The sequence below is a fragment of the Puma concolor genome, chromosome D2 (genome assembly GCF_028749965.1).
Source record: "Puma concolor isolate L17-30 chromosome D2, mPumCon1.1.hap2, whole genome shotgun sequence".
Lineage (NCBI taxonomy): Eukaryota > Metazoa > Chordata > Mammalia > Carnivora > Felidae > Puma > Puma concolor.
The window spans coordinates 17,632,071-17,701,338 of record NC_141677.1 but is presented as its reverse complement, the minus strand read 5'-3'; the positions used below and the strand labels follow the sequence as shown (position 1 = coordinate 17,701,338).

The window sequence follows — 69,268 nt, the reverse complement described above, 5'->3', positions numbered from 1 at the left end:
TGCATGTCTGTATCTCTCTGCCCCTCCCTATTCGTGCTCTGCCTCTCTCTCTGTCAAAAATAAACAACAAAACATTAAAAAAAAAAAAAAAAAGAACTCTGAAATCTTGATCTGCCCTGGTCTGTAGACTGTCAACTGGGGCTTGAGTGAAATGGAAAGTGACTGAAGGGTTTTACCCTGGTGAGTGGAAGGTGGTGATGGGATTATTTTTGAATTTTTTTTAAGTTTATTTATTTATTTTGAGAGAGAGAAAGAAAGAGAGAGAGAGAGAAAAAGAGAGACACAGGGCTCGATCTCAGGAACCATGAGGTCATGACCTGAGCCGAAATCAAGAGTCACATGCTCAACCGACTGCGCCACCCAGGCGCCCCAACAATTTTCTTTTTTTAATTTGTTTTTGAGACAGAGGGAGACAGAGCATGAATGGGGGAGGGTCAGAGAGAGACGGAGACAAAGAATCTGAAACATGCTCCAGGCTCCAAGCTCCGAGCTGTCAGCACAGAGCCCGACGCGGGGCTCGAACTCACAGACTGCGAGATCATGACCTGAGCCAAAGCCGGATGCTTAACTGACTGAGCCACCCAGGCGCCTCTCCTTTTGCATTTTTAAAAGTTCACTTTGGCTGCTGTGTAGAGAACAGATGAGGCCTGCTTCGGATTCTGGTGTTTCCCTGTCTCTCTGCCCCTGCTCGTGCTCTGTCTCTCTCTCTCAAAAATAAATAAACACTAAAAAAGAAAAGACAGAGAGAGAGAAGAATAGTCAACATAGTCAACAATAGAAAAAATAAATTTGCTGCCCCCATGGAGCTTCCATTTTAGCGGCTGAGTCGGAAAATAAGCAAATAAACACACACACATGTGAGATGTTGACAAGGACTAGGAAGAAAAGTAAAGCTGGGTAAGGGGACACGGAGGCTGGGGGCTTAAGGGAGCAGATTCGTATTTATTTTTTATTGGTATTTTATAGAGGAGTGTGTCAGAGAAGACTCTCGTTTGAGCAAAGACCTGGAGGAAATTGAGGAACGAGCAATTGTGCTGTCTGGACAAGAACATTCCAGACAAAGCAAACAGTAGGCCCAAGGTAGGAGCACATCCGGTGCGCTTAAAGAATGGAACAGAGACCAATAATTCTGGACAAAGAAAAAGAGCAAGAGGGCAAGTGGTAAGAGGCACGTAAGGGAGGCAGTGGCGTCGTGTTCAGTCTCAAAGGCCCTGAGAAGGATTTGTCTTTAACTTTGTGCCAGATGAGAAGCTGTTGGATGGCTTTGAAGAGGCTTGACTTGACTTAGATTAGAAAAGAATTATGCAGGCTACTGTGTGCACAATAGACTTGTGGGGTGGGGAGCAAGGGTGAAGGCAGGGAAACCAGTCAGGAGGTTATTCGCATTAACGTAGATGGAGGTTTCATGACCTCTGTACTGTTGACATTTTGGGCCACATAGATTTTTTTGTCGTGGGGGCTATTCTGTGCACCGCAGGATGTTTATTTAGCAGGACTCCTGGCCTCTGACCACTAGATGCCAGCAGCACCCTTTCCCCCAGTTGTGACAACTAATACGGTCTCCAAGATTGTCAAAGTCCCCTCGGTGGACAAAACCCTCCTGGTCGAGGACCACCGATCTAGGGTGAGTAGAGTGGTGGAGGACCGGAGTGGTAGATGTGAGAATGGGGAGAAGTGGTGAGATTCTGGGTGAATTTTGAAGGGCAAACTCACAGGATTTGTAGATAAATTAAGTGCAGAGTGTATGGGGAAGGTAAGAATTGGGATGATTCTACGATTCTTTGGCCCGAGGCACTGGAACAGCGAAGGTGCCATTTGCTAAGATGGGAAAGACTACAGGAGAGGCAGGTTTGATGGGAAACAGGGGTGGTTGGCTTTGGAAATATTACTTTTGAGATGGCGGTTGAACCCAAACAGGAATGCCAAGCAGGCAGCTGAGTACACGAGTTCGGAGTCCAGGGATGAGGTCCAGGCTGGAGACACAAATACGAGTGTCATTAGGATAGAGGTGATATTTCAGGACGTGAGAAGGAGTGGGCTTATCTACGCAGTGAGTATGGACAGAGGCTGTTTGACAGCCCCGTGGTGTCTGTCCCCTTGTGTTATGTCCTTTGAGTGTGGACGGGACCTAGGACTTGCTCTTAACCTAGTAGAACTTGGCAAGGTAAGAGGTTATCACTCTTATGATTACATCACATTAAATCAGACTCTGGTTTCGCACGATAGTAGGAGGATCTCCTGCTGGCCTTGAAGGAGCAAAGAGCCATGTTTCAAGCCACTATGGCAGGGAACTGCAGGTGGCCCCTGGGAGCTGAGGATAATGTCTGGTTCACAGCTGGAATCTCCTCCCCACCCCCCCACCAAACCGTACACATGCGAGGAAGTGAGTTCTGCCAACAGCCTGAGTGAGTTTGGAAGCGGATTCTTCCCCAGGTGAGCCCGTCGGTGAGAACAGCCTGGTTGACACCCTCACTTCTGCTTTGAGTAAGAGCTTGAGTGGAGGACCCCATAAGGCTGTGCCTGGACTCCTGGTGACAAATGATGAGATAATAAACTGGGTTGTTTAAAGCTACTCAACTTGCTGCTATTCGCTATGAAGCAACCATTAAAAACAAGGCAACAGGCCCAAAATGGCGTCGCTTATGCTAAGCCCATGTCACCAAACTGAGACTTAATTACAGCATGGGCTCCCCCCCTCTCAAACGAGTCAATCAGGAGCCACCGGATCGTCTGCATGATAGACCCCTGCCATCCCCTGAAGGAAAGTCACCTGGCCGTAACCAACCTGTTTTTGTTTTTTTTTGTTTTTGTTTTTGTTTTTGCCTGGTGTTGCTTCTATGCTCCTCCTGCCCTGTGCCAAACAAGCCTTTCATTTTATACAGCTCCTCAGAGCTCCCTTCGATCTGTTAGATGGGATGCTTCCCATTTCATGAATCATTAAAGAAAGCCAGTAAGTTCTCTAAAATTTACTCAATTGAATTTTGGTTTTTTTTTTTTTTAATTTTTTTTTTCAACGTTTTTTATTTATTTTTGGGACAGAGAGAGACAGAGCATGAACGGGGGAGGGGCAGAGAGAGAGGGAGACACAGAATCGGAAACAGGCTCCAGGCTCTGAGCCATCGGCCCAGAGCCCGACGCGGGGCTCGAACTCACGGACCGCGAGATCGTGACCTGGCTGAAGTCGGACGCTTAACCGACTGCGCCACCCAGGCGCCCCTGAATTTTGGTTTTTAACGCAACAGGAAACTCAGACCGAAGGTCTGGGTCCTGGAGCCCACCGACGTTTAAAGGTCAGGAAGTTCAGGAGAACCCAGCCAAGTCGACCGAAAGCAGCCATCAGTGACAAGGGTGGAAAACGAAGGAAGAGTCAGAACCTAGATGAATAAAGTGTAACATTCCAAGCAAAGTGAAAGGACTTCTGTGTCATTTAGGACGGACGGGTTGAGTCACTTGAGATCTGGGAATTAATCATCGGATTCGGCAAGGTGATAGTTCCTAACGGTCTTGTGATGCACCTGTACAGGTGTAGTCGCGGGACCAGAGCCTGTCTGCAGTATCTGAAGTGCAAAAAAAATTTCAGGTTTTGGATTCAAATGGGAGCTGTGGATATGAAGAGCAGTGATCAAGTCTGACTTCGCTTTTGGGGGTAAAATCAGCAGGTTTTGTTGATGGATTAGATAGGAGATAAGGGAAAGGAAAGAGTCATCTCGGGGGCTGAGGCTTTAGCCACTAGGTAGATGGGGATGCCATTTACTAATATGAGGAGACTGGGAGATGAGATGGTTGAGGAGGAAGCAGGTTAGAAATCATGTTGAGGGACGCCTGGGTGGCTCAGTCGGTTAAGCTTCCGACTTTGGCTCAGGTCATGATCTCGAGGTCCGTGAATTTGAGCCCCGCATTGGGCTCTGTGCTGACATTTCGGAGCCTGGAGCCTGCTTTGGATTCTGTGTCTCCCTCTCTCTCTGACCCATCCCCGCTCATGCTCTGTGTCTCTGTCTCTCAAAAATAAATAAAAATGTTAAAAAATTTAAAAAAAGCAATCGTGTTGAAAATATAACTCTCATGGGGCACCTAGGTGGCTCAGTAGGTTGAGTATCTGACTCCTCAATTTGGCTCAGGTCATGATCCTGTGGATTGCGGGATCGAACACTGAGTCAGGCTTTGTGTTGTTAGCATGGAGCCTGCTTGGGATTCTCTCTCTCCCTCTGTCCCTCTGCCCCTCCCCCCGCATATGCTTGCTCTCTTTCCTTCTGTCTCTCAAAATAAATAAATAAACTTAAAACAATACGACTTATGTTACATATTCATATGGAGAAATGCTGTAGGCAGTTGGACATGTGAGTCTGGGCTCCAAGGGCAGGTCAGGATTGGAGACACTAACTTCAGAGCCTCAGTCTGTACAAAGTACTGAAATCAATAATGCCAGATGGAATCATCTAGAGCAGTGATTCTCAAACGGGGGTTGGGAGGCTGGGGGTTTTGCTCCCAGGGCAGATTGAACAATAGCTGGGGACACTTTTGGTGTTTTGAACATTGTTTTTAATGTTTTATTTATTTATTTATTTATTTATTTATTTGTTTGTTTATTTATTTATCTATCTATTTATTTATGAGAGAGAGAGAGAGCACAGGTGCGGGAAGGGGCAGAGAGCAAGGGAGGCACAGAATCTGAAGCAGGCTCCAGGCTCCGAGCTGTCAGCCCAGAGCCTGATGCAGCGGGGCTCGAACTCACGAGTCGTGAGATCATGACCTGAGCCGGAGTCAGATGCTTAACCAGCTGAAACACCCAGGCGACCCACGCCTCGAACATTTTTAAGCTGGCGTCTGAAATTTGTAATTAGAGACTTTGCATCACAAGCTCGTGTATAGTTTATTAACTAGACATGGACAATATTTAAAAAAATAACATAGGAAAGGATTGACTTCACTGGAATAACATTTTCCTGATACCATGTCATTTTTTGAAAAGAAGAACAAGCTAGTTTTCTATTATTTTATTTACCGAACCACACTGGAACGGAAAGAAATCATTACAATGCTTACTTGTGTTTTTTTTTTTTCCTATTGTGTCCCTAAAGGATATATATATATAGTTTAATTTAAATATAAAGGCATCCATGTCACGAACCCGAACTGATTGTCCTTCTGATTTCGCAGCATGTCAACATCAGCCCAAATACCTTCTCTCCAATGCTAACCTTCAACCTTAATAAGGAGAGGAAGCACTAAATGCGGAGCCCCAAGATTACTCACTGAAGGGCATTACTTAAAACAAAGGCGGTGTTTCAACTTTGGTATCAGCCCAAGTCATACACTCTAATAAGATTTGGGAGGTGTATGTTGCTGTCCCAGGGTGTGAGGGGAGTATCATGATATCAGACCCATTCTTGGACATAGAATTATATTACAGAGGATATATGGAGTATGGATCTGGAAATGGACTCCCTTAAAATGATCTGGGCACAAGGCATTTTTTTAAGTTTATTTATTTTGAAAGAGAGAGCGCACACACGCGTGTGCAGGGGAGGGGCAGAGAGAGAGAGAGAGAGAGAGAGAGAGTCCCAAGCAGGTTCCACGCTATTAGCTCCGACATGGGGCTTGAATTCATTAACCATGAGATCACAACCTGAGCTGAAACCAAGAGTTGGACGCTTAACTGACTGAGCCACCCAGGTGCCCCTTTTCAAGGATTCTTTAGAGAGTTTTCAAGTATCTTTGGGGACACGGTACCCTAATTCGGCACCCACAGGTATAGACAAATATTTTACAAGTTATACTGTGAATGAAGTGGGGAAAGAAATAAAGAGGTTGCTGTAGGAAGATGTAAGGTCAAAGGAAGTCCGTTTTGTTTTGTTTTGTTTTGAAGACAGAAGGTCAATTGTATGCTAACGGCAACAATCCATTGGAAAGGAGACCTTGATGTCCCTGGCAATGCTGAGAAAGAATCCCAAGCAGAAGAAAGGGCACCCAGCTGGGTAGGTTAGAGCTGGGGCACGTCCTCCCCTTTAATAGTCTCTCACTGCTCTTCTCGATAACCCTGAGCTATCTTCAGCTAACATTGTCTTTGTTTCTTGTGCATTTCTCCAATTGCAATGTAAATTCCATAGTGATGGGGACTTTTCTGTAGTGTTCCCCACAGATTTGCAAACACTCAGGGCAGTGTGGAGCGCATAGCAGGTACTTACTAAATATTTGTGGAATAAATGCTTAGAAATGAACAAAAATGGATACAAATGCAGGTATAGGTTTGATTTGATGGTGACAAGAGGAATTCCTCCATAATTCGTTTTTATTTCTTTGAAGTGTGACAGTGGGCATGAGCTTAGAGGGAGGAGACATTGTTCAGAAGAGGTGGGGGGGGGTTGTTGAGGCAAGTCTTGAAGATGGTCATCCATTAGAGGGGTAGCAAACCCACTGGGGAGACAAGGGAGTTTGTAGTCAGTGTTGAATACCCATCGCAGGTTTGTGGTCAAGTGTTTCAAAGTACAACAGGTTGGCTCGGTTGTATGATTGATTCCTGGCTTTCTGGTACATGCAGTTGGCATTGGCGGAGGCCATTTGTAAAGAAACAAAATGAAGGAGAAGCAAGCCTTTCCGAAAAGATGATGTATCATCGTTTGGATGATCTTTGCAACCTGCGGAGTTTTGAGGCACTGGTGGGATATGAAAGTGAAACAGTATAAGGAGGTGATCAGTTACATGGGTCTGGTGGGGAGGAAAGAAGCCGATGGTGGTTAAGCAATTAGAGAGGTATTAGCTCGTGAACGGGAGTTGAAACCAAGGGCACAGTTGATCTCACTACAGGAGAGGGGAGCTTGGAAGAGAAAGGTTAACCGAACCCTGAGGAACACTGATGGGAAAGAGTCCTATACATTTGTCATGCATGCCAGTGTCTACACAGATTCTTCGAACGCCTCAGGGCCACTGCCTGGTCTTGAACTTCATCCATTATTTCCCTCAGGCATAGGACTGGGGCACAGAAGGTGATTCTAAAAATCACTCTGATTTGATTTCTCTGCACTCTCCTTTACTAGAATCCTACCCTAGTTTATTAATTGAAATGCTGCTTGTATGTAATTTCCTTTTTTTAACTACATATTTCTTTTTTTTTTTTTAATTTTTTTAATGTTTACTTATTTTTGAGAGACAGAGAGACAGAACACGAGCAGGGGAGGGGCAGAGAGAGAGGGAGACACAGAATCCGAAGCAGGCTCTACGCTCCAGCTGTCAACACAGAGCCCGACGTAGGGCTTGAACCCATGAACCGTGAGATCATGACGTGAGCCAAAGTCAGACACTTAACCGACTGAGCCACCCAGACGCCCCATTAATTTTCTCAAAAAGATAAAATAATAACCTTTATGCAAATATAAGATGAACCCTTGTAAGGATTTTACTTAATTCATTAATTAACAAGGGAACCACTAAGATGTTACCACCACAATTACGTACGATTTACAGAGTTGCAAAATAGCTCAAACACAAGAAAGGCACAGAATATCCCACAGAATCAGATAGCCCAGAAGGATACGTGAGACAACACCTAACTTCCCTCTGAAAACACTACAATCTTTCAGGTTCATTTCATAGTCTTTCATGATTTTCCCCATAATGCTTTTAAAAAGTTATCGCTATCATTTCTATTCTTTGAATAAGACAGATAAAATGTTAGTCTGTTATAAAATACACATGGGAGAATATTCCGGTACTGTCATACCCCATTTGGGTACTCACTGATTGGGGGGAAGAGGCAGAATTTGTGGGATCCCTTAGGATTAATCTGTTTTCTAGTTGGAATGGGAAATATTTAAGAACCAAACCAAATGACCTCAAATCCACTCTGGAACGAAAGAGGGTATAATTCAAATACAGAAGATGTTGAAATGGTCTTCTTGGCTCATTGTGAGATTTTCAAGTTGAATGGAGCCCTCCGCCACGATGTCTGTCCTCCACACCCTGCCTCACGCTTGCTTTCCTGGGAATTTGGGGCTGCCAGACTATACATTCAGTTCCAGTTCAAAATGGAAACCCTCCTCCGGGCGCCTGGGTGGCTCAGTCAGTTAAGCATCCGACTTCAGCTCAGGTCACAATCTCACGGTTGGTGAGTTCGAGTCCGGCGTCGGGCTCTGGGCTGATGGCTCGGAGCCCGGAGCCTGCTTCGGATTCTGTGTCTCCCTCTCTCTGCTCCAACCCATTCTCTCTCTCTCTCTCTCTCTCTCTCTCTCTCTCTCTGTCAAAAATTAAAAAAATGGAAACCCTCCTCTCCTGCAGTAGTGAACAAAGACAACTCCGGTTGCCATTGGAGGATTTGGCTGCTTCAGTCCAACAGTTCAGGAGAGGATCAGAAGGGGCAGATGGATGATATTGGAGAAAACGCTCGTGTGAGTTCCCGGAGCACAATATTTCTCTTTGCGATTTTTGAGTGTTCCGCAGCAAAGCTGCCAAAAATATGAAAAGTATAAATAGAGAAGAGTGGGAAGGAGAAATGGGGACCTGTCACATTGGCAGAGAAAATAGGGAACGGAGAATTTTCCAGAGATGCAAAGCCACAGGGGGTTAACATTTACTTAGAAATGAACTCGCAGGCACAAGCTTTAGAACGAGATTAAGGCAAGAAAGACAAATTAGGGAATAGATAAAAAAAAAATGTCAATTTCAAGTCTGAGGAAAGTACAGATCGGAGAAGAGAGGAGAAACTAGGATAGACTGACTGCCGATCATGTCTTTACTGATTAGGCTACGTACCTACTTTTTTTTTTAATGTTTATTTATTTTTGAGAGAGAGAGACAGATTGTAAGTGGGGGAAGGGGCAGAGAGAGAGGGAGACACAGAATCGGAAGCAGGCCCCAGGCTCTGAGCTGTCAGCACAGAGCCCAATACAGGGCTCGAACTCACGAGCTGTGAGATCATGACCTGAGCCGAAGTGAGACGCTCTCCATCAGCATCTGGGGTCTTTCCTGCAGCTCCTGGCTTTGATAGGATGCATCATTACCACAGCCTATGATTCCAAGCCCACTCTGTGGGGTCTTGGCTGTTCCCCATTGACTCTTGGAAGGAGAGCAGGTAGAGGGGTCTTTATTCTTCTTTGCCACCTAACCCCTTCAGCATCCCCGACATTAGTACCCCAGGCGGCACACGTTCAGGTTCATTTCTTTACCAAAGGCCTGGCAATACTTGCAGAAAGGAATTATAATGGAGATAAGGAGCGGTTCAACTCCTGGCTCAGCTAGAGTTCCTCAGCTTTCTTTGAACTATAAACCAAGGTATTTGGGAGCCAGGAATGATGTGGTGCCTGGGATTTGCTTTAAAATATATTCCAGGAGCGCCTGGGTGGCTCAGTCGGTTAAGCGTCTGACTCTTGATCTCAGCTCACCTCACGATCTCGCGGTTTGTGAGTTCAAGCCCCACATGGGGCTCTGCACTGACAGCGCCGAATCTACTTGAGATTCTGTCTCCCTCTCTCTCTGCCCCTCCCCTGCTTGCTCTCTCTCTCAAAATAAGTAAATAAACTTAAAATATGTATTTTAGACACTCCCCCCTCCCCTTGTTCTTGGACAGGCTCCGGAAGGCTTGTGCTCTCCACCCTTTTTTTTGCATGTTTGCAAAATTTCATAGTAAGAGTAAACGAACGAAAACCAAATGATGAGGTTTTCATTCCCTATAGCCACAGAAACATAATAGGGCCACAGAGTGCGCTCCTCATAATTGCTCCTCTGGCACTTTATTCTGATTTTCTGGACTGACTCCAGCTCTCAACCTCTGTCACATTCTCTGAGTATTGGCTGGAAATACTTTCTTCACAAAGCCTTGCCAGGCCCGATGGGAGGGAATAGGTTGTTGCAGATTCTATACCCACATGTTTAAAACGTGGCCGGTTTCCTGTCTGGAGTGACTTGAACACAAGACTGTCTTTGTAAGGCATTGTCTTCCACTGTTCCACCCCCTTTTTAGGACTGTTAAGGGTTAATGGCATCTCCAACAGCAGCCGAGGCCTGGTTTCTTAAAGCAAGGCTGCAGGAAGCAAAGACTTGCAGGGTGAAGAGTGTGAAGCCTGATTTCTGGTTTGAGTTGTCACAGATTCAAGGAGAAAAAAAAGAAAAATGAATCATCATTTGACCATGGCATTCACACGAAAGGGCGGGGGGAGCAGTGGGAGAAAGAACAAAGGAAGAAGAAAGAAAACCTCAAATAAATGTTGGGGATGGGTGGCGGCGAGGAGGAGAGAGAAAATCTCAGAAACTGCGGGGAGGTGCGGCGATTGCACCAATACCGGCCACAAACACACACATTTGCCACTTCCTGGCTTAGATTAGAAAAAAATACGCATGCACTACTTGTCGGCTGTGTTTTGTCAGCAGGTAGCGACAAAATCTCGAGGTTTTAAGAACCCTGAGGACCCAAAGTTGTTCTCCGAAGCTGCCCACCCTGGACCTGAGCCCGAAGTGGAGCAGGTTGCTGCCCAGAGGACCTAAGGCTGTGTGTCCAGCTGCCCACCTTCCTCCCGGCAGTTCCCAGGATCGGAGCCCACGGGAGGAGAAGCTACGCTCGCCTGCGGGTGCCGGGGCTAAGGGCGGTGGCCCAGTCTCCCACCGAGGCCTCAGCGCCCAGGCGGCAGCGGCGGCGACGCACGGGGACCGGAGGAGTGACATGGCGATGTGCCCAACTCTGGGAGACCGGCCTCAGAACCAAGGGGCCAGCATCCGGCCACGGCTATGCTCTCCGCGGAACAATCTCAGGGAGAAGACACGGGCTGCGAGCCGATTTTCCAGTGAAAAGGGTGGGGTGGGGAGGGAGCGCCCCTGACCCTTCCCGCCGGTCCCCTCCCGGGCTCACCCCTACTGGCCCGGAGCTGGGCTACCCGGAGGAAGCGTGCGCGGGGCCGCAGTGCCGCCCTCCGACGCAAGGGGGCAGCACCACCCGCCGAAGCAGCGGCGGCTGTCCGCGCGCCGCTCTTGGCGGCCGCAGGCGGAGGCGGACCCGCGGCGTCCTCGCTCATTGGCCACGGCGCGGGCGCTGCCATGTTGGCGGAAGCGGTGCCTCTGTGCCGTGGAAACGGGCCGTGGCTGCGGTCGCAGCGTCCGAGCGCGCAGCCTCCTGCTTCTCCTCGCTCGAGTCTCGGCGCCGAGAGGCGGCGGCCGGCGGGATGGAGAAAAGTAGGATGAACCTGCCCAAGGGACCGGACACGCTCTGCTTCGACAAGGACGAGTTTATGAAGGTGCGCGCCGGGGGCTCCGCTCCCTGGAGCCGGGCCGTGGGTGGTCTGCCCTCCTTTGCCCTCCGGGGCCTCTCCTCGGGCCTCTCCTGGGCGCTTCCCGGGCCGCGCCCGCCGCGGACGGGCCCTCGGCGGGGACCTCGCTGCGCTTCGCAGTGAGTCTCTTGGCCTCGGGTTTGGTAGGTGCAGCCTGGAGACAGCACTTCTGTGAAATCGCGCATACGGAGTGAAAAGGCCTGAAAGTTTTGAGCTAAACGTAAACGCCCCTGTTAGGACCCGACTCCGTTACCGCGCGGGGTGCGGTCAGATTGCCGGCCCCCTTGCCTGACAGCAGCTTGTTGCCAGTGCCGTGCCCCTAGAAGCTCGGTGAGCGTGTCTTGAAAACGTCTCTAAACGTACGTGCTCACCCAGGGATCGGGTCGGGTAAAAAAGGCCCTTAATCTAAAGTTTTTGCCTGACATTCGTCTACAGCTCCTGGAATGAGAGATGTAAAGACTGTACTGTCCTTACTTCTGTTTCAGGGCTACAGAGAGGACCATTGTCCTTTTCTAAAGTTGCCCCATTTCTCTTCCTAAGGTGAACTTGAAACTTGTCTGCGGATAATTGTAGGACATAAACGTACTGATTAGAGATCTAAACTGAGAACGTTTTACTGACGATAAAGGTTCATCAAAGCACAGCCTTGAAAATGTCCAAGATTTGAATCAGAGCCAGGAGGAACTGTGCATACCCAGTTTGTGTAATCTCTCTGGGTCTGTACTTAAACTATCAAAAAAAAAAAAAAATGTGTACTTTTTAAGGATTGGGATTTTTGACACCACTTGGTAGCTGGCTTCGGTGTTAAAAAGTTAAAAGTTTTGGTTCTGTAGGCACCTAAAATTTTGAAAGAGTGAGTTTAAGTGTCTTATTTTTTGGTGGCTTCAAGTCCCAATATTTTTTTTTTTTGTTTTCCTTTTCAAGGCTAACCAGCTTTTGATATTTGCATTCAGATCATATCTCCCAAACTCTGGCCTTAAAAAGCATTTCTATCTGGATCCTCTGTATTGTGGCCATTGTTGTTTTTAATATGTAGGGCTGTCTAGACTGAGGAAGAAGCTACTCTTGTTCTTGTACAGTGGTGTTTCTAAACCACTGTAATAAAAGGTGTAACTCGAATGGAATGTCTAAACTTTAATGTTTATTTTTGAGAGAGAGAGAAGGAGATAGAGCATGAACAGAGGAGGGACAGAGAGCGAGGGAGACACAGAATCTGAAGCAGGCTCCAGACCCTGAACTGTCAGCACAGAGTCTGATGCGGGGCTTGAACCCATGAACCGTGAGATCATGACCTGAGCCAAAGTCAGATGCTTAACTGACTGAGCCAGCCAGGTGCCCCTCGAATGGAACGTCTAAAAGAGAGTACAAAGTGAATTCACTGATCTGGAAGCCCTTTGCTAACTAAGGATACATGATGACGAGACATCACAGGAGCATTTTCTCAGACTTCCCTAGCCCCGCCATGTTTCTCACTGTGAGCTGACAAAATGCTTTTGGTCAAAGCAGGTTCAGAAAATAGAACTCTCAGAATAGAAGTCCTAAAGTAGCGCTTCGAGGTAGGGAGAGAGCACACTGGCCAAGTGGCTGGAATCCCAGCGGCTCCGTGTTCTCTCACGGCTCTAAAACTTCCAAACATGCCACACAATCTGTAGGGCTAATTAACCTGACCACTTCGTTGGTAGAAGGAAAATACACGGAACAGCTGCTCTGTGTATTTTGCTATTGATTTTCTGGGTGCGACCTGGAGATAAAGGTTACCTGCAGCGTGGGTTTCCTTCAGAGGGACGTTTTAGAAGTTACAGTTCCGTGGCAGAGAGGATGGGTGGAGAGCTTGCCGTCGGGGTTCTGTTTCTACACGTTTTGTAACTGGAGAGGTTTTGTGCCCGAGGGAGAGGGAGAGAAAATCGTATTTTCACTGGGAGAGCGGAGGTAACTTGCAATCCGGTCAGTTGACTAGAAATGGGCCCTCAGTCGGTCACACGCGAGGTGGACCTCCTTGGGCAGTGGTAGCAGTTGCTCACCGGTCAGCAGACACTGACTGATCACCTGCTGGGTGCCAGCCAGCAATTTGGACGTGGTGGTACAAAGCCAGGGAACACACATTGGCATTGGCTCTTGAGCGTGGTGGTAGGACGAACGTGTGTGCCCAGAATCCACCCTTAGTCCAGAGAGGCCAGGGCCTGGAAGAGTGGCCAGGAATGAGACCAGCAAGGAGGCCAGGTGCATGGGGTGGGCCTGCAAGTTGTACCTTGAAGGCTGCAGCCAGGGGTCTAAGTGGAGACAGTACTCATCGTCAGGTTTAAAGCGGGAAGTTACATGGTCCCGCCTGTTGCATTGGAGCTGAGTGGCGGCAGGAGACTACTTACAAAGTTATTTCAGTGGTTTTTATGAGACCTGACGAGAAACACAGAGGAGGGGAAAGGTTTGTGAAAGACGTAGGTGATCAACACACAGGAGCGGCAGGTCCGGAAGGGCCACTTGGGGCCGACGGGGTGGCAACATCATTCTTTGTGACCTTAAAAATACCAAGATCCTTAGGCCCGACAGCCAACTCATAGACGAATAGGACGTAAGGTGTTGGCAGTAGGGAGAGAAAGTGGCAATGCCGACCAAGGTAAGTTAGACCCGTTTGCATGGGTGTGCTGTTGACGTCACGGCCCTCCCCTTCCATCCCGATGTATGACTTCATCTCCAGTTTGACAGAAAAAATAGCGGCCATCAAATGGGAACTCCTCCGTCTTGCTGATAACAAGCCCATCCTTGTGTTTGTTCCCTTCCCCTCCTTCCCTGGTCTGTGGAGGGGCTCTCCTCCCTCCTCCAGGTAGCTTTTCACCCACCCCTGGAGCCCGTGCCCTCTTGCTTCCTCAGCACCCTGTTCGTATCCTCTCCTGCACTCCTTCCTGTTGGTTTGCACCCATGCTCCTCTTTTAGCCTCTTCCACTTGGCCCTCCCGCCTCGAGGGGTCGCCCTGACACTGGAGCACATCACAGCCGGTGCTCAGGGGTCATCTTTGCTTTCTCACTTGTCACTCTTAAGGCACCCTCATCCCACTAAAGAGTTCTTAACAAGTTAACCGGATGTAAGTCAGTCCCGCTGGCCTTTTTTTCTGTCTCCTTACTTGCCCTCCCGGCAGACCAAATGCTCTGCATTGCTTTCTGGCTCTCTTCCTCTCTCTCTGGTCCGTCTCCTGTCTCCTGTAGCTGATGAATGGCTGGTTATGGGCTCAGTCACGTGTCCTCTCCTTGCCCCAGGTGGCCCTTCATGCAGCTTTAGTGACCAGCTATAGGCAGGGGAGGCAGATGCCTCTTTCTGGCCCAGATGTCCCCTGAGCTCCAAACCTATGTACTGCATTTGTTGTCTCTTCTTGGATGTCTCTGTGGTCCCTCAAACTTACCATGTTCGAAACTGAATTGGTGAGCACCTCCTCCCCTGAAAGCCAGCTTTCTTGTCCTATTGCCCGTCTCAGAACATGCTCCACCATGCATCGAGTTGTAAGTCAGCAAACCGGAAGTCCCCTCCTCCCTCTGTCGCCTTTCCAAAATCCAGTCTGTTACCAAGTCCCGTGGATCTCGCTTCCTGAACACCTCTTGAATCCGTCTACTCTCCATCTCTTCGCGTACCTTCACGGTGCTGTCTGGCCATCACACCATCAAGGCCTCTTACCCGGTCTCCTTGCACCCGTCTTCGCCTGTTTCTAGTCCCTCGTCTACACTACAGGCAGAGAGCGCTCTTTTCGAAACACGTATCTGGTCTCGTGTAACAGGTGGCTGGTTAGTCCACAGGCTCACGAGGAAACATTTCCAAAACATTTGAACCTATTTCAAAGAGGCTCATTCCCCTGCGGGATAGTTTTGATTGGCAGGCAGTGTAGTGCGTTTCTATGCTGAGCCAGTCTGCTTCTTCTGAACTGTATCAGTTCCTTTCCTGCACCCCCAGCGCATGGTGGCTTTGTAGGCACCCTGGGTAGGCACACAATACCTTTTTAATGAGAAGCGCCATCAGGAACCCTCTTTATGGTGACTGTAAGCATCTACAAGAGAATACAGATCTGGGGGGTGAGTCATTGAGGCTCCTCCCTTATTGTAATTGGGTGAATTGGGGATATTGAAGCAGGAAGTGTGTCAAGGGCGTTCCTGTTCTCAAGGAGCGTGTATTCTAATGGGGAAATAGAAAAGGGAAAAATGAGCAGCTGCTCAGATCTTGTATTTTGCTGGTTGAGTGGCTGTGACCTGGAGACGTGGGTCCCACTTTCAGCCCTGCTGTCCATTGGCCGGTGACTTGGGACCGATCACTTGCCTCTGGGCTTCGGTTTCTGCAGTATCTGCATAATCTCTGCAGCCTCTTCCAGCCCTTGACATTTCATGCTTCTGTGAAAGAAGGACGGTAGTCACTTTTTCTGGTTCGAAGACAAGGAAACTGAGGCCTTGGGGTGTCATGACTTCCCCTAAAGTCACACAGTTATTTGGGGGCACATCACGGGCCTTATCTCCTGACCCCCATGCTTCAGTCTTGGGAAATAATACTGTATAACATGTTCCTTTCCAGAGGCCACAGGTGGGAACTTTGGGAAGTGGGATAATCGGAATATTGAGAACAGCCCAGAAGATGGCACAGAGTCTGAATGCCTGCATTCCACCAGTACGGAAGAGATCGAGGGCTGCCTCCTATTTTAGAAGAAATTCTGACAAGGCTGGTGATCTGGACTCTTGGCCTGTAGCTTAGGTACAGTAGATGAGACGAGAGGGAAAAAGGTGGCCTGTTCGAGGTGGACTTCGTTGACGGCACCTAGAAACTGACAGAGCGACTGACAGAGAAGGAAAAGAGGAAAGTGGCGAAACGCAGTCTGAAAGCGGGTCCGCGGCCGATGCCCAGTGGCCTCCACCCCGGGGAGTGCCTTCATCTCACAGGAGCTGAGCGCTCTACCTTGTAGGTTCTTGGTTTGATGCCATGTCTCGATGAAAAGATTCCTTTCTCTTCCGCATCAGTTTGAGACATCATAATATTTTTGAGACTGACTGCCACAAAAAAATTGGGATTAGCCACATCTAGAACTTAGGTTACATTTCATTTTCATAGAAAAGTTTACTGATGTGAACTACTTTGGACGATAGGTAAGTGACATTGGACAAAGTTTATTTGATTGGCACTTTTGCAAGACGAGGTTCTTGCAAAAAGAAGTGGTTTTTTGGTTGTCCTTGCTTTTGATTTTCATCTTTTTTTTTTTTTTTTATGTGAGCAGTCCTCTGATTTATAAAAAGATCCAACAAAATTTAAAATGATACAAAACGTCAGTTTCAAAACAACATCAGAAAGTGAGTATTTAACCGTACTCTGCTCGTAACAGAGCAAATGGGTAAGTAGGATAATTCACGCTGTGGCATATTGCTGTACAAAATGGAAACAAAAAGTTGGTAAAGGAAGGCTCAGGAACCCTCTCTTTTAAGAAATAGAACTGAGGGGCTCCATAATCATCAGGCATCCGCTCAACACTGTACCTGTGGTTAGAAATGTACGTGATGGGAACTCCAGGGATCTTCCAGATCCTTCCTTTAAGGTCTTCCTTTAAGGGTCCACTGAGGCCACAGTGTCAAACTTGTACTGAATTACTCTCTGGACGAAGCAGTCCTCTGCACGGGTCCCTTTGCGTGTGCGTGGTCGTCGTTCACATCTTGGATCCTTGGCAGTCCTTAGAGCCAGTCGTTCTGCCCGAATTCCTCAGTTTCAGCCATTACACAGTCCGTTCTACAGGGGATACACTTGGCATACACGCAGTCCATCACTGATTGTACTAAGCCAAGTTTGGCTTTCGTGGAAGAGTTGGTAAAGTTGGCATCAGCCGGGATGTGGTTGCATCACAAGAATAAGCAGGAAGGGTGTTGGGGGACTTCTCCTAGAGTGCACTGAGATCTTTCTTTTCTTTCTTTTTAGGTTTTAATCCTTCTCTTCAAGCCTCTGATCTCAGAGACTGAGCATTCGCTTCATGGTCACGTACTTGCTTGCTTTTGCTTCCCCGTGTTCACGCTGCAGCCTTATTTTCCTTGCTTTTGATTTTCGAATCCACTCTTTGTAATCCTGTTATAAAATTTCTCATTTGAATAAAATGTTGCACTTCTAGCCTACCGAGTTATTGGTTATTAGTAATATTCAAAATTTGAGAGCAAGAAGATCTTTTTGTTATTTAACTAGTTTGATAGCGTTTACCATCAAATTTCTTAAAACATTTAAACAGATTAATCACAAACTGGGACGTGGGCTCTTTTTTTTCTTTTTTTTAAAGATTTTGTTTTTAAGTAGTCTCTACACCCAACGTGGGACTCGAACTCACGCCCCTGAGACCAAGAGTCATACGCTGCACCGACTGAGCCAACCAAGTGCTCCTTGGGCTTGGGCTTTTTTTTTTTTTTTTTAAGTTCCTCAAGCAATTCTAACGTACGACCGATGTTGAGAACGTTGGAACTAGATAATTCCACTAAGTAGCTCAAGAAATTAAGTTGAAAAAGTAAACTAAAACCCAACATAGATTATGATTAGTGTTAAATTGAGGGGAAAAGGAGAGAGAAAGAGAGGAAGTCAGCTGGAACAGAGCATAATTAGGTGCTCAAATACTTGTTAGATGGGTGAATAAATTTACAGAATATAGATTTCCTTTGCTTTCTCATAAGTATGTCAAACGGGTGTGTGTGTATATATATATATATGTGTATATATATATGTATATACATATATATATATATATGGCACGAAGGAGTTAGATATAAAATTGATTAAAATAATGTTGGAACAACAACAAAATGTTAGAACAGATGTTGCTTAGAGTTTAAGTGTTACTATTTCATGATACTTTTAAGATGATCTGTCTATAGATGGTGGAAAGAACTCATTAGCGTATGTTTTTAAACTTCTCAAGCTTGAATAGCTTAGTAACCAAATAAAGTTGTGTTTGGGAGACACAAGTCCTAGGCTATGTCATGTGCCCGTCACCCTGCCACAGTGAGAGATTAGAGGACAGGGATGCGAGGGAAGAGCTCCAGGGACCTTCTTGCATACATGCTGTTCCCTCGGTCAGGAACACTGTTCCCACACTTTCCCCAGGCCAGCTCCGTCCTGTCATTTGGATCTCAACTCAGATGTCTTTGTTCTGTGTCTTTCCTGGTCATGCAAGTTCAGGTACCTCCCTGTCTCATCACTCACCTTCACAGTGTCCCATTTTCTTTGTAACTTTGATCACTATTCATTAGTACCACATTTATTTGTTTACATGTTTGTTTTCTCATTTCTGCATTAGAATATATGTTCCTTAAGAGCGGAGACCTTCTCATGGCTGTGTCCCCAGGTTTTAGAGCAGAGCTCGAGTTGCATGGTCAATATTTAAGTAATATTTGGGGGATATACAAGGACTTTTATTCGTCTCTGTTGTCCTCTGGTCTTTTTTTTTTTTTTTTTTCCAACGTTTATTTATTTTTGGGATAGAGAGAGACAGAGCATGAATGGGGGAGGGGCAGAGAGAGAGGGAGACACAGAATCGGAAACAGGCTCCAGGCTCTGAGCCATCAGCCCAGAGCCCGACGCGGGGCTCTAACTCACGGACCGCGAGATCGTGACCCGGCTGAAGTCGGACGCTTAACCGACTGCGCCACCCAGGCGCCCCAGTCCTCTGGTCTTCAAGAAGGTTGGAAACACACACTTGGGCTCACACTAATTTCTTAGGTCTTTTGAGCTGTATTTTATGTAATGTGTGGGTTAGCATTTATTTTGTATTTGTGTCTCGATGAAATGGAATCTGTTTCAGGGCAGAGATCATAAATTTTGTGTGCCTTGTTCGTACCTCCCATAATTTGTAGATGCAGAATGGTAGTGCCTGGGGCAGGGGGGGTCTCTGGTTCTCTTCTGGATGTGGTAGGTAGTGACTTTACATTTCCATGTATTTGGGGGAATGTTCTACTGCTTGGCAGCTTAGAGCATTTTGATCTTTCCACAGTCTTGCACAGTTATCACCGTGTTAAGGATACTGATATTTGGGTCTTTGGTAAGTTTTAAATGCTTAATTCCCTGGTTATTTTGTATTTGTCTTTGTTTGCCGTCCCGGAATGCAAAGGCATTAAAGTAGCTCAACTTTTAAACTCTGTTTGGTTTTAAATTTGAGTGATGTCACTGCTACTCTAGTGGTTAATGGTTCTTAAATTGTCTGCAACTGGTCTGTTTTGCTGATTTAATATCCTGTGTTCTAGCACCTCGTGTGATTTCACAACTTCCGGCCTTTTGGGGCATTTGTACTTTACCTGGGTTCAAGTAGGAAATACCGCTGAGGATAAAGAGAAACTATTTTTCTTCTTACTTCAGGGTTTACAGACCACAAGTCTTGACTCCTTCCAGCTTTTCAGACATGGGTGGTTTTAATGTTTATTTACTTTTGAGAGAGAGAGAGCGCGAGCATAAGCTGGGGAGGGGCAGAGAGAGAGGGAGACACAGAATCTGAAACAGGCTCCAGGCTCTGAGCTGTCAGCACAGAGCCCGATGCGGGGCTTGAACTCATGAATCATGAGATCATGACCTGAGTCGAAGTCAGACGCTCAACCGACTGAGCCACCCAGGCGCCCCTAAATTAGTGTTACTTTAGATTTTTTAAAGTATCTGCACATTTGACTTGTTGATGCTTAAGTTGTTTCATTTTTCCTTGAGATGTAATTCACGTGATATAAAATTTACCGTTTTAAACTGTATTCTTCACTGGTTTTTAGTACATTACTCCACGGTGCATCCGTCACCACTGTCTAATTCTAGAACATGTCCTTCCCCCAAAAAAGAAACCTATCAGCTCTGATTCTCCCCTCCCCCCGTTCCTTGGCAACCACTAATGTACTTTCTGTTTTTATGGATTTGCCTGTTCTAGAACATCTCCTGTAAATGGAACCATATGATATGCAACCTTTTGTATCTGGCTTCCTTTAACCTTAGAGTAGAATGTTTTCAGGGTTCATCGATGTTGCAGCACGTAACAGTACTTTATTCCCCCCCCCCTTTTTTTTGGCTGCGTGATAGGCTTCGCCACCTTTAAAGTATCCTCATCAATGGATGGACATTGGGTTGTTGATACTTTTTGGCTGTTATGAATGATGCTGTGAGTGTTTTTTGTGTGTGAGCATCTGTTGTCAGTTCTATCAGGTATATGCCTAGATGTAGAATCACCGGGTAGTTGTATGTTTCACTTTTTGAGGAATTGCTGAGCTGTTTTGCACATTAGCTGCACCATTTTCCATTCTCGCCAGCAATACAGGAGGTTCCAGTTCCTTTGCCTTCTTGCCAACACTTGTCTTCTGGGTTTTTTTGTTGTTGTTTTTTTTTCTTATTTTATTGGATCCTGGTGGGTGGGAAGTGGTAGGTCAGTGCGGTTTTGATTTGCATTTTCCCTAAAGGCTAATGATGTTGAACATCTTTACATGTGCTATTGGCCATCTGTGCATCTTCTTTGGGAAAATATCAGTTTGAAGTCTGTTGCTTGTTTTTAAATTAGGCTATTTCTCTTTTTATTGTTGAGCTATAAGGGCTTTTGCATATTCAGGTCATTAGATCCTTGTCAGATATACGATTTGCAGATATTTTCTCCCATTCTGTGGGTCGTCTTTTTTACTCTCTCAGTAGTATCCTTTGACACACAAAAGTTTTTATTTTGATCAAGTTCAGTTTACCGATTATTTTTTATGCTTTTTGTGTCATGTCTAAGAAAGCATTATGTAATTCAGAGTCACACAGATTTTCACCTCTGTTTTCTCTAAGAGTGTTATAGTCTTTGCTCTTTTATTTAAGCTTTTGATCCACTTTGAGTTACTTTTTTGTGCATGTGTGAGGTTGGTGTTCCAAATTCATTCTTTTGTGTGTAGATATTGTTCCTGCAGTGGGCACTTGAAAAGACTGTTTCTTCCCCCAGCCATTGGTCTTGGCATCCTTTGAAAAATCAATTGACCATAAGTCTATGGGTCGCAAAGTCTTCCTTTTAAATGTTTAGCAGATTTACACTATAGAGTAAAACCGTTCCTGGTAAGTGAAGTGTGTCTGTTGCTCAATGCCGCTGTGAGTTTGGGCTTGTTGTCACAGCAAAAGCTGCCTAATTCAGTATTCACAGATTACTGGGAAGTGATTTAGTCTTGTGTTGAGCAACATTTGTTTATCTGAGAACAAATACATAAATGGAAGGTTGAGAACTGATGCTACCTAGTAGCATTTGTTCAAGGGTCTGAGTTACATGATTTAGAATGCCATCGTCAAGTTCAGAACTTCAGAGAATACGTAATGAGGCAGGAAAAATGATCTACCTAAAGGCATACAGCTGGTTAGTAGCACGGCCAGGATTCTGAGCTGAGTTCTGCCTCTGCATTCCTTCTCTGATGTACTTCATAGCCATGAACGTAAGGTGTTGTCTGAGGTCTCAAGAGGCAAAAGTCCAGGCTGATTCTGGCCCCAGTTTAAGAAGCAGGTGGTTTTTCAGTAGATGGCTGTGAAATTATGGTTTAGTATGAATTGCTCTTCTCTGACACTATCAGGGTAGGTGTTTGGCTGATTAAGAAAGTCAGTTGAAACAAGTAACTCTTAAGGAATGGTGCATATGGTTCTTAGCATTTATGTTAACATTTATGCCAGGGGCACCGAAATGTAATAAAGGGGAAACAAGAGTGTAACTAGTCTGTGAGACCAGTACTTGGAAATTGATTATGAAAGATTCTGAACATCTGTTCAATGGAACACTTAACATCCATGTAAAATATTAATACAAATGTATACGTTTTATGAAAAGACATTGAAGTTACATTTTTAAATGGGAAATAACAGTTGAGAAGAACATGAATATTAAGCTGCCGTGTGTGTTTGTGTGTGTGTGTGTGTGTGTGTGTGTGTGTGTGTGTGTGTGTGTGTAGACACATAAAGAAGGTCTGGGTTTCAGTTCAAGATGGCGGTGTAGGAGGATCTTGAACTCCTCTCCTCCCACGGATACCCTGAACCCACAGCTACATATGGAACAGTTTCCTCTGAAAAGTACCCAAAACTAGCTGAGTGACTCCTACACATTAGGTGAATAAAGAAACAACCTACGCTGAAGTGAGATGCAGTCTTGCCATAAATCCCACCCCTGGCACAGTGACCCACAATTGGGAGGGAGCTCACAATCCAGACTTTGCCCCTAGGAGCAATGGTTTGAACCCCACATCCAGCACCCCAACTTTTAAGACCTGCACTTCAGACACAAGCCCCCAGAACATCTAGCTTTGAAAGCCAACAAGGCTTGCATCCGTGAGACCCACAAGGCTGTGGGGAACAGAGAAACAGTTCTTAAAGCAGTCACGTGAGTGGAGTCCCCCAACTCTAGGACTCAGCACAGAAGTAGCCGATTGGAAAAGGTTCAGATTTTCTGTAAAAGAGGCCCATTTGCTAATCATAGAGCACTGACGGGCTGGCATCTAATTTAACACTCATCTGGGGCCCACTCTGTAGTCTGCAAAGACGGAACTGGCAGGTGTTACCTTTGTGCCGTCTCTCTGCCTCCCCCTGCTCACTGGTATCTCCGGAAAAGAAGCTTGAATGCTCATCTGGTGTCCATGTTTTGCAGTCACCACCTAAGGGATTCCTCTAGGTCATGTGGCTCCAGTGACCAGCAAGGCTTACGCTCACAGGCCCCTCATGTTTATTGCAGTATTTACAACAGCCAAGACTTGGAAACAACTTAAGTGTCCATCAGCGAGTGAATGGAAAAAGAAAATGTGTGTATATACAGTGGAATAGTATTCAGCCATAAAAAGAAGGAAGTCTTGCCATTTGCAACAACATGGATGGACCTTGAGGATATTATGCTAAGTGAAATAAGTCAGAGAAAGACACATATCGTATCATCTCCCTTATGTGTGGAATCTATAAACAAAAACAAAAAATGAAGTCCTAGAGAACCGATTGGTGGTTGCCAGAGGTGGTGGGGAGGCGTGTGGGGAGGGAATGGATGAAGGGGTCAAATGGTACAAACTTCCAGTTAGTAAGATAAGTTTTGGGGATGTGATATACAGCATGTACTTCTAGGAAATACCATATGGTACATTTGAAGGTTGCTAAGAGTAACTCCGAAATGTTCTTATCACAAGAAAAAATGTGTGTGTGGTGATGGATGTTAACTAGTCTTGGGGTGATCATTTCACAGTAGATGAAACCATGAAATCATTATCTTGTACACCTGAAAGATTATGTGTCCATTGTATCTCCACTTTTGAAAAAGTAACTTAACATTTTAAAGAGAAAAGACCAAAATACAACAAGTCTGGGAGGATGTGAATCACAATGTTAAATAGTGGGGGGGGGGGGGCGACGTGAACAGTGCTTATCCGTAGAGCTTCAGAGAACAGATGATTTTTTATACTCTTTAATTATTTCCTTATTGGTTGAAAGTTTGCCATTGAGCATTTGTTACATTTAAAATAAAGAAGCAAAGGCTGTTTCTGTTTTGAGACGAGCCTCTGAAATGTATAATAAAAAAAAAAAAAAATCCCTTGTGGAACTTAGGCAGCAGGAGAGAATGCTTTTGGTGGGGCCCCCTTTCCCGCACCTCTGTGACGTGAGCAGGCACCCTGGTGTCACTGTGTGTCCCTAGACACTCCCCCCCCCACCCCCCCCCCCTGCGCAGTCGCAGAGCCCCTTCTAAATGAGTAGAATGGCGTTTCTCTCTCTGTCTCCGATTTGATTTTTATACGTAAAATGTGATGTCATTGGCGATCGTTTTTTCTTTGTGGTTTGATTTTTCAGGAAGATTTCGATGTGGATCACTTCGTGTCCGACTGCCGGAAGCGCGTGCAGCTGGAGGAACTGAGAGGTGACCTGGAACTCTATTACCGACTCCTCAAAACAGCCATGGTGGAGCTCATCAACAAAGACTACGCGGATTTTGTCAACCTGTCCACAAACTTGGTAAGCCTGAAATCCGCAAGGCCCTCTCATCCATATTTATTCTTCAGAGTGGAGTGTAGATTTCTAAAAGAAAGCTTTCAGAAAGTCGATTCCCCCTGCGCCACCCCCCTCCCCACCAAAAAAAAAAACCTAAAGAGATTACTAAGCTCACGAGTAAAATAACTAAACTGTTTGGTGTGCATTTGTTTGGTTTTAGTGTTTAAATTCATTTCAGGCCGCTCTAGCTTGATTATTTTTTTGAAATCGTTAGTAAAGAAGTCAACAGCAGAGGATAAGAATATCGGAGTCGTTGTTTTTGGTAGTTGCTAAGTGATTACCCTGAAGTCTTACTTGGTTGAGGCTAATTTGCAAGAGCAGATACCAACTATTCTGAAGGAAGTGTTGAATTTACTTTCAGGTGGATGCGTTAGCCAGAGCTAGGTTGAGGGGACGTGGGCCAGTATTGATATTTAGAAGGCGTGGTTTTATAAAAACATAAGAATGATTTGTAGTGAGCATGTCAAGTGTTTGTGAAAGCTGTTTAGAAATGCTTGGGTCATAATATTTGCAGAAAAGTCTCCTTGTTCTTATTTCATTTTGTTTAAAATCTGCCGAAAGTCGGCAGCTCCGTGGGGATTTCAAGAAGCATTAAAATAATGAGGCATATTTGCTTTTGGGAAATATACCCCTAATATAAATGTTCCAGTGGGATTAGAAACCCAGAAAATTTGATTTCTGTTCTATTTAATTTGGATTTTTCTCAAGGGTTATAATGATGCTTAGGAGAGACATAGCCCATTGGCCTTTCACATCAACTGGCTGGGTATCATAAATTACGGACAGATAGCTGTGCCCCTTCCGTTACAATTTTTCACATTCATTTAAAATGGCATCTAAAGGCAAATTGTTTGAAGGTTTCATTTATTAGGACTTCCCTTGTTTGTATAGTTTCATGTATACCAACAGATTTTTTTCGTATTCTATGAACAACATTGATGGCACAGTAACATTTCCGTTATTTAACTAGTTACTCAGCAAAATACAGTCATACCAAAAAAATAACTTAAGTCTAGTACTGCTTTGATCATTAAAAGATACTTCGCTGTTATTCCTGATTGTGATGTGTGTGTGCCAACGTGATTTTGCCTTTAGGTTGGCATGGACAAGGCCCTCAATCAGCTTTCTGTGCCTTTGGGACAGTTACGAGAAGAAGTTCTGGTAAGTCCCTACATAGTATAAAACAAGCTGCTGGAAAGCATGTGGTCCTCGTTTGCCTTCTCCAAGAAGAATTCCTTTCATCTGTCAGCTCGTGGTGCGGTGGTTGTTTTCTCATGGTTTCATGATTATTGTATTTGCCTTCAGAAAAGTTGTAAATGATTTTCTATTTTTGCATGTGGTATTATGACCTAAAAAACATGTTCGATCTGAAGAAGACAGATTCTCAGAGTAGACAGCCTTAAAATGTCAGGGGAGAGGAAGAATATTTCCAAATTCAACTTATTAATGCCACCTGACTCCCATGTAAGTGGTTTCCAGCTTCTGAATGGCTCATTTGAACAGTTCCTAATTTGTAAGTATCCCCTCCCTGCCCAGACAGTAATGTACAGCTATGAAATCCTTCATGTAACCGAAGGATGATATAGATGTAATATCTAATAATGTTTCTCTGAGAAAATCCTTGCTGTGGGAATAGAACTCCCCACTCCCAGACGTTGGGAATGGGAACTCCGCCTGGTGAACAGCGGAGGGGAACTCAGGGCATCACTTCCAACAGAAAACTGTGCCGTCCTGTCCTCCCCCACCCCCCAGTCTGTGTCAATGCCCTGACTCGCCCCCCCCCCCCCACCCCCCCGACCCCTCTGTTTGGATGCACTGTTGTGAACTTGGTGCTCTGCACCGTCCTGTCCTGGGTATGTCACCCCTAGCTTGAGTGGCCTCGTGCATCAGCCCATAAGACAGCGCCTGGAACCTGAGGAGATACTAGAAGTGGAAGATGATCTAAGGGAAGGCCCGGTGCATGGATAAAGCTGGAAAAAACGTGGAGTCCCAGCAATGTCAGTGCTGAGAAGCCCAGAGGAGGGGTAGGCAGGAAAGAATTCATAGAAGAGGGAAATTTGGAGCCGTGCCTCAAGCTAGCTAATACTCTTCCTTGTTTATGTCTCGTTTGAATGTTACAAAATCTTATTGAGATGCTTTCCCCCGGAAGGGAAGAGTGATTTTTGTGGTCCACTATTGGATTCCACGCCTGCTGCCGCGTGTCTCTCCTGCCTCCTCCTTGGTGTGCCCCTTCCTCCCCCAGCCCCATAGCCGTGGTGTCCCCCGAGCCCAGCCTTCATTTGGCCTTCCGCCCCTCTCTGAAACCCCTCTCCCCAAAGGTAGATTTGCTCTGCTGACTACTGCTCTCGCCTCGCACACAGGTTCCCGTCCTGCCTCGTCCCTGCGAGCACCGTATCCCCTTCCTTTTCCACAGCCGTCTTTATAGCTGCTTTTGTCCTAATGAGCCACAGACCTGACCTTCCTTTCTGGTCCCAACTCAGAGACCAGATCTAAGATTCTAAGAGATTCTAAGATCTTTAACGGATAAGACCGTTTCTGTCTTCGTTGTTGTATCCTCATGTGCTGTCACGACAGCTGACATCTAGTAGGTATTTCATGATGTTTTCTGAGTGAAATAATTCACCTTTCTGTAGAATTTTTGTGATGTGTCCAGTTTATCCCAGCTGTTTCCATGAGCCTTTGTTTTGGCTCTAATTCCTGTCTTCTACTTGGTTTCATTCCTCAGCTTCCGGCCCTCTTTCTCCACCTGTGAGCTCTCCCTTTTCCTGGCCATTCTGTTCTTACTCCTTGATTCCTAATATTTCCAAAACATTTCCTACGATAGGTCAGTGCTTCAACAGTCTCTGGTTCTCCAGAATGTGTGGAATCCCGTCTAAAGCCCTCATCTGAGTGAAGTCCTCCTGAGTCGACCCCTCCCTCATTTCTACTTCTCTCCAAAACGAAGCCAACAGCGCACCCGGGTGCATGGCTGCGACCCTGAGTGTGGACGCGTCTACACCTTCTTACCTCTTGTCTTCTGAAGATCCTCTCTCCGCCCATGCACGGCTTCAGAGCCGGGTTTGAGTCCCACCCCTTTTCCAGACTCTTCTGTACTTTGCTTCAGACTGCCTATTCTCCACTCTGACCACCCATGACATTCACTGTATATGTATTATTATTCTTCTGGCCGTTAATATACAGTGCGACCCTGGCTTTATGTCATTTTGCCCCTAAATCATGAGTACCCTCAACAACATTTGTGTCTGATATTTCGTGTTATTGTCAGTGTCTGCATAATACTGGTCTGCAGGTATTAAGTTCTGTGAGGTTGAATTAAATGTATAAACCTGATCATGTTACAGAACAGTTTCTGCAGCGTACTTTGTTTATGCTTTTAAAGAGCCTCAGGTCATCTGTCAGTGAAGGCATTCGGGCAGTGGATGAACGGATGTGTAAGCAAGAGGACATCAGGAAGAAAAAGGTATCCCTTAGTAGATTTCCCACGTTACGTGCCGGTGACGTGTCCCCTCCTCGTGTCCCTTCATGCTTGTCAGTACTATGCAGCTTTGTTTTCAAAGCTCTTTTGCATGTGCATATTTCGCATTATAATGTCACGTTATCTACTTGAAATAGTAAGACGGAATTTTAGAGGTACCCACATGGTCTCAAGGTCCCTCACTTTTTCCAGAACAAGAAATAATAATAACTGATGTCAGTGGAGCACTTGGTGGTTTAACAGCCACGTAAATGTTCTCCACCCCTGTATTCTACTGCAGGTTAGTTGTTCTAGAAAAGGCGGAGTATTGCTGTCTCAGGCTCGGCCATGTTTGTTTCTTTTTTCGTTTCCCTTCTTTAAATACACGTCTGCGTGCACTGCCTTTACTGTTTAGTGGCCCTGGATTTTAATTTTATTTTCTGATTTTTTTCTTTATGCTCTGGTTTTAGCTCTTATTATTGGTTTTTGAATCCCAGTTATCAACATACAGGGTTATATTAGTTTCAGGTGTACAATGTAGTCATTCAGCACTTCCGTACGTCAGCCGGTGCTCATCACAGCAAGGGCACACCTTCATCCTCGACACCTGTTCTTCACAGCCCTGGTTTTATTCATGATCATAAGGATGTCAGGGCAGAGTTGGAATTGGGATTCCAGACTTCTGACTCTATCCAGTGTTTTGTACATGTATTTATTAGCATATTTTATTATTATTATTTTTAGTATTTTTTGAGAGAGAGAGGGAGCAAGTGAGGGGGAGAGAGAGAAGTGGGGCTTACCCGAAGTGGGTCTCGAGTTTACCCAAAGCTCGTGCTCACCCGATGTGGGGCTCGAACTCATGAACCGTGAGATGCTTAACTGACTGAGCCACCCAGGTGCCCCCTTATTAGCATATTTTCTTAAATCTCACGGGGGAGAAAGAAGCTTATTTTAGAGACTGTCTATTTCTCCTTTACATCTTCTCCCAGCTTTTGTCCGAAGAATTCATGTGGTGTGTTTCTAGACAAGACTGTAAGCTTCATGAAAGCAGACATTTTTCTAGTTTTATTCACTGCTGTCCCCACTGTCTGGAAGAATGTCTAGCTCCCAGGAGGGGTTCTCAGGTACTCTTTGTTTAACGGGTGACTTTGTATTTTTCGTTCTTTTAAGGATAAGAGTTCTTATAACGTCCCTCAACCTCTTGGCAATATTTGTAGCATAAAATGCCTTCAATGAATTGACACTAGGGCATATAGGTGTATCATGCGCATGAAAACCGAGAAGATAAGTACGATCAGAAACTGAAAAGGTGAAGAAAGGGCCATAAGAAAATAAATGGACTGCCCATAGAGAGATTCAGGATGGGAAAAAGAAGAAATAAGAGTACAGAGCGTGAGAAAGCAAAAGTCTAGGGGTTTTTCGTTTGTGTGTGTGTGTGTGTGTGTGTTTTTTACTACTAATTTGCAGTAGAATATTGAAATATGCTTGTTCCAGAAAGCCAAAATTAAGATTTCCATTCTTGGCAACTCAGTGTTTTATAGAAATATTCAAAATATAGGATGCTCTATATATTCAAACTTGACTTTTGGTTTTATATTTTCTGGCACTTAGCATGGAAAACAAGATGATTAAGGTTAAACATTATAATAACTTTTTTTGTTTGCTTAATTTTTATCTTTATAGATGTGCGTGTTGAGGCTTATACAAGTTATTCGATCAGTTGAAAAAATTGAAAAAATCTTAAATTCTCAAAGCTCTAAAGAAACATCTGTACTAGAAGCAAGCAGGTAAGTATTTTTTTTTACTAAATAGCACGTAAATTAATACTTCACATCCAGTTTAAATATTGTTTTGTTTCGTTTTAGTTAGAATTTATTTCTGAATAAGGAGAAAATCCACGTCTGTAGCTTAGCGTTTTCGAACAAAGCTCCGGGAGAGTAGAGTGCATGAAATGGTAAAGTTTATTATACGTCATTTTAAACCCTTTGTGGTCCTAGGCCATATAGTTCCAACACTGGGGGTCAGAGGCAGTGTGCCTCCCGTGGAAAGTTTTTACATTTGGAATCCCCTTCCCTAAAGAGCTAGCAAAATCCTTGTTGATTTTCAAGGTATAGCCTTCATCTTTCTCAGATTTTCTCTAGACCTGCCCAGAGTATTAACCATTGATGTGTTTTGCACCAGCATTATATCGTTAACAGAAACAGTATAGGGCACGTCTAGGTGAAATGCACAAACGAGGAAGAAAAAGCTTCTGAAATCAGAAAAAGATGACCGCTCTCTGTGTTACGCTGCAACTTACCGCCTTCTTAGTGTGAATTTTCAATCAGCCGGGTAGATGAGGGACTCGGAAAATGAGTTGTCAGAGCACGGCGGCACCAGCGGGACGCGCTGTGGAACAGTGGGAAGAACGCAGGCTTGGGGAGCCCGAGTCCAGGTCCTTCGGTGCCCTGTGTCCCCTGGAGTGTAAGGCTGACAGCAACCCCACATGCAAGGTTGTCTCAACCAGTGAGGGACTGTCAGCCATACCTGGCATACACAGGCCCTCCCCCTTAGGAAATCTGGGTTTAACGTGAGCTGTCTTTTTGAAATCACCCTGATAGCTATAACGTTTTTCCACGAGGAATACTGGATCATTGAGGCAGCACCACCCACAGCCAAACTGAATATACCTAGAGTTCAAAGGCTTGGTCCCACCAAAAAGGCACGGGGGATTTCTTAGCTTTAGGAACTAATGTTTTAGATTCGGAAGGGTCCCCAGAGACCCCACGCTCCACATCTCTCGTTATGGAGTAAAGAAAGGAGACATCCCAAAGGAAGGGGGTTCTCGGGTCCTCCGTCTCTGCCTCCTTTCATAATCCAGACGTGAAAATGGGGAGTCGCCGCCTGCCGGGTGTGTTTCTTCGGCCCACTGCTCTTGTGCCCCTGACCCCTTCGTCACTTATCAGAGACCCGTGGAACGTCCGTTCCTATCCGTCTAGTGGAACCGGCTCATCTTCAGCTGCTTTGCTCTGCTGACGGTCCCTCTAGCCGCATCCTCATTCGGCCTCTCTGTTTCTCCGATGCATGCTTTCCAGTTTTCTTTGTTTTTGCCCGTTCCTGCTGTGTTCCTTTGATAGAAATCCCTCAGTGGTTTCTGTTTCTGTAATACTGTTCCTTTGGCAACTCTGCCTTTAATGTAATAGATATTATGCTCTTTCTTGCTCAGAATCACCTTTGAGGCTTTTTTCTTTCCTTTTGAACAGCAGCTTTGAGCTGTAGACAAAGGAAAGCCAGAGCCATGTTGGTGAATAGTAAATAGATCATGCTTCCTAGGCCAGGAGACGTTGAGATAATTGGTAAACAACATGTCCACGCTGGGTTATTCAAGTTAGAGGTTAAGCTTCGGGGTTGGTCACGCTGGGCACTTTCCCTCTACGCTCATTTGGATGCTGCGGAAACAGGGCCGGGTGGATCACTGCTGGTCTGCATATAGCGTTTTGTATTTCCTGATGATGTGGGTTTTCCCCTCACTGCCTGCTTGTGCCTCGTCAGATGTGGGATGCCTTAGAAAAGCCCAGCAGGTACTTTCAGTGCCTTTGTGGTTTTCATCTTTCACTATTCAGCTTCCTCTTAAGTGATGTTGATGCTTTATAATGTGTTTGGAGGGAGGGGGAGTACATTTATTACATGTGGTAGCCAATACAAACGCGTGTTTTCTCGGTAGGACCCGGAGCATGTAGATTGCTCTTTCTGCTCTTTGGTACACGCAAATTTAAAGTAAGCTACTTTGAGGTGTTTCATTTATTGCTGCTGGAGGGCCAGTTTTATTTTATTGAAGGGACAACAGTATTTGGTGCCTGAGACGTATTAGAGGTCTTTTGGAAGGAGGGAGAATGAGGCAGGAAGAGAAGAGGAGGATTCATCTATGAATGATGGGAAAGGGCAAGAGAGAGAAGGGGGTTAGAGATGAAGACCTCATGAATGGGAGAGCCTGAGGAATGTGGTGGAAACACACAGTTGCACCCACACTCCCCTGGTCAAGCTCCTGCTGCTCGTGTGGGCCCTGTGGCTGGGGCCAGGCAGCGTCAGTGGCTTGCTTATACGTGACGACCTCCCCACCACACCTAGAACATGCTGTGCTTACAGCTTGTAGTGAAAATCCACAGCACGGAAGGTATGTTAGCTTTCACCTTGTGACAAGGGGTCTGTGGGAGAAAACACCCGAAGAAAAGGTATGACACCGTGGGTGCTAAAGCCTCCCTGTTGCTAATTGGGTGATATCGTCTCTTGGAAGTTAAATAACTCTGGGAACTAAATTTCTGTAACTGTCTCTACTAGCCCACTTTTGACTGGACAGATTTTGGAGAGAATTGCCACAGAATTTAACCAGTTACAGTTTCATGCTGTTCAAAGCAAAGGCATGCCTCTTTTGGACAAAGTAAGACCGGTAAGTGTTGGTTTAGATTTTCACAGTTTGCTGTTTGGGAATTTGCTGAATGATTTTAGTTAAATCTCGTATTGCCCCTGATAATTGTTGCCGTAGAGGACTTTGAAACCAACGTTGAATTTTTTCTTTCAGTTTTTGTTTCTGGGGACCCTGCTTCTCTCATGTCATGTTAGAGAGATTTTGCATAAAGTCACAAGCATATTCTCCAAATTACACGAGTAAAATGAATTCTGAATTTCATGTAACTCGACACATTGTACGAGGTAGTCAGAATTAATTTACCCAAAGCCCTTGGCTGGGTTTAAACACATTTGTCGGATTTACTCTGTAGCTTAAGAAGAAAATAACTTTTTTTGTCATTTCTTAGATGAAGCAAAGATTTACTTGTAAAGAAATCGTGGGGAGAAGAGATATCACTGTTAACTCTCCAGAAAATGTTAATCTTTTAATCTTACGTATATTCTAGTAGAATAGGAGGTCTGTTATATACATATTTGAATTTTTAGCAATTGGTCTACCTGGAACTTTCCTTACAGCTGTTTTTGCTTGCAGCGGATAGCCGGCATTACAGCCATGTTACAGCAGTCACTGGAAGGCCTGCTCTTAGAAGGTCTCCAGACTTCCAACGTTGATATAATACGGCACTGCCTACGGACCTACGCCACAATTGACAAGACACGGGATGCCGAGGCCTTAGTCGGTCAAGTTCTAGTGAAACCCTACGTGGATGAGGTGTGTGCACTCGTTTCTTTGTTCAGACGCTCCTAGAGCATCTACTCGGACTTGGATTCTTCACTGGCTGTGGGGGGATAGATCAGAGATCTTTCTGTACAGTCTCATAGTTACCGCACTCTCAGTTGTAGGAAAAGCTCGGTCCCCCCGTTGGTTACAGTCAGAGTGCCAGGAACCGAGCATGCTCTCCAGTATTCTCTAGTGATGTCATAACCCAGGGATCATCCTGATACCATAGGGGTGAGGGTCTTGCCTAGGGAGAAGGTCCGGATCCGAACATTTGCAGGTCAGTTTTAAGTTGTGTCAATTCTACGTCAGTGAGGTTGTGAAAAAGCATTTTTGCACTGCCAGGGTAGAGGAGTAGAACAGTTAGGCCGATGACCGCTCCGCAGCACGTGCCTGGTGGCGGAGTGTGTGGACAGCCCCGTGAGCTTGGAAAGTCCGCGAGGGAGGTGTCTTCCCAGAATAGATTGGGCCTAAGTGTTGAAAACCATGGGGGAGTCTGCCAGGCCAGGAAGTGGGAAGGAGGGAATGTTCAAAGATGAAGGGCTTTTCTGGGCAGATTAGTACCTTAAACCCGAACTTGGTTGTCCAGGACCCTTCACCTATCGGGGTATAGTTAAGTTACAGGCAGGGAGTATATCCTGCCTTTGAGGAGCCAGAATATAGGTCGTATCATACAAGGTTGCCAACACTCAACAATTTCCGGCTTAGAAAATGGCAGTTCCGTCTGGTTCAAACCGATAGAGGCCATAAAGCCAGTCCTCAGTGTTTGAAGACCCTCTTGCAGTCACCTGTCAGTGTGAATGTTCTTCCTGTCCCAGTAAGTACAAAGCTTCCAAGCCCTGTGACTTCAGGATGAAAGCCTTCCATTTTTAAAATGGGACAGTGAATCCTGTTGGTAAAAGTGAAATTTAAGGCTTAATTTCAGTAAGCCTCTCAACTTCATTAGGATCACTAAAAATAAATGATCTGCCAGTTCCCTGTGTGTATCCTGTTCTATTTCATGGCTATTTCTGTGGGGATGAAAAAGACCGATTAACTACGTTCTGCTTTATCCGTAAGTGAAAGTAGGGTAGTTCCTAATGTATGCTTTTTTCATTGAGCCGCATCTAATGTGCCAAACTAAGAAAATATTTTAAGTTTCAGTGGCATATTAAAGGGACGATGGCCACGTTTGTATTTTAAGTTTGTGTGCTTGTCCTTTCTTTACCTCTTGACTCTCAACCTTCCCACAAAAAATAAAATAATAAAGTAAAATAAAATGTGTTTTCTTCCATCGTTCTGTCCCAACCCTTTCCCTAATCTGGTGGTGGTCGGCTAGGCCAACGTCAAGGCAGTACGAGCTGTTGTCAGGACACACATATTTTGCTTTCAAGCTCAAGACGGGAAGCAGATGAGTGTGTGTGGTGTTTCGGCTCTAGGCCAGTCTCTGTCACCCAGCCTGTGTCTCCCCCGGGTCAGAGCTGTGTCCCCTAACCCTAGGAGCCGATGTTGAGTGAAGGTGTGCTTTACCTTCTGTTTCGAAGGCATGTCAGCTGGGGAGGAGGGTGGGCAGAGAGGAATTGTGTTTTTAAGGTTTTCTCTGTTCTTTCCTCTGTAGTATATAGTTCATACTTCTCTTTTAGGTGCTTTAAAACAAATGATGCTCCTTTTGATAGGTGATTGTAGAACAGATTGTTGAGTCTGATCCGAACGGCCTTCAGATCATGTATGATAAGCTCCTGGAGTTTGTTCCTCACCATTGCCGCCTTCTTCGAGAAGTCACAGGAGGGGCCATCTCCAGGTAACTGAAACCGCTGAGCTTCCCGGTCAGCTCAGCTCGGCGATTGCACTTGGTGGCTCCCAGTGCGTACTACTTACTGGCTGTCTTGTCTGAACTGGGAACGAGTGCGCTTTCCTATTTAATTGTTACCAATGCCATGAGGCGGGTGTTGTTAGCCTCGGTTTCTAGGTAATGGAACTAATAGTAGGAGCTAATCTTGAAGGTTGCATTTCTCTGAATCCAAAACCCCTTTTACCTTCTCTACACTTCTTCCTTAATCGGGTTCGAAATCAAAATTGGTTTCCTTCCATTATTCTGATGTCTATAAATATCAATTCAGCTTTAAATCAACAAGTTGGGTTTTTTTTTTTTTAAGTTTATTTTAAGGGAGGGAGAGAGGGGGAGAACGAGCGAGCGAGCGAGCATGAGCAGAGGCAGAGAGAGAGAGAATCCCAAGCAGGCTCCGCTCTGTGCTCTGTCAGAGCAAGCCCCATGCGGGGCTTGAACTCAGGAATTGCGAGATCATGACCTGAGCTGAAACCGAGAGTCTGACGCTTAACTGACTGAGCCACCCAGGCGCCCCTCACCTTGATTCAATAAGTTTTATGCTAATAGTGATTAAGGTTATCTTCAGTTTCCCCACCTTCTTTTACTTAACTTCCATGACTTTCCAGTTCTGCTTCATAAATATCCCATTCCATTTCACCATCGCCCTGGTCCAGGCCTTTGTCATGTTTTCTCTGGAATAACAGGCTCTCCCCTCCTGGCCTCCCTGGCTCCACCTGTCCCTCTTCATTGCAGCCCTTGGCTGTCCTATCTGCCCAGAGCTCTGCCACCTTCGTAAGTCTTTAATGGCTTCTCGTTGCTTATAGAGGAACATCCAGTCTTCTTGGCACAGCCCGTGAGGTCCTTGATGCTCTGGTCCTGGTGGTTCTCCACTGTAGACCTTTCTACTGTGGAACTCCACCCCCCACCCCCGCCCCTGCAACCCCACCCCGTACCACTATGGTCCCTGGCCAAACTGTAGCACTTGACCTTCCCTAACACAACTTGTACAGAATATCTCTGACTTCACAGCGGTTCAACTTAGGACTTTTTGGCTTTACGATGGTGCAAAAGCGATACGCATTCAGCGGAAACCATATCGCAGACTTCGAATCTGGATCTTTTCCCGGGCTAGCAATACGCAGTAGGATCCCCTCTTGTGATGCCACGCAGAGGCAGTGAGCACAGCTCCCAGGCACCCACTCCATCACGAGGGTCCGCAACCGACACACTGAAACCCTCCGTATTCTCACTTTGAGTATAGGCTTCAGCAAGTTGCGTGGGGTGGCCAACACTGTGTTGTAAAATAGGCTTTGTGTTAGGTGATGTTGCCCGCCTGCAGGCTGCTGTGAGCGTTCTGAGCACATTTTAGGTAGGGTGTGCCGAGCTCTGATGTTCAGTAGGTTGTGTGTATTTTCATTTTCAGCTCATGATATACTTACGAGGGGTTTATTGGGATGTAACTCCGTCGTAAGTCAAGGAAGATCTGTACTGGGGGCTTCTGTGGTTTTCCTCGTTGTCTCCTGCGCTTCCCGTTGCCTGTGGCTTTTGGTTAACCTGTCAACTCCATCTGAGCTCCCGCTCAGATGCCACTTCCTTCAAGAGACCGCTTTCCCCTGATGTTCAGCATTCACCTGTCCTTGGTTCCAGTACATGCTGGCTCATAACCTCTGTGGAGGGGTCATTCCCAGAGGCTGAGGGTGTGCTTTCCTTCCGCGCTGCCCACACCTTCCTCACCTGTCACCGTGTCTTGAAGATAGCGACTTCCCCGTGTTTGAAAAATGAAAGACTTGGTCCGTTTTCATCGTCAGAAAGGCAGAGGAGGTCTCAGATCTTTATGAAGTAGGCAATCAGTGCATTTGGTCTTGAATTTTTGTTCTTCGGAAAGAAAAGGAATTTTTCTTTGGAAAGAAAAGAAAAAGAAAAACTGTATGCCACCCGACCTTTGAAGTACCCTCTCTGTTCCCACCGCATGATTTCGGCCTGGTTTTGCCGCTTGTGTTTAGTCATCATGAAGATTTAGTTGGATTTGGATTTGGGGTAAGAATTCAGTAGAAGTCGTGATGTAAAACTAAGGAAGCCGCGATTCCGAAACAAAACAGTCATTAGATTCGACAAGGCCAGTCTTGGTCCTGAAAATGCCGAGTTTCAAAGCTTTGCGAAGGCCTTTGCATAGTTTTCAGCGTGGCAGAATTCACGTCGAAGCCTCGGAGGGTTGGGGAATCTAATCCATGCGTTGGTAGGTCGTCATTTGCTTCAGGCACCTTTGTCCTGCTGGCCCTGACCTGCCCTCGCTCGGCTCCGGCCTCCAGGATTCCCCACTCTCGGTGCTTCCCTCGCACGTTCTGTTCTTTTTCCTTCGTGTCGCCCTCTGTATATGCCTTTTATATCTGTAGTGGCAGCAGCATGCAGGATCTGTCTTCCAGAGAATGTGGATTCGCTTTTCTCATTAGTCATCTGTTTCAGCTGTTAATCTTGTAGACGTAAGTTTTCTCTTTGGGGCTTTAAGTAGATATTTGCTTTGGGGATGAGGGGATCTTGTCATTTGATATTGCTTATATGCTGTGCATCTGTAGTTTTAAAATTCCCAGTTTTATTCTTCTCTTCTCCAGGTACCTTAATAGAGCTCGTTCTTAGCGTGGCTGAAAGTATAGACTGCGAGGTGTGGAATTGGGTATGTGGGAAATAGACATGTTGTTGGCCCTCCCCAGCCATCCTCCAACCGGCCAGTGATTTCTTACCAGTACTTAACTATAGTAAGATTGTTTGGTAGCCCTTGCTGGCCAGTAAGGCCTGGCTTCCTGGATAATCTATTTTTCCTGGCAATTTTTGCTAAGGAGGAAAATTAGGAAAGCTCTTATCTTTGTGTTCATTTTTTTTTTTAATTTTTTAAGTGTTTGTTTATTTTTGAGAGAGTGGGAGGCACAGAATCCGAAGCAGGCTCCAGGCTCTGAGCTGTCAGCACAGCACCCGACGCAGGGCTCGAACTCACAAACCGCAAGATCATGACCTGAGCCGAAATCGGACGCTAAAGCGACGGAGCCGCCCGGGCGCCCCTTTTTTCTTTATTTTCAGTACCCAATTTCATATCGCAACGTAGCTACAAAACTCCCGGTTTTGCCGAAATAAGATCATATATTGGGGCACCTGGCTGGCTTCAGTCGGAGGAGCGTGCAACTCTTGGTCTTGGGGTCATGAGTTTGAGCCCCTCGTTGGTTGTGAAGATTACCTAAAGACTTAAAAAAAGACCATATATTGAATTGCTGGCCATTGTTAAAGAAAGTTATCTTAAAACTGAGCATTCAGTGAGATGGTATTTACCTAGGAGTTATTTTTGTGTCTTTAAGTGCAAGAGAAAACTTGAGCAATCTGCCTTATTTATTTACTTATATATTTAAGCCCTACTATCACAGCACTTCCTGTATGCTAGGCACAAGCCTAAATGCTTTACAAATATTAACCCATTTGAAGATGCTCTGATCTTCATCCTGTCATCTCAATTTAAAGATGAAGAAAACAAAACAGAGGGTAAAAGGCCCACCATTTGAACCCAGGTACTCTGGCTCCTGAGTGAATGCTTTCGTCTCAGTGTTGCCTCTCATCTGAGTCTGAATGAGAAATCCAGAGTCTAGACTTTTGCTAAAAAAAAAAAAAAAAAAAAAAAAAAAAAGGTGAAATAAAGCATGGATACACAAAAAAACACGACTGTAACAAGTTTTTTTGCATCAGGGTTTGGAATCAAGATTTTACATGGAATAGTCATAGAATTTGAGAACTGAAGGTAATCTTAGAGATAGCTTAATCTTCACGAAGCTGTTAGTAACTGGCAAATTCGCATGATTTACAGGGCTTTAGAGCTTAGGGGTATTAAGATTCAATGCAAAGAGGGGCGCCTGGGTGGCTCAGTTAAGTGTCTGACTTCAGCACAGGTCATGATCTCGTACTTTGTGGGTCCAAGCCCATGTCAGGCTCTGTGCTGACAGCTCAGAGCCTGGAGCCTGCTTTGGATTCCGTGTCTCCCTCGCTCTCTCTCTCTGCGCCCCCCCACTCATGTTCTGTCTCTGTTTCTCTCAAAAAAAAAAAAAAAAAAATGAGGAAACATTAAAAAAAGACTGCACGCGAAGATCGCTTTTCTTGTGTTATTAGACTACTTCTTTTCCAAGATAGAGTGTAAATACGATAGCCTGCTTCCAGGGAGAAATCCTGCCAAGGCAATTCGATGTAGTAGTTTTGCCTTATCCTTGACACTAGCTTGCTCTCCTATGTGATAAATACAGGAGTCAGAATACAGAGGGCGTTCAGGTTCAAGGTGAGACTGGGATCAAGGAGTAAAACAGAAGTTGAAGGCTATAAACAAGCTAACTGACGTACAGTTTTTTTATTTTTTTTTATTTTTATTTTTTTTAAATTTTTTTTTTTTCAACGTTTATTTATTTTGGGGACAGAGAGAGACAGAGCATGAACGGGGGAGGGGCAGAGAGAGAGGGAGACACAGAATCGGAAACAGGCTCCAGGCTCTGAGCCATCAGCCCAGAGCCTGACGCGGGGCTCGAACTCACGGACCGCGAGATCGTGACCTGGCTGAAGTCGGACGCTTAACCGACTGCGCCACCCAGGCGCCCCTGACGTACAGTTTTTTTAAAAAGGTGGAAGTAAGTTTTAGGCTGAGGAACTTTGAGTTAAAATACCACTGTAGAATTTTGCCCTTTGTAAATAGGAGGGTGCCATGTATCTGACTGAAGTGTTGCTGTTTCTTACAGTGAAAAAGGCAACAGTGTTCCTGGATATGATTTTTTGGTGAATTCTGTCTGGCCAGAAATAGTACGAGGATTAGAAGAAAAACTGCCTTCGCTTTTTAATCCTGGAAATCCCGATGCATTTCACGAGGTACTTTTCCTCCATCATCCTGATTCTCGAAGATATTAACCAGGGGCTTGGGAAAAATCATGCTTTCTGCACAGACTTCGTTCTGTGCTTTGTTAAAAATAAAAATCTGAGTTTGTGAGTGAGCATTTCCTTGAAATACACAAAATGTTTCATCCAAGTAGTAGTCTCTGATACTGTTGGGACTATATACTATAATTTTAAAATGCAGGGTAAGATTCAGCCTAGGTACCAATGTGACAAGATGTGTATGCACATCATTTTCTCACTTTTTCAAAAAGATCCTCGAGACCATTAAAAGCCAGTCCCTTTGCAGTGGTTTTCTATGGAAAATTAGGTTTGCAAATGTGTACGGTATAATTTTAAAGGAAAACAAGGTATCGATTGGATTTTAAAATCCTCATTAATTTGTAGTGTATAGAGGCAGACGGTAAGGTGTGGTGAGCCTGGGACCTGCTGGCCTTCAAAACAGACGAGAAGACACATTTGGAGCCATAGTGTCACAGAAATACCACTTCCCTGTTCCGACTAATTGTGCGACGTGACAGTATGCTGAATCATGTGATCACGTGGTATCGTTTTCAGTGAATCGTGTGACAGTGATTTTTATTATTTGAAAACAGTAGGGCTTTTAAAAATAGACCCCAGAAGCAGAATGATACAGTGGTCTTAAGCATTCACCATTTAAGACCCTTTACGTTTTGCTGTCCTCTGGAGTTGTGCTGGTCACGTTATGCTCAGGAGATGTTTCAGCTCAGAAAGGAAACTTTCTCGCAGAACTTTGACTTCAGAATTCTAAGCCAGTCCTTAACGTGGCTGGGTCTGTTTCCAGTGAGCACAGCGTCGGTCAGTTCCTTTCACAAAATGCTTTCAGCTTTCAGTCTTGCTGTGACGTGCTTCTCGTGAGGAGAGAAATATCTCGTGTTCCTTTAGCGTCTCGTCGTGTGCAGAGGTCTGTCTACTTTTATCCCCAAAGGATGAATAATACCTTGGTCTCAACTCCTCAACACCTCGCCCAACCAGTTGAAAGAAATGAAAAGCCTGTAGTGTTGAGTGAACTAAAATTCCTGCCCAAGCGCAGACGTGAGGAAGTTTCGGTGAATGGTTGGGTGACCCAGAAGGATATGGAGTGTCCACACATGTTCCCTGTAGAGCCTGGGCCCTGGGGGGGGGGGGGGGGGCGGGGGGGGGGGACCAGAGGACCCACGGAGGAATGCGTATTTCCAACAGCTGCGGTTCTGCTCTGCTGACCAACCAGGGTGCTGTTTGCTCTATTTCTCAGCTTTGTCTTTGGGTAAATTCTCTGTGAGCCTGAATAGAAGAGGAAGCGTCATCCTCCAAATGATAATAACAGTAGTTAACCCGGGAGGGTACTTTTGTGGCTCACGTTAAAGAATACAGTTTTAGGCACAGCGCGCGGGTGATGAATGTTAAGTAAGTCTCAGCCACGGCTCTTCATGGTGTCGGTAGCTCCCCATCCGTTTTTGTGCTGTCTGGTCTATGGAGATCATGTGATGGCTCACCTGCCTTTTAAAAATGTTCTACTTTTAATGTTCTTTCCTTTTAAAAATGTTCTACTCCTTCCTCTGGAGTGGCAGTGACAATTATACCACTTAATTTACTGGCTCTTCCAGTTCCAGTGGACGAGGTTAGGGGTGCCGAGAATACGAGACCTGTCGTTTGCAGAGCACTGGGTTTCCAGGGAGGCTTGCCGCGTAAAACCTCGAGCGTGTCACCGACCCGCTTTGGGCAGTACCGAATTTTCAAGTCAGGACCTCGGACGGGCGACCCCTGTCAGGTCTCTGTCAGTTCCGGAAGCTACGAGTCCGAGTGTTCTCCTTCTTTGTCTTGCTTACAGTTTTCCCTGTATGTGCTCGTTCCTGGTTAGTTTGCTCACAGTGAAAATTCCGCCTGTTCTTATTTTAGAAATACACCGTAAGCATGGATTTTGTAAGAGCATTTGAACAGCAGTGTGGAACACAGGCCAGCGTGAGGAGATTAAGAGCACATCCCGCCTATCACAGCTTCAGTAATAAGTGGAACTTGCCTGTTTATTTTCAAATAAGGTCAGTGATTTATTCCCCCCCCCCCCCCCCACCTCCAGCCTTCTGAAATGGGACTAGAATACCAGGTCAGGGTGTTGCCTCCAGGAAACAGTCCTCGGAGATGATCGTGCTGTTCTTTGGGAAACAAGATCGAAAGTGGGAACGTGCGAGAAGTGTCGTCATTGCCGGCGTTCTGGTTGGCATGACAGAAAAACCATTTGGTAATTAAAGGGCTGAGGACCCCGGCCTCGGACCGAGGTGGGCCCCGCGCCCAGCTCCGTCCTCCTGCGCTCCGTCCACGGCAGCCTGTCCGTTTTGCCCTTCTCCCCACCCGCCTTCGTCAGGCAGCAGGCCCGGCCCACGTGGGTCTGTTGTTGGCTTCTCTGTGCTGGTTTTTCCCTGAGAGTGGGGAGAAGCGTATTCTTCGCAGCTGGTTCCGTCAGTCGGTTTATGAGAATCCTAGTTATTATTTTGGCCGTCTCTGACATCTTTTGGATGTCTTTGACATCTGTGACATTTGTTCTCTCTGTTCTGGAAAATGGTGACACTTCTAACAGATGTCGTGACGATACCACGTACATAAATAAGTGCTTTCATAAACTGGGGACATTTAGGATAAACTCTTAGCAACATATGTTCTGTTAGAAAAACAGACGAAAACAGCCATTTTTGCAGAGTGTCTTGAACGAGGTCATGGTAAGTTCCTTCATCGAATGACATTAACTAGAGCGTTTTAGTTAGGAAGGTCTGGAAAGAGTTGCAGGCTTTTTGTTGACATTGCTGAGTGCTTTCATTCATTACGATGCAGTCCTTTTCCCTAGAGTTCTGGGGGCAAATTACAGAGGGGGAAATATGTTAAGGATTAGGTCCTTTGATTGTAATTGCTTGCCGTGATTGAGAATGTATGTAATCATCTTCTGATAATGAAATCACAGCTACCAGAATGTTAGTGAGGCGCCCTTGCTCGTACCACACTGTATTTTATGCTTAATTTTGCCAGCATGACATCACCACGGAGCTTGTCTGTCAGTAGGAAATGAAGGATTTGTTCTTCTAAGGTGTTCATGGACTGCACTGGGAGTGGTTGTTGCAGGGTAATGAAGATCAACCCAGGGCAGGAAGCCCTTTTGATGCAGGAGCGGGATTTAAAACAGTGAAGTATTCTTTCATAGTATAAGACTGCAATAGAGGGGCGCCTGCGTGGCTTAGTCGTTTCAGGCCCAACTTTTAATACCAGCTTAGGTCGTGTTTCCGGGGTCATAGGATCGAGCCCCGCATCAGGCTCAGCGGTGAGCATGGAGCCTACTTAAGATTCTTTCTCTCTCTCTCTCTCTCTCTCTGCCTCTCTGCCCTTCTCCCCTGCTTGTGCCCTTTCTCTCTAAAAATAAAAATAAAAAAAATAAAATTGGGGACTAACGTGTATGTATATATGTACATATGTATGTGTGTGTATATATATGACCGCAGTGGAGAAGAAATGTCTAGCATTTCTTCTGTGGTCTGGGTGTGGAGTTAGATTGCTTTAGATGTCCAATACTGTCACATCACGTAGTCCCGCCTGCTGCCTCCAAACTCCTCTTCCTAGTCATTTCCCCAGATCCCGTGACCCCACCCTTGGGGATCCTGCACTGTCGTCCCCCTCCTCGCCCCTCCCCCCCCGGACTTGCCCCCCAGGAGCTCTGGTGGCTGTTTCGGGGCGTGCTCTGGGCTCGCCAGGCCGGACGCCACAGCGACAGCACACCCTCCCCTCAGCCACCTCTCACAGGGCCGGCAGCCGAGCTGGGTTTAAAGTCAGCCAGTTCCCTGAATGATTTTGTACGTCCACCAGATTTTAACAGTAAGCAATCAAAAGGATCGGTGGGCCTTTCTCTGTAAACCATTTTACTTAAAATTTGTGAAATTTGTAAAACATCACGTCTGAGTTGCGAAGTATGGAACTTGTATTCACTTATGTTTGTTTTTCCATTAAAAAAAAAAATAAGTTCAAGTAATACTTTGTGGGACTGCCCTATTGATTTTTACCAGGCGTCACATTGTTTACTCTGAGTGACGACCAGAAGTTCCACAAACATGACTAGGGTCAGAGTTACATGGTGAGGGGATTCACTTCAGGGCCATTTAAAGGAGGCCCCAAACCCGTGGGGTGGCATACTTTGACATGTTCGTAGGGAGGAACATGAACATTGCTCTCTTGGGAACAGGCTTACGCCACTGGTCTGACGGTAAACCTGTATCCCGTCATCCTAGGAACCGAGGTGGCCCTTCCAGCCAGCGCCATCCGGGGGTGCACTTGAACCCCTCACTGTTCCCGATGCCCTGCCTGGCCTTCATGTCACTTGTTCCCGTAGGCATAGTAGAAAGCAGGTTTAGGGGCGCCTGGGGGGGGGGGGGCTCCGTCGGTTAAGCGTCCCACTATTGATTTAAGCTCAGGTCATGATCTCGCCGTTCATGAGATGACAGCACGGAGCCTGCTTGGTATTCTCTGTCTTCCTCTCTCTCTGCCCCTCCTCTGCTCACACTCGCTCTCAGAATGAATGGACAAACTTCAAAAACAAGAAAAAAGGTTTACGATTCAGTTTCTCACAGGAAGAAAGTAAATGCAAGTATGACCCAGTGGTCTCCAGTGCAGTGAGCCGGTGGCTCCGCAGAGACTGGGCTCAGTCCCTGAAATGCCGTAGGCTAAGTTCTCCGCCATCTTTAATTGAAGTCTTTCTAGAATATTGTATACACCCGGAACATTCACTGTAGATGTATTGCATTCAGTACATGCTGAACATAATATATCTCCTCCTAGCGATGTGGGCTTTCTGCAGCATCGACATGCTTTCCCTTTGCCCCGAGTACGCGTGTGTGTGGAGTAGACGTGTGCCCTGCAACGCTTCGGATACTACGGGGCAGAGATTGCAATGCCCGGCAGTGTTACCTTCACCGCTTTTATTTTTACGGAAGCGCTTTGCGGTGATTGCGTACCTGTGGCATGCGTGGAGGGATAGGTCTAGAGGCCTCCCCCAAACCCAGATTTCAGAATGTAGAAACATCCTGTCTGGGGTCACCTCTGTTACAGATACCCTAGCAAGTGCCGTGGGCATCACACGCGCGTTTACGAACTCCAGCGCAGCTTCTCAAGGGTCCCCAAGGTGGCCTCTCCCTTTTTGCCGTTTTCCAAGAACGACAGCACCTCACCTCAGTCCTGGAAGTTAACTGCCCAGCAGAGCTGCTCGAGGGGCTGCTGCTGGGCTCCTGGCTGGGGAGGCACAGCTCTGCCAAGTGACCTGGGCAGTTTTACTTTGATGGGTCTTCCAGCGTGGTTGCACGGTCAGATGGCTGTGTCGAGGCTGCGACATAGCACCCGTGCCGCTCACTGGCAGGTTCCCCTGGGCAGTAGGAGGGGGCTTCCTTCCCCAAGGGAAAGCAGCCAGCTCTCGCAGTTCGGGGCGGCCCGGGGTCTGGGGCTCTGGGCCGTGTTGCACGTTCATGGAGGGCACGGCCGCTGCTCTTGGTCTGACGTGCTGTTCCTTTCACCCTCCAGACAGATTCCTTAAGCTCAGGCTCTGAACTGCTTTGAAAAAAATTTGTACTATAAAAAACCCAAAAGGCTCAGGGAAATTACTCTTGAGCGGGTGTCAGCATGTGTTGCCAGCAAGGGAACTAGCAGGTGACGGGTGTGCTGGGGAAGGTCCGACGGCGGAGGTTCCGTAGTTGGGACCCGATGCCACGTGCGCAGCTTGTTTCCAAAACACAGCGTTTTCATGTCACAGAGCCCTGAAAACGTGCCCACGCAGTTACTAAAACGGAATTCTGTGACGGGAGAAGGCGCTGCCTGGTGGACCAGCTGACAACCCAGGAGGACTGACCCGGGAGGCGGGGGCCGGACAGCACGGGAGGCTGGGCAGCAGTGTGAACAGCACACGCAGCGGGCTTTTGTAATGTTCACCGGCTGCTCGCGGTGACTTTTCTCAAACTGCAAACAGATCTGGAGTCCAGCCTTCCCATTCCTTACTTTAGAAACGTTTCCTTTTTTCCCTACGGCAGCGTGAGTCGAGGCGGATCGGAGATCCCGCGGTCTTGTGGCCGCGAGGCGACGACACCGAGTACAGGCCACGTGGGCCTGGCCTGACACGGGCATCTTGATGGCGGTCTAACCGGGTGGTTTGTTTAGTTCGAAAAACACGGGGTTGGTTGTGATTCCAGTCAGCCGCAGATAACAGAGAAGCCCTGCCTGACGGTGGCTTAATCGGGAGAAATTTATTCCTTGCTCAGTTGAAAACAGTGCGAGAATGGGCTTCCTGGGGCCGGCCGGGCATCTGTAAGGGTGTCTTTGGGACGAGCCAGCGGAGGAAGTTCCTGTGGCTCAGGAGGAAGGGAGAACGGGGAGGTAAAGGCATGCAGCAGCAGCATAAACCCTAATCTGTGCTCTTGTTTTTCTCTCAGATTTAGAGAGATCGCAGGATCCTTAGAAGCAGCACTTACAGCTGGGTTGGAGGACGCTCCAGGTAATTTCCGTAAAGCGATCAATGGCGGATGTCACGCAAGGGGTTAGTTAAGCTCAGCGCTTACCTAAGCCTTCGTTTTCTGAGGGTACTTTCACCTTCTTCTGTCGCGCAGTAGGTGAAAACGTAGCTTAAAAACACGGCTCAACCTCTTTTTTTTTTTTTCTAAAATGCTAAAAGTATATTTTTTGGTCCATAAAGCTTCTTTCCTTATAGAGAGGATCAAAAGAACGGACTATTACGCAGCCATATAAAAAAGAACAAAATCTTGCCGTTTGCAACGACACGGAGGGAGCTAGAGAGCGTAATCCTAAGTGAAATAAGGCACTTGGACAAAGAGAAATACAATGTAATTTCACTCATAGGGTGGAATTTTAGAAACGAGACAGATGGACAAAGAAAAAAACGAAACAAACCAAAAAACACAAGACTCTCAGATAGAACAAACTGGTGGTCACCGGAGGGGAGGGGGGTGGGGCGGAGCAGGGGTGAAGTAGGGGATGGAGACAAAGAGCACACGTATCTCGAGCACCGAGCGATGTATGGAAGTGTTGAATCACTATGTTGTACTCCTGAGACTAGTACAACACTGTATGTTGACTCCACTGGAATTAAAATAAGATTGAAAATAAATGCTTCTAAGAACGTAAGAAGCAGACCTCAGTTTTGTTTCTGAATATAACCTGTCACGGGGGATTAGCCCCTGGTGATCAGCGCTTTTTCTAGAAAACTGGATTCCATCCGTTTTCCTCCCAGGCTAAGGTAAAGCGTCAGGATGGCCCTTCCCTCCTGGGGGATGACTTACAACTGGGGCTCCTGCCTCAGGCCTCCTGAGCCCTCGGCCCCAGTCCTGGGACACTGGGCAGGTGACGGTGGGTCGTGGGTTGCAGACAGGTTTGGTTTCCTTCACAGCCTCATTGATCTTGTGTCATGTAGTCACTCCCAGTGGCCACTCACGTAACGCATGGCTGTTTCGATGGCCACACGGGTCTCTAGGCCACTCCACTTAAGTTTCTGCTCCCTTCTGTATAGCTAAGTCAGCCTGACTGCACCGTTTTAGGCTCCGAGGTGGTTTTCCGTCTGTCTTGGCAAAACATGGTCCTATGTGATTGACTTCCTGTATGTAGCGAGTTCCGGTAGAGGAACGGAAGAGCAGACAAATGAAACCGGACAAACTCGGAATTGTAGTTGAGACGTTTGCAGGGGACCACTCCAGCTTGGGTTTGTGGACTTGGTACAAAATACCTGTTGACAAGTGATTGCCGAATGCCATAGATGTTCAATCTCAAACATCCGGGAGGGGGAATCGTGTAAAATTATAAAAACGCACTGCCTCAAAAGATGAAACAGCATGGATTGTGGCCACGTTCCTCACTCTTGAATTATGCATCGGAACTATTAGAATTTAGCTGGGAATTGCCTGAGATTCTTTACGTGTCTGTCTGTTTCTCTAGCTGGCAGTTCGTTTTGCCTTTTGGCTTCTCATAGAACATGGAGCAGCCTTCAGAGGTGCTGGTCAGACGAGATGTTCTTGCCGGTGCTGGCGCATCGTCTGTGGAGGCTCACGCTGCAGATTTTGGCTCGGTACTCCGTGTTTGTCAGCGAGGTGAGGGCTGGCCGCGTAGCTCGTCCAGAATCACGACCGTTGGGAATTAAGGGGGGAGGGGCGCATCTCGGTGGCTCACTCGGTGGAGCGTCTGCCTCTGGCTCAGGTCACGATCTCACGGTTTGTGGGTCCGAGCCCCGCGTCGGGCTCCGTGCTGACAGCTCGGAGCCTGAAACCTGCTTCGGATTCTCTCTCTCTCTGCCCCTCCCCCCCTTGCACTCTGTCTCCCTTTTAAAAATAAGTAAACATTGTTAAAAAACATTAAAAAAGAATTAAAGAGGGACACGTGGGTGGCTCAGTTAGGTAAGCATCTGACCCTTGATTTCGGCTCAGGTCATGATCTCAGAGTTGGTGGGTTCAAGCCCCGTCAGTCAGGCTCTGCTCTGATGGCACAGAGCCTGCTTGAGATTCTCTCTCCCTCTCTCTCTCTGCCCACCCTCGCTCATGTGCACACTTTCTCTCAAAAATAAATATTAAAAAAAAAAAAAAAGATACCTTAAGCTAAATACGCTAAGACTCTTAAAGGCCAGGCTGTCATGAGAGGTCATTTGGAGGACAACAGTCGACTCATTTCTCAAGTCTGTATCCAATATTTGTTTCCTTTTTCTTGCCACCGTTGCCTGTATGGGTGTCTATTATCCCACTGTCCGTGCTTCCTCTTGTGGAAAAGCACTGTCCCGACAAGCTCATTTTCCCGTCTCAAAGCCAGAATCTTCGAGATGCCTCGAAATTAAGACAGAGATGCTCATTTTAATGAAAATGAGTAGAAATAAAAACATATGCATTTTAATCGTATTTGGAAGTTTTAAAAAATCGTATGATCATCTGGACTAAAAGGTAATAAAATTAATTAACCTTCCCTTCATTTCAGAATACCCTCCTTTTCTCCTTGTCGAGTAGTTGACTCTCTTAAGTATCCGCATGCCTGTGAAGATGGATCAGGTGTCGCGCACACAGCTGTAGCAGTGATCGTACGGGTCAGCCCTGAGCACCCAGGCAGGCCCCGCGCCAGCGTCTCGTGCTCAGAGAGGCCCTGCCCCCTCCTGGACAGTCGCAGGGGACAGACAGACATGCAGCCTGTTCACTGTGTGTGATGAATATGAAAATGGACCTAGGCGTGCGTAAGTTGTCAGGAAGGACGGCGTGACAAAGCCTCAGCTATCAGAAGGAATGCAATCTTGAGTTGGAGAGGAGAGCCCGGTTTGTCTTGCGGGGTCTTCTAACGGAAGGAGCACTGGCTTTCACGGCAGACAGACTGAGGTTCTGCCACTTTTTTTTTTTTTTTTTTTAAGTTTATTCTGAGAAAGAACGCAAGTAGGGGAGGGGCAGAGAGAGAGAGAGAATCCCAAGCAGGCTCTGCACCGACACGGGGCTCGAACTCATGAACCGTGAGATCAGGACCTGCGCCGAAATCGAGGTGGCCGCCTAACCTCCTGAGCCACCCAGGCGCCCCCAGGTTCTGCCACTTTGAAATTTTGTGGCCTTGGGAGACTTAGCTCTAGGGGTCCCAGATGCTTCACCTGTGAAATGGCAAACGGTTTCCATACATGAGCAGTAAAAAGGGATCTGTTGACCAGCAGATTGTTGACGGAAGTGCCTGGCGGATTCTGGGAGCTCGGTGGAAGCTAGTTCTCTTTTTCCCTTCTGCCTTCCTCTGCTCAGAAGGGTTCTTTTTTTTTTTTTTTTTTTTTTATTTTTTTAAGTTTATTTACTTATTTTGAGAGAGACAGCACAAGTGGGGGAGGAGGCGGGGCAGAGAGAGAGCGAGAGAGAAACCCAAGCAGGCTCCGTGCTGTCAGCTTAGAGCCCAATGTGGGGCTGAAACTCAAAGAAATGTGAGGTCATGACCTGAGCTGAAACTGAGAGTCGGACGCTCAACCGACTGAGCCACCCAGGCACCCCCCCTTTTTTTTTAAATTTTTTAAGTTTATTAACTTTGAGAGCAGAAGGGTTCTTAACAGACCACCCTGTCCACCAAGCGGTTTCTGAAGACCCCTGTGCAGTTGATTCGGGGGAGGCAGCGGGGTTGATGTGATTCTTCGGGTAGGCCTGAGTAGGCTGGGTCCTGCATTCTTACCAGCCAGTAATTCTCAGGTCTCCAATAAATTATTTTGCCTCGCATGTTCATTATTCCGTTTTTTCCTCATGCCGGGGGTACTTCTCTTTGATTTTTCCCTTGTAACAAATCATTATGCAAGTAACACTTTTGCTGGTACTATTTGAAACGTGGTGAGGTTTGGATTGTGCTTTTTTTATCCTTATTCATTAATTATAATTAACATTAGGTAAATTTACCGAGCAAACCTGGTAAATGATTTACCTAGTTGAGCTAATGAATTTTTTTTTAACTGATGTTCCAGAAATTAATTTTCGTTTCGTTTAGGGACCTGTTTTGTTTTGTGCCTGTTATTTCTAATCACCAGAAAGTAGACACGAGCTTAAGGAGGACAAATGTCCGTGGGGTTGTAGTTTGGCTTTGTTTCTCCTTGTTGTTCTTTCGTTGGTAAACTTTTACTGAATACTTTGCAGATGGTGGGCCACAAAACTTAATGCTCAGGTATGTGACAGGTGGAAAAGTAGTTAATCGTTGAAACGGTTTTTCAGCTTTTACTCAGGCCCATCTCTAATGAAAGTGCCAAGGATATTAAAAAGCCTTTGGTAACTGGTGGCAAAGACCCTTCAGTTACCCAGGGAAACAGTGAAGACCAAGCAAGTGGCCCCGCGGAAACAAAGCCCGTGGCTTCCATTTCCAGTACGCAGCTTATATATGTGGTCGCCGACCTGGACAAGCTTCAGGAGCAGGTAGGCCTGTGTCCCAGGAAAAGTCCAGGGGCTCGGTTCGGTGTTTTCGTAGAAAGTGACATGTGCGAGGGTCTGACCCCATATGGCCTCATGGGGCTTGGAATCGTGGGGCCCAGGGCCTCCCGGAGAGCACAGGTTCGCCCGTGCTCTGAGCGGTCTCTCCAGCTTTCCCCTGCGGGGGGGGCTCTCTGCCTCCTTGCTTGTCAGTCTAGTCTCATATTTTGTGAACCTGGGGGGGGGTCTCTGCTGCCTCTTCACTGTTCCCGTCACAAGTGACGAGTGAGCCGTGCCCCACTGTTCACTAGCTCCGCGTTTTGGCATGATCGCTGGCGGGTTGGATTTTAATGGGTTGTACCCCCACTCGACCACGTATTTCCTGGCAACAGTTAACCTTCGCGTGTACTTTGAAAGTGAACTGTGAAAACTTCTCCCCCTGTTTCTGTGGGTATGTCCATGTTTGGGGCCTTTATCATTAACAGGGCTTTGTGGGCCGAATTTGTGTTTGAGTGCTCTGATACGTGAGTCTGTTTTCCGCTGGTCTTTGTTTGGTATCGGGGAAAGCCACAGAATAGAAAATGGTTTCGCTTCTTCCCTGGGCCTGTTAATAGCCGGGGACTGCTGTTTCCCGTGTTGCTGGATTCTGTTTTAGTGAGAGCGTTAAGAATTTTGCTTTCTTCTGATGAAAACTATAGGAAGTCTTGAGTTTAGTTTCATTTTTCATTAATAGTATTTTAGAGTTTATAGGTGCAAGTTGAATTGCCTCTTCCTTTGATTTGTAAAAAGTAACTGAATATATAAAGTGCATATATTTATTTCAGCTTCCAGAACTCTTGGAAACAATCAAGCCAAAACTTGAAATGATTGGCTTTAAGAATTTTTCTTCTATCTCAGGTAAAAATGAATCTTTAGACTCAGCACATCTCTGAATAAGAAATAATTTAAAATAAAACTTTAGAGCCTGTAATATATATTTAAACCACCATTTTCTTTTCTAGTTGTCAATCCTTGGTTGTTTCTATATTCTGTTCTGTGATGATAATTTCTCTAGATGAGATATTTTGTTTAATTCTAATAAGTTGATTTGATTCGGCTTATTGTTGTACACTCTGTAAATACTGTGACAGTGTCTAAAATAAAATTCGCACCCGGGCCTCAGTAAGTGGCTAAACTCAGTCTCTGTGTCTGGACAGCAGCCCTGGAGGACTCCCAGACGTCTCTGTCCGCCTGTGCTCCTGCCTTGAGTGACAGGATCATCCAAGACTTAAGCGAGTCTTGCTTCGGCTACCTGAAGAGTGCCCTAGAGGTCCCCAGGCTCTACCGAAGAACCAATAAGGTCAGCACTGTTCCCTGGAAAGCCTTTTGAGGTGGGGAAATACATGACAGGAAAGCCACAGAGGCAGGGGGTTGTTGAGCGAGACCCAGAAATGAGTCCACAGGGGTAGCCCAAGGCAGGCCTGCCCGGCCTCCTCCTTAATTGTGAGAAGGGGACTCTGCAGGTGGATGGTCAGCTGCTTTGGTGATTGGACTCACACAGCACGGCCTCTTCCCGGACTCCCTTGGCCTTAAGGAAAGATGGTAGTAATTTGAAAAGAAAGCTTTTTAACAGATACATATTTAAAAAAAAATTTTTTTTTTCAACGTTTATTCATTTTTGGGACAGAGAGAGACAGAGCATGAACGGGGGAGGGGCAGAGAGAGACGGAGACACAGAATCGGAAACAGGCTCCAGGCTCTGAGCCATCAGCCCAGAGCCTGACGCGGGGCTCGAACTCCCAGACCGCGAGATCGTGACCTGGCTGAAGTCGGACGCTTAACCGACTGCGCCACCCAGGCGCCCCACAGATATATATTTTTAATGTTTTTTATTTATTTCTGAGAGAGACAGAGCATGAGCAGGGGAGGGGCAGAGAGAGAGGGAGACACAGAATCTGAAGCAGGCTCCAGGCTCCGAGCTGTCAGCACAGAGCCCGACAGAGCTCGGGGCTCGAACTCACAAACCAAGAGATCGTGACCTGAGCCGAACTCGGACACTCAACCGACTGAGCCACCCAGGCACCCCTTAAAATATTTTTAACTCCTATACTTTGATTCTTGTATTTGGAAAAAATTGAATCGACCTTGCTCCCTTCATATCGTCCTAGCAAGTACCTGCTTTCTGCTGTTCTGTAACTCGAAAAGATTCGAAAAGCTGCATCAGGAATATGAAAAGCATCTCTGAGATGAAAAGGGTGTGGGCACACTGGGGTTTAAAATCGAATTCCCCCGTTGTCTCCTTTGGCAGAAAGGCGACTTGGGGAATTCGTTTCGACCAGAGCTGTCGTTTCCGTTCCTGAGCTCTTCTTTCTGTGCATTTATACGCACCTTTCCTTCTTGCTACATCTCGCTTAATTTTCCATCGAATTTTCTTTTTTCTCCAGTTGTAGAATTGGGTGTCAGGCAGTTTAGCACCAAAGTGATTTTCGGGACCTGTTGTTTTGGAGTGTCCTCGGAGTTCCTTTGCGTCCCTGGTTTGGGGCGGTCTCTGTGTGCCGAGCGCAGGCGTCTTGCCCCACCCCCGCCTGCGTGACTCAGTGCTCTGGAGGCAGTGAGTGCTCAGCGGAGGTGGACAGAGTCTCTCTTGTGGCTCTTCTTTTCCTTTTCCCAAACTCTGGGGCGTGCCAGTAGGATTACCACTTCCAGCAAGAGGACTTTGCCACCTGATTTTCCCTTTCTGGTCTGCCTTGAAGCTCCCACTTCAGAGCGGGAGAGAGAGACCTCCTCTGTATTCCTAGCTACATTCATTTTCTTTGCGGAAGCTACCAGCTTTCCCGTCCGGGGTATTGACCAAGTGCTTGCGGGCCAGATCCGGTGCGCTGGCGGTCAGATGCTGTCGTTTGCTCTTCTCCAGAGTAGGCACCAGTGTCCTTGTTTGCAGACGAAGAAGCTAAAACAGAACAAATTACTCGCCGTAGATCCTTGCGTCTCACTCTGTCGACCAGCAGCATTAGCATGACCTGGTGGGACCCCGTTAGAAATGCACGGCCTCAAACACAGCTCTCCCGGCCCCTGTAACTGCGCACTGCAGTACTTGTTCTCTCTGTCCTTTTCTCTCTCTCTCCCTCTCTCTCTCTGGCTCTAAACATTATTTTCCCTTGCTGTACTCTTCCTGACCCCTCCTGTTCTCAGATATCTTTCGGGAGACAACCTTAGTGTCACTACTGGGGAGGGATGGGGTTCGTTCATGTCTCCAAACTGGCACATTAGTAACATCCTTCCGAAGTTTGAATAACTCTTTTTTTTTTCCTATACATTTTTTTTCAACCCCTACCATCATTACTCCAGGAAGTGCCAACCACAGCCTCCTCTTACGTGGACAGTGCCCTGAAGCCATTTCGCCAGCTTCAGAGTGGGCACAAGGATAAGCTGAGACAGGCAGTAATCCAACAGTGGTTAGAAGGCGCCCTCTCTGAGAGCACTCATAAGTAAGTACCTTAGAAGTAGGCCATCCCAGACTTGCTTAGGGAAGCCCCGAGTCAGAGACCGCGGAGGCCATTGGAGGGTGGCACGTGGCTTGTTGACGACGTCAGATGGCCGCGTCGCTGGACGAGTCGGGTGCAGGCGCTCACACCTGAGTTGGTGGCTGAGCTGCTCTGGCCCCACCCACCCCCTCCCTCCCTGCACCCGGAGTGCGATGGGCCACCTGCCCCCCAGCCGCCCAGGGTTCCCCTGGCCCCGCACCTCCTGGATCAAGTACTTCGCGGGGGCACAGGCACATCCCACTCCCCCGGCACGCCCAGCTTTTGGTGTGCAGGGTGCGTTTCACGCGGCCCTCTTTCTGCAAGGTCAGGCACACGTTTTCCCATAAGATCCGCTCTCTCCTGTGTCCACAGTGGCTCTGCTCGCGCCAGATAATCGAAAGCGCAGACTGGCGAGACCACTGCAGCCAAGGAAGAGAAAACACACGTTCTGAAGCCTGATTGTAACTGATAGCGTTCAGTATCTAAAACCCTGCAACCCGTGAAAATCTCAGGAGGTCTTCGGGATCCCTTTGGTCGAATGTCTCTTCGTTTCTCATTCGATAGACTTTTCCCCAAATGCCGGCATTGAGTTATGTCAAAAGCATCTTACTCAATTTTGCTATTGGATTTTGTTTATTTTCTGATGGTACTTGATTTATTTCAATTACTTCTGAGTTCAGGAACATTTGTGGGTTAATTTAGAACATAACAGTGAATTAGAGTCTTGTTTTTGTGGGCAAATATATACCAAGTGCCGAGTAGCCAGCTTGTAAACAAAGTTTTGAAATACAACTCCTTTATAATTTGCAAATTATATTGAGAGCACTGTGAAGGTAATTAGTGTTATTTAAAAATTTGAAAGCCTTCTGTTCTTAAGATGAACTGTTCCTAGAACTGACCGTAAATGAATCTGTTACTTGCACTTGGGGAATGAGCTCCAGCTGTTGCCCCCTTCGAGTAGGAAAGATCATTTGGCCTTCGATGTTCTCTTGTTGGTGTCCGGGAAAATTGTAAACAGAGTCCACGTGTGTATTTCATAAGTTCTGAGGGATTGTGATGCTAGGGTGTCAAGGCTCCTTTTTTTCAGTCTTACAAAACATTGGTCAGTTCACCATGGCCGATTTCTTTTATTGGAAATGAGTGTTGGTCTTACGAATCTCTTGTGTTGGCCCACCAAGCCAGTCGGTCTGGGGATACACGCTAGCCCCTCGGTCTCACCAGTAAGCGTGTCTTGTGCCCAAGGTACTACGAAACCGTGTCCGACGTTCTGAACTCGGTGAAGAAAATGGAGGAGAGCCTGAAGCGGCTGAAACAAGCCAGGAAAACCACTCCCACCAACCCCATCGGTCCCGGTGGCGGCATGAGTGACGACGACAAAATCAGGCTGCAGCTGGCCTTGGACGTTGAGTACTTGGGAGAGCAGGTAACTGCCGAGCCATCGTCAGGTGCCTCACGTGAGCCCGGACGTGCTGCCGAGGGCGGGCGTGTCCTCCTGGGGCTGGAGGGAGGGGTCAGGGCCCCAGAATTCTTGAGGGGAAAGGATGTGCGTAACGAATACCGGAAATTGACCAACTGGTCTTTGGTGCAGTTGGCATCCACTTGGCTCACGGAGCCCACTCGAGGGGCAGCTCCCAGACGGAGGCGGCGTCCTTTCTGTCCACCACCGGGGAAGTGCCTGACACGTAGTCAGGCGGTTAGAATAAGTAGAGAAGCATTAGCCCGTGGATCTCTCAGTGTGGCCCCTGAGAGGTCATCTAAGCCTGACCTCTTTGCTTCCCTGGCTGAGTCTCCTCTGTTCCCATAAAACACAGGTTTTGGAGTCCCAGCAGGCGCAGGAGCATTGCTGGACGTGGTGTCACTTAGGAGGCAGATGTGGGTTGCATGCCAGGCCTCTCTTCACACAGGTGACTCATTCAAGGATCAGGAAACTTCTCTCGCTCTTGAGAAGCTGGCTTTCTGTACTGTTTAGGGTCCCCGTATAGCACACACCCTCCAGGAAGATCTTGCAGCTGGAGGAGAATTTCCATCCGGAAGTGCTTGCTTTCCTAGCTGACTGAGGACTCTTGCACGTCAGGGTCCTCCCTGGAGATCTAAATTCTGCTGCTTTGATGTGAATTTAGAGATCTATCCCGGCGGAAGTCCGTTGCCCTATTTCTCTCTCTCATAAGAGAAACTTGCAGTCCTTTTACAAACCAGACAATCTGGTAAAGAAATATGAAGAACAAAGAAGCCAGAGAAAGAGGGGGGGTGGGGGTGCAGGAAAAGAGACGGCACTCCTTGGTCGCCAGCCCCCAGAATGAACGGCAGCACGCCGACAGATGCTAAATGCTTGGTGTGGGTTTTTCCAGATTTTCCTGTGCGTGTGTGCGCGTGTGTGTTGCCGTTAACAAAAGCGGGCACGTGGTTTGTCACGACTCAGTTACCACGGCAATCCACGGTAGTTGCTCTGCCACAGCAACCACAGTCCATCAGATTCTAAGAAAATCTGTCGATGACCCGTGAAGACATTAAGTGCTCAGGCCAGTGCTTTTGTGAAAACTCTCCACTTAAAAAAATAGTTCGCTTGGTGATTTCTTTTCGTGCGCCTCCTTTGCAGTCCACAAAAGGGGCTCTTCCCCTGGCAAGAGCCTGATCTGATGGACTGAGATAAATGAACATACTGGCGTCTTTGAATGCGCAGGGTTTAACCCCCAAAAGCGAAGCTCTGCAATAAGCAGATCCTTCCTGTGAAGGGAGAAGGCTCTGCCAGCCTTTGGGGAGCTGCCCTTTTCAGATGCCAGAGAGGATGGGGGTGACATCCCTTGTGTTCTTTATGAGGCTCTTTTGTTCGCGCTCAGCTCACACCGCGGTGCCTTTATCCGCTCTCGTGGCCTTTGCAGATACAAAAGATGGGCCTGGCGACAAAGGACATAAAGAGCTTCCCGGCCCTTGCCGAGCTGGTTGCCGCCACCAAGGACCAGGCAACGGCAGAGCAGCCGTGAGCATCTTGGAAGAGCCCGCGGGGAGGGGAAAGCTGGACGTGGAGCCCGAGGGGAAGAAAGTGGCTCTGTCCTCGGGCCCAGTCTCCGTGGCCAAGAAGTGCTTCCACGGTGCCCGGCGTCTCGAGCAACACGCCAGGGCAGCTTCTCTCCGCACACTGGGGTCTCCTTTCGCCCAGGACAGAACACAGAAGCCTTTTTCCGTTGTATGGAAGATAGTTTTTAAGACACTTGAAACTTTCTACTCTAGTTTACAGAGCAAATTATTTTATTTTTATTGTAAATCTTAGCGCGGAAGAGCTGATTTCTAAAATACGACTAAAGTGAATATATACGTAGGACTCTGGAAAGCTGGGCCCGGGCCCCGACCCCTCTGTCGGAAGCGCCCGCCCGCCGGGGGTGGGGGGCGACCGTGTCGGATGGCTCCCCCTCCTCCGCTGGGAAAGCCAGTGTGCGCGGTGACGCCTCATGACGCCCTGAGAGAGGCGGCAAGGGGTGCCCCCTCCGTTCTCCCCCTGGGTGCTCAGTGAGAGTGCTCCTGGTCACGCTGTCCCGGCAGGAGCTGGAACCTGTAGGAAGATGCATTTCCTGAATAAAAAAAGTGTCTGCCAGAAGCACGTGGGCTCGTGTTTGTGAATCCGGTGCGGGTTGAGTGCTCTGGCCGGGGGGTGGCGTGTCGGGCACATTTCCTCGAGGGCACCTGCCTCTCGCTCTCCTCAGCGGGTCCTCCTCCTGCAGGTGTGGGAGGCGACAAGGCCGCGGCCCTCGTGTCGGGAGAGGCTGTGGGGATGTTGGGAAGAGGTAGACGCCCAACACGGGCCGCCGAGGCAGGGGCGCTTCTCCCTCTAGCCTGCATTTCATTGCATCTCTGTCTCCTGGCCCGGAGGTCAGCTCCAGGGAGAGCAAGGGAAAGAGTAAGCGATCGGCAATCAAGAAAGCAGATCCGGGGGGCGCCTGGGTGGCGCAGTCGGTCTTCAGCCAGGTCACGATCTCACGGTCCGTGAGTTCGAGCCCCGCGTCAGGCTCTGGGCTGATGGCTCGGAGCCTGGAGCCTGTTTCCGATTATGTGTCTCCCTCTCTCTCTCTGCCCCTCCCCCATTCATGCTCTGTCTCTGTCTGTCCCATAAATAAATAAAAACGTTGATGAAAAAAAAATTAAAAAAAAAAAAAAAAAAGAAAGCAGATCCGGGCGCTAGCAGAGATTTTATCTGTATGTGTGTGAGCGCAGTGATGAGGCAGCGCGGGGAATAGCGTGAGAGGAACCCCCGTAAAAGCGGTGAGAGCAGCGACTTCGGGCGCGTGTCCTCCCCGCCCCTGCGGCCGTGCAGCCCCGCGAGTGTTCGGGGCTTGCACGCTGGGCCTGCCTGTGCTCCCCTGGAGAGCCGGTGCCCCAGCCTCAGCACTGAGCCCTGCCCCGGCTGGAGCGGGACTGACGGGTCGGTACTGGGAGTCCAGTCAGACCCCGGCCCGTGGGTGCGAGAGCAGAAGGGATTTGGCATCAGGCTTGGACCTCGCGGTGCTGGGCTCGTAGGCGGCAGGGGGCACGGGGCAGCCGGGAAGGAAGCTGGACGTGAAGTGAGAGAGGGCAAGGCCGACCTGGAGCCAGTGGGGATAGATTGGCACCCACGTTTGTCTCTTGCCGCCCCCACCCCCATCCCCCAAGTTCAGCGATGGGCCTGCAGAAGTTGAGCTCGTGTGCCTGGCCCAGGATTTGAGGGAGGTCCAGCAGGGCCCGCGCGTCGTGCCGGGAGCCGTGTGAGCCACCCGGTGGCTGGGCCTGTGGGAGCTTCTGAGTGCAGACATGCCCTTGTGGGCAAGGCAGACTTCCCTCCGTGCCCAGCGGGGAGCTCTGGGAGTGGAGACCCAGCCCTGCCAGGGTGACGAGACCTGCCTACCTGCCGGTGGTCCCCCGGGTTAGCCACATGGCTGAGCGCCTCCCTCCAGCCCGCCGCTGGTCAACAGTAGCCCCGGTGTTTCCTTTCTCCTTGACTGTTCTTTCTCGTTTGTTTCAAAATGTGGTTGACAAGGATACAGTGTATTAGCCCCTCCAACTCCAGCCTGCTTATCCCCATTATGGAGACGAGGAAACGGAAATTAAGGAGTTAAAATAGTTAAGAAATGGAATTTAAATCCAGGGAAGATGGTTCCAGAGTCCAGATTGTTCAGCAGCAGGTAATTCTCCCTCCTTGATATGAGCATCGGAACAGAGGGGCTGATCAGGCAGGGTTGGGGCCCAAGGCATCCATTTCCCGGACACCTGTCAAGCCCCAGGCTCGGCCTGGGTTCAGTAATACCACATTTCTGGGCTCGTTCTGGGCGACGCCCGTGGTGTCCCACTCCTGTTTCTAGGCTGAAGAAACAAGAACCTTTAGTAAAAAGCAGAACGTTCCAGAACACTTATCCCTGGCTCCCCAGAACGTCTCCTTCATTTAACGTGTGTTTTCTGAGCTTTGCCTTGAAGAGTCATAATGGAACAAAGTTTATGAAGACGAATAATACATTTTTACAGTAAAACTATAATAGTGTTTTACTTTATAGCCTACAGAATCTAAAAGTCTCAAGCAGAGGAGTCTTTCTGGCCAACTGGTCATGTGGTGCCAGGGAGGCAGGGGATGAGTGGGTGGGGGTGCTCCACACAGTCCTCAGGGACCCAGGCTGCCTGCAAGGCGCCACCTCCATCCTGTGGCTTCCGTTCCCCCCCCCCCCGGGGGGTCACTTCCTGTTAGTTCCCTGTGGCTGTTGTAACAAATTACTGCAAACGGGATGGCTGAAAACGACAGAATTCTCTTCCCTCCTGGTTCTGGAGGCGGAGTCCAAATCAGGTGTTGGCTGGGCCACACTTCCTCTCCCCCTTGCCCGTCCCACTTCTCGTGGCTCGAGGTGTCCCTCGGCTCATGATGGCACAACTCGGCCTCGGCCTCGGCCTTCGCGCGGCCTCCTGCTCTTCTCCGTGTCTCCTCCTCTGTCTCCTACAGGAGCACTGCCGTTGGATTTAGGACCCACCTGCGTAATCCGGGAGGCTCTCGTCGTGAGATCCCCAACTTAATCGCATTTGCAAAGGTCCTTTTGCCCAGTAAGGTCACATGCACAGATTCCAGGGGCCGGCATGTGTGCAGACCTTTTGGGGGGCCCACCATTTTGGCCTCTGCTGCAGCCAACCAGGAAAGGAAAAGCACATGAGGGCCACCCGGGGGCCGGGGGGGCCACGGCCCCGCCGGGGAGAGCTCCGCACGCTCCAGGGGCTGGAAATGGGTCTAGCTGTGTGTCCAGGAAGAAGAGAAAAAAAGCAGATTTTAGAGCTTCTTCAGTTAACACACCCCAGTGTCCTGTTGGGGGTCTTTGCCAGTATTTCTTTGCAGCTCCCTGGAACTACTCTGTGGAGTTGCCCTGTGAGAGCCACTCAGCCACGAACCTGCCTGTGGAAAAGGGGGCCCCTGGGTCTGCATGCCTCGCGGGCTAAAGCAGGGCAGCCCCGGACCTCCGGCATGGAGGAGGCCAGCGTCGAGCTTTAAGGACAGCAGCCGCCCTGGCGGTGTGATAATGGGCGTCCACGTGACCCTCCCATTGACCTTCCCGCTCAAGTTCATGTTTCAGGACCGGAGAATGGTGCCGAACTTCAGATGTCGAGCTAACGGTAGAGTCTTTTTTTTTTTTTTTTTTAATTTAATGTTTTTATTTATTTTGAGAGACAGAGCAGGAACAGGGGAGGCACAGAGAGAGAGGGAGACACAGGATCCGAAGCGGGCCCCGGGCTCCAAGCTGTCAGCACAGAGCCCGACGCGGGGCTCGAGCCCGCAAACCCTGAGATCGTGACCTGAGCGGAAGTCGGACACTCAACCGACGGAGCCAACCAGGCGCCCCGAGCTAACGGTGGATTCTGAAGCAAGGCCTGTTGGGGGTTCTTACCTGAAGGCACCGTTCACGTTGTCAGCGCGTGGCATCCTCCCCCGTGAGAGAGACCTCTCCTCGTCAGCCACCAGACATCCCAGATGGAGCCTCCACCATCTGAGAGGACGCAGGCCTCTCCTGGTCCTCCTCCCACCACCTCAGGTTAGGCAGCTGTGAAGGAGACGCTGTCTTTGGCCCGGGCGAGCCTTCCCGGCACTGCCCACCCCTCTTGAAGAGCTGCCGGGCGTCCTGTCGGATGGCGGCAAAGGCCGGTCTGGACCAAGGGAAGTCACACCTTCCCGTGACTTTGAGAAATGCCTCCACGCGCCACTCGCCCCGTCGCCCCTGTCACACGGAGTCCCAGAACAATCCAGATTCTCCTCTTTCCCTCGCTCTCGTCAATGTTGGACTGAAATGTGTTCTTGATCTTTGGGGTGGCGTTTTGATTGTGAAGTAACCCAGTAACGAGGACCTGAATCTCTGTCTCACCTTAAACAACTGAACACCAAGGCAAGCGTCTGAAACAGCACCGTGCGGACGCTGGACAAGAGCAGTGTAGGATCCCAGAGAGAAGGGAAACAAGGTGGGCTGTGTGTGGACAGTGTCCAGGCCCGGGCACAGGGGGACCCAGAGCCGGTGACTCTGATGTGAGAGAGTCTGGAGTGGGGAGGCGGCAGGGGTGGGGGGGGGTGGTGGGGGGAGAGTGGGGCAAGGAGTCTAGACCTTGGGGGGCAGAATATGGAGAAGAAGGTGGCTCACTTTGTATAGCCGGGTGCTGGTTAGCCGCTGGTGGGGCAGGAGGCTATCAAGGCGAGGAAAGCAGTCCTAGAAAGGAGCGGCTAGAATCATCCTCCAGGCTCAGGGGACCCCGGCGTGCTCCCGCTGGCAGGATGGAAAGGCTGTGACAGTGGCCGCAAGTGGCGCCCTCAGAAGGATCGGCCTCAGGAGCGGCACCAGATTGGCCTAAACCAAAGGCTGGTCTGGACCCGCTTAACAAAGCTTCACAGCGAGCCTCAGAGGGTAACTTTGCAGGTAACTCCACGGAAGCGTAGAGTAACATGGAATGTAGGGAGGTGGGCTGTGGGACCCGCCCCCCCCCCCCCAAAGTGTTGCGAGTCACTGACATTCACCACCCGCGGTGTTTGTGAGAGCCTCTGAGAGGCACCCAGAACGTTTGCTCGTCCTGCAGCTTTTAAAACCACATGGCGAGCCCGTGTCCACACAAAAACCTGCACACGGATCACTGCCCACCCCCACCCCCGCCCCAAATTGGAAACAACCAAGTTGTCTTTCATGGACGGATAAATAAACGGTCCATCCGGACAATGGGATGTCGTTCCGTCCTGAAAAGAAATGAAAACATCTGGGGGAATCTTAAACGCATATTGCTAAGCGAGAGAGAGGCCAATCCGAAAAGGCTGTGCGTGGATCCTAGCTCTACGGCCTTCTGGAAGAGGCAAAATTACGGACACCGAGAAAGACGAGTGGTGGCCGGAATTGTGGGGGATGAACAGGTGGGGCACACAGGATTTTTAGGACACTGGACGTCTAACCTATCATTAGCATATGGGAACTACTGTGTGCTCAGTTTTGCCGGGAGCCTAAAACTGCGCTAAAAAAAGCGAATTCTATCAGGAACCAAACAGACAAACCAACCCACACGGGATGGTCCTCAAGTCCAAAACCTGTCCCAAACCTTCAGTACGTGTTTCGGTGCCTAGAATTTTTCAGATTTTAGAAAGGCAAAGTGGTTTGCATCCTGCGTGCCATGTGGCGACCCAGCGGGCTCCGGAACAGCACCTGGGGGTCACCCACGCCCGTGTCTCTGCAGCAAGGAGAGGACGCTTCACACTCGAAGCTTCTGAAGCGGGATTGTCTTCGGCAGCCTCGTGTCTGTTCGGGTTGGGGGTCGCCGCGCGGATCCGGCAAAACTCGTGTTCAGGTCCTGAACTCCGTACAGGCTCGGGATCTGGTGAGCGTCCTGGGTGGGTGGGCCGTGGGAAGCTCCAGGTCCTGAACAGAAACCTGAGGCCGGAGGGGACGGGAGCTGCCGAATCATTCCCCAGCCTTCCGGGGAAGCGCTTTGCAAGCCCAGGACGACTTGGAACTTAACTGACGAAAGATTTCGGAGAAACAGACCCCACCCCACCCCCGCCCCCCAGAATTAACACATTGGCGTTAAGTAATCTGCCAGACGGTGGGTTTTGTATCCTGGTAACATCCTGACCCACTTCCCAGTTTATAAAAGAGCCGAGGACAAAGAACAGCAGGGGATCGTTGGCAACCGGGTACTGGGTACTCCTAGCAACTGCTCCAGCCCCAGCAGCCTGCTCGGTGGGAGAAATGGGAGAAATGCGCTCGCCCCGGCCAGTCGCTTTCTGAAACGAAGTTAGGATCGCACCGTGTTCTGTTCCCCCAGCCGCAGCGGGACGGTGCTGTCTCAGGTCACTGGGGACGACTTCAAAACCACGGTGCACGAATCAGGAGGACGTCGGTGGTGGCGCCTGGGGCTCCGTGCTGGCCCTGGGCACCTCACAAGTGTGTGTCCGCACGGAGAGGGAGGTGCTGGGACGGGGTGGGAGGAACGGCTCTGAACCCATGGCGCGCACACAGATGGACCGTTTCTCGTTTGCGGTCTTGTTAGGACTCGGGAGGAACCTCCACGGCTCCGGTTCCGATTGATGACGTGGCATCCCCCTGAGAGCGGGAATCCAAGAGGGGGCGCTGCCGGTTGTGGCCCCGGCTCTTCTCGAAGCCTGTGGCTGGGAGCACAGATTCCGGGCCGGCCTCAACCCTGACCCGAAAGTCTAGTGTGCGTTCCTGGGCTCCCGGTGACAATGCAGATGCTGAGGATGGGGTCTGGGTGGGGCTGGGTGGCACCAAGGGCCACATGGAGTCATGAGACTCTGATTGTGCTTATTACTTCTTTAGAGAGAGAGAGAGAGAGCGTGTGGGCAAGAGGAGCAGAGGGAGAGAATCCCAAGCAGGCTCCATGCTCAATGTGGAGCTCGATCCCACGACCCTGGGATCATGGCCCAAGTCAAAATCAAGAGTGGGACGCTCAACCCACTGAGCCATCCCGGCGCCCTGGGTCGTGACTCTCTAACGCGCTCCTGCTTCCTCAACTTCCAGTTCCCCCCCAGAGACCTGGCATCCAGTGGCCGTTTCCAAAAGCCCAAACCAGCGAGGAATCGGATGCCAGCTGCTGCCCCCCCCGCTGGACCTCTGAGAAGAGAGACCCAGGGAGGGCAGAGCGTGATGGGAGGTAAACCCAGGTGAAAGCGGGTCTGGGCCGGGGGTCTGGGGGGACAAAGTCCCTGCCAGCAGTGAACAGGGGGACCCCCATCGACACCCACAGTTTGACAGGGCTCCTGGACTGCTGCCTATTCAAAGCAACCAAACAAAGCACGGGTGCTGTTGCTGTGTCTGTCCCGCCGGGGCCCTTGTCGCTCAGCCTGACACCGGGTGAGGTACTGATGTTTGCGGGGAAACTCTTGCCCGGGCTCATTCGCTGCGCATTAGAGCCTCAAAGCAGCCGTCCGTAGCTGTGTGCCATGCGGCGGGGGCCCCTGTGCGGTCAGGGAGCAGAGGCTGATCTGGGGAAGGGGAGGCAGGTCTCCAGGCACTGAGATCTTCACCCGCAGCTTCAAAGGCAGGGAGGGGTTTGCGAACTCGAGGCCCCCCCCCCCCAGAAGCTTCCCCTGGGACATTTCACCTCCTCCGCCCCCCAGGTGCCAGCTGGTCCCTGTATGGCCAGTGATCCTCTTTAATGGATGGGGGGGACCATCAGCTCTTGAAGAGCTTGGAATGTGGGGGGAGAGCCTTGAGGGTCCCCCAGCGGTGCCGGATAGGAGACGTGCCTGAGTGTTGCCTTTGGCCGCCATAGCACATTGCCACAAGTTTATTCCCTGGCCGCTCTAAGGCCAGAAGTCAACGATGGTTGTCACTGGCCAAAATCAAGGTGTTGGCCAGGCAGTGCTCCCTCCAGACGCTCCAGGGGAGGACGCTTTGCCTGCTGTACCTTTATGGAACAGGACTTCAGACAGGGTAGAGGTCCTGACTTCACTGTGGACTGACTGCTGTTGACATGGTTGCTGTTACTCTTGTATTCGTTCGGGTATTTCCCACTTTACACAGAAGGGCAGCGCGGCCCAGAGGGGCGATGTCCCCTGCTCCGGGTCCCAGCACGTGTTGGATCTGGGCTTCCTGCTCAGCCCGCCCATCTCTGGCACCCACGTTCCCGAGCACCCACCAATGCTGCCTCTCATGTGCCTGCCACCGCCGCAGAAGGGCAGGGGGGTGGGGGGGACCAGCTGTCCCCTTGACCTTGACATCAGAGCAGGGAGCTGCATTCCAGTCTGGCAGGGCGCTTGAGAATGTGAGGGGGACACTGGGGCGTGGAGGGCGTCGTTCCTGTTCTGTGGCGGTCCGAGCCTCAATCAGAGGAGCAGGCCTGCCTCTCATAGCACGTGCTCAGTTGGCCTCAGCGCCCTGGACTGTGGCTACAAAGCCCAGGAAGGGGGGTGGGTGGGGCCTGGACACCAGTGGGCAGCGCAGTCACCGCTCAAGCAGAACACGGGATGCTTCTGCTTACGCCTCTGAACGCGCATACCGGCAAGAACTGGGTCGCCTTTGAAATCGTCATCCCCACTCTTACTCCCCGGTGACTGTCCAGCAGCCGTCGTCGGTGGTTACCGTATTACGGAGCCTGCCTGGTTACTTCAGCAGCTGTGGGAGGGAGGAGGAGACGGGGCTTTGTGCACATCAGGAAGCCTCTTCACTGTTACCAGCAACAGTGTGGGCCTCCGGGTGCCCACCTCCACCCCAGTCCCCGCCCGAGCTTAAGAATGCGGGCGTCTAACCCGCTCAGAGACACTCAGCAGATGGAAGGATTCGTTTCTCTGTCTTCCAGTCCCTGGGTGATGGGAGCAGCGATCCGACCCTGTGTTCCCAGAAAGGAAGAGGTGCCCACCTGCCCCGTTCCTTCGCAGCTGCATGTCGGGGCATGGCGCCTCCCCCCGCCCCAACCCCCATGCCCATCTGCCATTTAGGGATGGAAGCGTCCAGAATAAAGTATCCTCTAAAACCTCTCCAAATGACGGCCAAGTACCGGCCCGCACCTTCCAGGGAAGTTCCATCCAAAATATGGCTCAAAGCCCTTGAACGCACTTAGCATTTTTGCGGCCTGTTAAGCTAAATGACATGTATTTGTTTTGCTGTAGAGTGAAAAGAATTTTCCTCTTTTGCGTATTGTTGCAAGACATTTATTAAGAACACAAGGGATGACCAGCCGTGGTATTAACATTCTAACACAAATTCAGATGCTTGTGTTTTTCCAAGATCACAGCATCCTGGGGAAGACAACCAAGAAACCAACAAAAAACTAAGGCATCGTGGAGACCGTATGCAGGTCGTGCGTTCGTATTCTGTAACTGAGTATAAACCCAGGGCCGTGAAAACTGTATAATTTTAAAGCCCGATTTCTGTTCTCTGATAAAAAGGAAAGCAGTTTTTGGTTTCACGAACCGGTTTTAAGTCTGTTCACACTTTTTCCTGAACAGTTGTCCTGTGCTAATAAACTCTGGTTCTTGGCACCGCCCCCCCCTTCACGTGGCCCAAGATAAACCTAAGAACCCGGGAGGCCTTCTTCCCAAAGGTTCCGCTGCTCATGATACACAGTGCCACGTTTACCAGGGAGAAACAGCTTCCTTCCCATTCCACACTGACTCACTGGAAGGAAAAGTGGAAGACGGGTGACAAATCGGCGTTACTGTGTGCCTGTCGCTCATGGTGACAGCCGCGGCTCCGTGGCGGCCCAGGCCTCACGCCGCGCTCAGCGGGTTGGCCACGCGGCCCAGGAAGTGGAGGGCGGTGGAGTCTTGCTCATAAATGGCGAACAGGAACGGGCTGTTGAGGGTCACCTCTAAGGCCTCGGGCCCGTCAGGCTGCTGGGCGGACTCCGTGGGCTCTTCTCCCTCGTCTGCTTTTAGTTCGAAAAGAACGCTGTTCAGCACCTGCAAGGCAGCAGGTGTTGGGACGGCTCCCGAAGGCCCTCGGGGCCCAGCTGTGTAGTGCTGTCGCTGGAGGGCGTTTCTCCAGACCGTGCACGCCCCGCCCCTCAGTGTAGACGACCCCCACTCGGCCCAACCCACCTGACAGCTCCTCCCCAGAGTCTCTCCACTTCCCACCTTGCTGTTGCCATCCAGGGCAAAACCCCGGACCCTCGGCTGCGGGCCCCTGTGCTCGGTTCATCCCACTCACGTAGCACAGGGGCTCGTGCCCCCCAAACAGTGGTCTCCAAGGCCAGAACTGCAGCCCTTCTTCTCCCCAGCAGAGCGTCCAGGCGGCCCCGCTGCAGAGGTGCGTCATTCCAGGCAGCAGAGCCACAGTCTGCCTACCGCTGAGCGTTTCCCTGAAGCAGGTGGCCCTCTGGCAGGGCTGGCACTGGGCCTAGGGGCACTCACTGTCGTGGCCCAAGTCCTGGCCCTGCTGTAGGATCTGGGAGGGACCCTGAGGCTAGGCCAGGCTGGGCAGAGCCATAGAACACATGGGCTCTCCACCTGTCCCCAGAAAGCCCTAGAAGGCTCTGGTCACTTCTCTCCCACCCTGGGTGCACACTTACCTGGCCATGCTCTCCTACCCCGCCCGCCTCCCAGGAGCTCCCCCTGTGTCCCTCCTGTCCACGCCTCCCACCCTGCGAACCCACGGAATCTGCTCCGACACAGACAGACACCTCCCGCACGGTACCTTTCCGACTCTGAGCTGGTCGTCGCTGATTTTGCCCAGGTTCGCCTCCGCGCCCAGCAGGGTGGGCAGCCTGGCCTGGGCCAGCAGGTCCTGAAGGTCATAGGAGCCTTGCAGTGTCAGCTGGGGCATGGTCAGGCGGATGGTCCTGGGAGGGTGACACACACTTAGGGAGGTCCCGGTGGCCCCCACCGTGAGGCCCTGGGCCCCCCTCACCTGGCTAGGCCATCTGGGGAAAGTTTGTCAGCAGCAAACATAACAAGAAACTTCCGTGTCCTTGGGAATACGGTGAGAAGGGCATACATTTAACAGCGGTGCTCTCTGGGTGTTTGTGGACAGTCTATGCTTCCGTTCTGGGTTTACTTTGGCTGCACTGAAGGTGTATCACCTGGAGAACTTTAAAATGCTATTCTCTGAAATAATGCATCCTGTCTTACTAGCTACTTTTCAGTGGTGTTCTTGACATAGAAACCCCCCACCGTCGGGGGGTGGGGTGGGGAGAGAGAGATAGGAGGGATGTCCTGTCACTCTCAGTGGTGGGCACGTTCCTTACATCAGCTCAGTTGACCTTCCTTTGGCATCCCTGAGAGCCCCTGGATGTTTCCAGTGACGTACCAAACCCTCACAAGAGGTGACAGTGGACCCATGTCCCTAGTAGCATTATTCACGATAGCCAAAAGGTGGAAGCAGCCCAAGTGTCCACTGATGGATGAAAAGATACACAAAGCACGGTCCATCCATATAATGGAATGTTAGCCTCAAGGAGGAAGGAAATTCTGACGCAGGCCACAACGTGGGTGAACCCTGGGGACAAGATGCTAAGGGAAATAAGCCAGTCACAAAAGGACAAACACCGTATGCCTTCACTCCTCTGAGGTCCTAGAATAGACACATTCAGAGACCGGAAGTAGAAAGGTGGCGGCCAGGGGCGGGGGGAGGGGGAATGGAGAGTTAGTGTTTTTTTTTTTTTGTTTTGTTTTTGTTTAAATTTTTTTTTCCAACGTTTATTTATTTTTGGGACAGAGAGTGACAGAGCATGAACGGGGGAGGGTCAGAGAGAGGGAGACACAGAATCGGAAACAGGCTCCAGGCTCCGAGCCATCAGCCCAGAGCCCGACGCGGGGCTCGAACTCACGGACCGCGAGATCGTGACCTGGCTGAAGTCGGACGCTTAACCGACTGCGCCACCCAGGCGCCCCTGGAGAGTTAGTGTTTAATGGGGTCAGAGTTCCAGTCTGGGAAGAGGGAAAGATCCTGGGGATGGGTGGCGGTAAGGGCCACGCAACAGTGTGGATGTGCTCCGTGCCCCTGAGCCGTGTACCTAAAAGATGGGTCACGTGGTAAATGTTAGGCATTTACCACCCACCACAACCAAAAATGATCTAGAAAGGAGAGCTGACCTCAGGAGGCCACTGGGCACCCTCCCCCCCCCGCCAAGTGCCTGTCTCGGGGCAGAATTCTGGACCCCACTGCCCTGCGCCTGGGTGGTAGGTCAAGTGTAGCGCCCCCAGCAGAGAATTGCTTTCTTCCCCGCCGCAGGAGTGGAGCAAACCAGGGGGCCTGTGGGGTCAAGGTCATCTTCGAGAAAAAGCCCCTCCCCCGGGTCTCTCGGAAGGGTACGAACCCTTCTGGGAAGTCAGCCCCCCACAAGCTCTTGGATTGCAGTAGATTGTGTGTGTTGGAGGGGA

General features: G+C 48.6%; 2 protein-coding genes and 1 pseudogene across 5 annotated transcripts in view; 1 reads left to right on the top strand and 2 right to left on the bottom strand.

Moving 5' to 3' along the window:
* The first annotated feature begins 11,012 nt into the window (after positions 1–11,012).
* COG2 (component of oligomeric golgi complex 2) lies at positions 11,013–57,562 on the top strand. Of its 3 annotated transcripts, none has more exons than XM_086679702.1 (18): positions 11,013–11,216; positions 24,027–24,188; positions 25,320–25,385; positions 27,604–27,684; positions 29,362–29,465; positions 31,996–32,104; positions 32,657–32,836; positions 34,498–34,622; positions 39,407–39,533; positions 41,457–41,596; positions 46,007–46,068; positions 47,520–47,671; positions 50,276–50,473; positions 51,292–51,364; positions 51,667–51,806; positions 53,795–53,934; positions 55,213–55,393; positions 56,850–57,562. In XM_086679702.1, the coding sequence occupies exons 1-18, from the start codon at positions 11,145–11,147 to the stop codon at positions 56,949–56,951; spliced, it is 2,214 nt and encodes a 737-aa protein (XP_086535828.1). In that variant the 5' UTR covers positions 11,013–11,144; the 3' UTR covers positions 56,952–57,562. The 3 variants fall into 3 exon arrangements, with proteins under 3 accessions (XP_086535828.1, XP_086535829.1, XP_086535827.1); XM_086679701.1 differs by having other exon boundaries at positions 11,014–11,216; positions 51,664–51,806; XM_086679703.1 differs by lacking the exons at positions 39,407–39,533; positions 41,457–41,596 and having other exon boundaries at positions 51,664–51,806.
* Positions 13,409–17,246, bottom strand: LOC112851468 (rRNA-processing protein FCF1 homolog pseudogene; annotated as a pseudogene).
* Positions 57,563–66,084: 8,522 nt separating the features above from the next.
* AGT (angiotensinogen) overlaps positions 66,085–69,268 on the bottom strand; it is an 11,541-nt gene continuing 8,357 nt past the window's right edge. For both annotated transcript variants that reach the window (XM_086679700.1, XM_086679699.1), the window contains 2 exons: positions 67,584–67,728; positions 66,085–66,850 (listed from right to left, as the gene is read on the bottom strand). In XM_086679700.1, coding sequence (XP_086535826.1) covers positions 66,659–66,850; positions 67,584–67,728 — 337 coding nt within the window. In that variant the 3' untranslated portion in view covers positions 66,085–66,658. The remainder of the gene's footprint in view (positions 66,851–67,583; positions 67,729–69,268) is intronic.

What these genes read in the sequence shown, in the direction of transcription:
- COG2 (XM_086679701.1), top strand. Translation starts at nt 11,145, where the DNA reads ATGGAGAAAAGTAGGATGAACCTGCCCAAGGGACCGGACACGCTCTGC. An exon ending in TCTGTACTAGAAGCAAGCAG is followed by an intron (nt 29,466 to 31,995) that starts GTAAGTATTTTT and finishes TGTCTCTACTAG; the next exon opens with CCCACTTTTGACTGGACAGA. An exon ending in TTTTGGACAAAGTAAGACCG is followed by an intron (nt 32,105 to 32,656) that starts GTAAGTGTTGGT and finishes TTTTGCTTGCAG; the next exon opens with CGGATAGCCGGCATTACAGC.